The sequence below is a fragment of the Hermetia illucens genome, chromosome 2, assembly GCF_905115235.1.
Source record: "Hermetia illucens chromosome 2, iHerIll2.2.curated.20191125, whole genome shotgun sequence".
In the NCBI taxonomy this organism is placed as follows: Eukaryota; Metazoa; Arthropoda; class Insecta; order Diptera; family Stratiomyidae; genus Hermetia; species Hermetia illucens.
In genome coordinates this window covers 66,202,453-66,274,541 of record NC_051850.1, presented here as the reverse complement: position 1 = coordinate 66,274,541, position 72,089 = coordinate 66,202,453, and the positions used below count along the sequence as shown (strand labels likewise).

The 72,089-nt window shown below is 41.8% G+C and overlaps 2 protein-coding genes across 5 annotated transcripts; one reads left to right on the top strand and one right to left on the bottom strand.

The window, feature by feature from the left end:
- Window positions 1-10,702: 10,702 nt before the first annotated feature.
- On the top strand, window positions 10,703-11,553 carry LOC119649365. 2 transcript variants are annotated; one of them, XM_038051481.1, is made up of 3 exons: window positions 10,703-10,966; window positions 11,019-11,150; window positions 11,211-11,553. In XM_038051481.1, the coding sequence occupies exons 1-3, from the start codon at window positions 10,792-10,794 to the stop codon at window positions 11,468-11,470; spliced, it is 567 nt and encodes a 188-aa protein (XP_037907409.1). In that variant the 5' UTR covers window positions 10,703-10,791; the 3' UTR covers window positions 11,471-11,553. The 2 variants fall into 2 exon arrangements, with proteins under 2 accessions (XP_037907409.1, XP_037907408.1); XM_038051480.1 differs by having other exon boundaries at window positions 10,704-10,966; window positions 11,019-11,553.
- A 28,197-nt stretch (window positions 11,554-39,750) lies between these two features.
- On the bottom strand, window positions 39,751-53,254 carry LOC119650151. 3 transcript variants are annotated; one of them, XM_038052690.1, is made up of 2 exons: window positions 53,104-53,254; window positions 39,751-40,193 (listed from the first exon to the last, which is right to left on the bottom strand). In XM_038052690.1, the coding sequence occupies exon 2, from the start codon at window positions 40,186-40,188 to the stop codon at window positions 39,856-39,858; it is 333 nt and encodes a 110-aa protein (XP_037908618.1). In that variant the 5' UTR covers window positions 40,189-40,193; window positions 53,104-53,254; the 3' UTR covers window positions 39,751-39,855. The 3 variants fall into 3 exon arrangements, with proteins under 3 accessions (XP_037908618.1, XP_037908617.1, XP_037908620.1); XM_038052689.1 differs by having other exon boundaries at window positions 53,001-53,243; XM_038052692.1 differs by having other exon boundaries at window positions 53,100-53,242.
- Between the last annotated feature and the right edge of the window lie 18,835 nt (window positions 53,255-72,089).

Genomic DNA, 72,089 nt, shown 5'->3' with positions numbered 1-72,089 from the left:
CTTTTGAGAAGGGTTCTTGCGAGTTCCTCGGTGTTTTCAATGAGGCTTCCAATATTTAACACGCAGATACATATTTGTTTTGCTCGAACTAATATACTTACTCCTTGACGCCGTCTATGCTTCAAGAGCCCTTGTGCATTTCTCGACAGGGCTGGGACTGTTCTGCTGCGTCGACTGAGGTGAACTTTACCTCTCCGAGGCTTATGACACGATCATTTTATTTCTAACAACATTGGATCCATTTTCTTGGTCGACCTGTCGCGGGATCTGTAACCAAGAGAGATCAAGAGTGATTTAGAATAATGGAGTAACTCCAACTATACTTTATTTATCTCTTTCCTGATCTCAGCACATTATTTTTCTTTAACTGAGGGCAGTACAAAGTACGTTTCCTCCTACCTTCCTCCTTTACCTGGGCTTGGGACCAGCATGCTAAGTAAATAATATGACGAGTTCACTTTTTCTAAATATAAATTGCTGTAAAAATTGATATCCGGTAGGTTAATATGTTCATTTCAGAAACTAAATTTATTGTACCAAAGTAAAAAACGGAAACCAAAATTTATGCCAACTTCCCTTTTGGATTTTGATTCAGCTCTCCGTGAAAGTATTGATTCTGCCTTTTTATAGCTATAACATACATAATGCAAGAGCCTTTGGCTTCTTTTTCTGCGTCTTCTTGCAAATTCGGCCGTTCTGCATAAAAACGGAAATTAAAGAATTGGAAGGAAGTCTGCTTGGAGTCTATCGACCTCTCACTATCAATATGCATACTTTTTGCTTTTATTTTAATAATTAAACTTTTTCGATTATAAATAGGTATAGGATTAAAAAAAATTTCCCAATTGTCGACAAAAAGTGTCCGAAAATAATTTAATGTATTGCAAAAATCCTATGTACTTTGTGTAATTATAAATTTATGTATTTACAATTAAACTTCCAAATCACTCGGGCAAGATTTGTTCGAGTTATGAGGCTAACTTGATAAATCTAGTTTCGAGAAAAACGTGTTTCAAGTTTTTGGTATGGCCGCATCGCATGTGCCAAAATTCAAAGTAAAAGTGTATTTATATTTTCTATACCTCTACCCTTTGACTACGACATTTTTAAGGCGTTGAAGCATTTTTTCAGCAAGAAAATAAAAACCTTTTGAAATTCCTACAGTGGGGTCAGACGTTAACGCATAACAAGAGCGAAATCAACGGTTTTAATTCGGTCAGCATGATTTGAAAAATCGAATATTCTCCTTAATGTAAAGAAGTCAGATACTTGGCTTGATGTGTGAAATTGATTACCCACGTATGGCTGATAAATTGAAATGGTTCAAATGCAAGCTAATCCTGCTGCTTCTCATAGTAAATTTGGCCAATCATTGCACATATTGGTCTCATTAATGGACATTAATCACTGAAGCCACTGCAATATTGTTTAAACATTTCCTAATTCTTGCTAATTGCGACTCAACTACTTGTTATAACTCTACGAGACATCTTGGCATCTAACGTTATTCTCACATTTGAGGCAATAAATTATTCGTACTCGTGCATTATATTGTAGGAAGCGTCCTCATTTTAACGTTCTTTTGATGGGATTTTTTCGATGCTACCAAACTGTAGTGTGCAAGTGCAGAGGTGCACACATGTTTATGGCATTAACTTGTCACTGAATACAGGAAAATTGTCACGACCTGGCATGATTTATCTGAACAGGGCTGGATATCAAATAAAAGTATCAATGGAGTCTTTTGGATTATGGTCCGGGTTTTTGTGAAACAAAACTTGTCTGTCTATTACAAACAATTTATTCAGAAATTGCTTTGCCTATATAACATAAAATATGAGGAGGAAGTTGAAATTATGAACCTTTATGCAATAGAAAATAGCATACCCTTCCTTGAGGTTCTCTTCCAATCATCGAAGTTAAGTGTTATTGAGAGATATTTAAGGCGTAAATGGGGAACCATTTAAGGATACTTTATATTTATTGTTTTATTTTTTGGTGCGCAAAGTGCTCGTCTTAACTCTTATTTTCGTATATCGTTCAGGTCTGGGGACTATCAACTGGAATCTCATCCGGCCTTCTTTAACATGTAATCAATCCCTCGACTCCTGCCATACCATTTTATTATGACTAATCTGTTCCCTTGTTACATAATTTCTTCCCCTCAAGTCACTACATTTTTATTCACCACGCTGACTTCACCCATTGTGCGCATTTCAATGGCTAGTTTGGTTTTGGAAACTCTAAACTCTTCTGGTCTCATATCGGAAAAGCGTGCAAGCCTGACTGTTATTGATGAAACAACCGCAGTTCCACTGGAAGAGAGGTGAGTAGGTGAGTTGTGAAACCAGTCAAATTATCGCCTGTCTACCGGTAAATTTCTTTCAATTTGCATTTTTATTACTTACGCAGAGAATACACTACTTGCAACCTGCCAGAAGGCAAAATTGGAAAGATCCCAATTCCGGGAGTCCATTGTGACGGAAAGCAAAGTAAAAAGATCACGTGAATTAAGGGTGCAAAGCACGAGGCCGCCTTTCGATACGTGGCGCGGCGCTCAGTGACCGATTGTACTTCTTTCACCTTACATATTGTAGTAACTTAAAGAATTTGGCAGTGATCTTAAGACTCTGGCTTTAAAGAAAGGTACGCTGAGCTACTACACTGAGGTATCTTGGCGACATGACATAAAAAAAAAAACAAAAATAAAAAAAAAATAAAGAAACAAAAACAAAAATAAAATGCTGAGATCAAGGAAAGAGATAAATAGAGTATAGTTAGAGTTATTCCGCTATGGTAAATCCTACCTGATCCCTCTTGGTGACAGGAAAGCCGACCCCGCTTGTGAACGGGACAAAGGCTGAAGAAAAAGAAGAAGAAGATGCGCTTACCTGTTTCCCAGCAAAGTTCCGGATTGTAGGGATGGTCCTTTGAACACTTCAGTCTTTCACGTGGCATCTTGCAGAATATCAAGTGTTCTTAATCTGATGCGTGAGTCAATATCGGAACCTGAAAATAACAATTAACATCGAGAAATCACGGGAATTTAGCAGAAGGTAACACCCGAGTCAAAGCTCGAAATAAAAAAAAAAAAAATAGTCAAAATAACAGCCCGACTGCACGCATGTAGCCGTAAAACTCCGGAACTGAATCATCATTTATTTATTCGGTGTTGAGGATTTTAAACAGACAACACCAAAAAATTGAAGAAAGATACCTGTGTAAATAATAAAAATAAGGACACAACGAAAAGAAAATATAAAATAAAGTTATGGCAGTTAGGTATAAAATGCAAATCCATCAAATGAAGAGAAGGAAGAATGTAAGGTCCGGTATGTATAACCGCCGAAAGTCATCTAACCCATTTGGATCGACCGTCATTGATGATTTTCTAGGCCAAATCTAGAGACAAATAACTAAGGGTGGCCCCGGTATCAGTCAGTCCTGAGACATATTTACCCAAGACTGCTATATCCACATAAGGACGAATATCGTGACCGGGTTGACTTATGTAGTAGAGACGACGGTTGCGTATGTTTCGCCGCCAACTGACAGGTCAAAATCGTGCTATCATGGGGTGGTACGTCGTCCCTCACGGCTTCCCGCACAATTTGTTTCAAACCATGCAGAAATAAACAATTTTTCGAGCGTGGTCACCGCCAATAGAACCACTATATATTTTTAAGCAGTTAGCCTAAATGCTTGGAACTTAGTGTTAGCATTAGGTAAAATCTGACGAGATTGTGGCAACTCGGAAATAATAAATAAAAATAAAAATATGAAATTGAAACTAAAAATAAAATATAAGTGCACAAATATATATGAAACTAAAATCATGCAAATTATAATTATAAGAATTCAAATTTAGTGGCTATTTACCGTTCGAAAACCAAAATGTGGTTATTATTATTCTTCAGCTCTGCTGCTTCGTTTCCTCAATTTCTTCCCTCTAGACTCCATTTCGAATCAAAGAACCGAATGCACTCAGTGGCATAGTAGGTGACTGCCACTTTTCAGCTTAACTTTGTAGGCCCCTAAAAATGAAACATCCGACTCATTCAGTGATATAGCAATCAACCCAAATACTCACCTCACACTCTTTGGATTCGCTGATCATCAAGGTAAGAACTCGCACAGTTGAAGCGTGAGATATTACATCCGAGTTTCCTCGTATTACACAACCTCATTTTTTCGACACTTGAAAAATGCCAAACCTTCTACGCGAAAATCTTAAGAACTTCACTCTTGTTTTAAGCTAAAAATAGCCTCAAACTGAAGTTATTCGTGAAAAATCACTAATACTGAATTTTTTTTGGAAATATATTGATAAAAAGGCCGTCGCATTTTCCAACAATCCATCTAATCCCTGCCACTTTAAACTTAAATACCCTTAACTACTCTAATCAAGCACCGGCCGAAACATCCGTCATCAAAACCTTGTACCCAATAGTAGTCTTGCTACATCTCACCATTTCGCCTTAGCCACAACAAGCGTTAGTGCATTTAATCATGTGCAACCACGAAAAAGGTTAATGATCATTTTCAAAATATCAGAAAATTTTTATATTAACCTAGAAAATAGTTACATAAATATTTAGGTTGTGTGGGAAGTTAAAATAAAAGAGAATTTTGTTAACAAAAGTGAAACTTAAAAATATCATTTTGAAATAAGTGGATGTTGGGAAGAGAAATAGGAAATTGGAAGGAGTATAATGTAATGTAATGAAGTAGCAAAAGAATTTTCTCGCCCGTTTATCATCGCACAAAGCGAACGAAATTATACGGATGTTGGGAAGCCGCAGACTCTACAATATTCTAGAGGATTTCGGACAATTTGTTTATAATATTCAAGAGGAAATAAAGAAACTATTATTAAACTGCAAGGAAGCAATTCAGAAGAAGTCGTTGAGGGAGAGAGAAACTATCTGCGTTCTATTTTGCTCGTTGCTTGTCCAAAAAATTCAACCGTGCTGGTAATCAGTTTCTTGTCAGAAATTTGATAAGCTTGCCAGCACTTGTCTTACAGTGGGCCTTCTGACTATCTGGCTGTTACTTGACCTGGAACAATCCAACCATTCGTGGGTGAAATTTTTTGTATATCGAGTCATGTTGGTCTCTGTAGCTAGCTAGGCTTCATTCGATTCGATTCAATGAATCCTCATCGAGGCGCTTGTGCGTCAGTCTGTCGATCCCGTTACCCCGGGTTCGAATCCCGATAATTAAACTGAAGAATGGTCGGAATTTAAACTTGAGTCTGTGTGGATCCACTATCGCCACAAAGGAGTGAATAAGATAAATGGAAATGGAATATACATAAGAGGATTAATGGCAGCGAGATTTCGAATTTGAGTGGTGGTCTTGTTATAACTTTGTAGAAGGGGGCGTCATTCTCTACTATTCGAATAAGAAAAGATTTTTGGATTTTGACCTAGGGCATCAGCTATTAGTGGCACAAACGGAATGATATTTGCGTGTTTTCTACTTACAAAGATGAATAAATTGGATATTCGTTAATACTCTACGGGTGGCATTATAGCAATGCGATTAGTTAGTATTCAATATTTGAAATATTCTTTCTGGCAGGAGTGTTCGGTGAATCTATTAGTTATTATAAATTTATATAGTGTCAGTTGTTTTGATAGTATCACTAAGTTCCATTTCGCTTAATTTTCTAACGAAAATCCTTGATCATTTGTCCAAAGTTTGAAAATTGTAATCAATAACAATCTTCCCCTCGTCCTGCTTACTGAGAGTTATGAATTGAAGACTACTCGTTGTTGGATGGTTCTGATACAAACTGCTACGAGTATACTCTTTCTTCATATGAGCGAATTCAGACAAGCTATGTAAAGAAAATTTGATTTCCGGTTCATCGTACTATGTCCTAAAGGTATCGATTTTATCAACTTCGCTATCTTAAATTCTCTTAGAAGGACTCACCGCTTAAAGATATTGATTGGTGCTTTCTAACCAGATTCACTGTCGATACTCATTTCCATTTCGCTCGCTGCTTTTAATAATATTTCCAAGCAATTTTTGGCATTCTCGGTGCAGTTTCTCCCACTTCTGCTTACTCTTATTCTCTTCGGTTGGCTCTGAATGCTTTAAATAGGGTTGAAAAATGGAAGTTGTTATTCACCCGAACAATAGAGCTAGTATTTAAGCGACTCATGTAGGTTTCAATTGTGCTACCTTTTCTTGTCACAAGTAACGTGAAGGTACGTTGTGTGTGTGGTGGGGGAGAAACTACAGCTTCTGAGCACTCAGGCCGTTTTGGCCCATTGTGCTCGTCACCCCCGTCTAACAGAATATTCCGGATTCGTTAATGTATCGCAGGATTTCCGTTAGTGGATGTGATGCTACCCGTCGCAACTTGAGAACATCGGCACCAAAGATGCACATAGGAAATTCTCCGTGGATTCCGCTTCCTCATTACAGGAGGGCCACGTATCATCTTGATTAATTCCTATTCTGAACATATGCCCAGCTAGTGAATTATGGTCTGTCAGAATGTCCACAATAGACCTGCAAGTCCTCCTGCTTTTCGACAGGATAAACTTTCCGATATGCATGTTCGGTTCTGACAGGAAAGGTGTGTCGAGCAGCATTTAGGCTCTGCTACCTGTCATTGTGGATACCTTGTTCCCAGTTTTTGAAAACAGATTTAGCCAATGCTACTGATACTCCAATTGCGGTCCCGGTATAGGGGAGATTGCCCCTCTTTCCCTAAAGCATCCGAGATTTCATTTCCGTCTCCGCCACAGTGACCAGGTACCCAGAGTAGTCCCATCGTATTGAATCAAGAGATAGAGTTCAAACGGTTTCTGCATTCCTGAATGATTTTCGAGGTGATCAAAGGACTACTTAACGCCCTCAATGCAGCTTGGCTACCACTGCAGATTGCGATGCGCCGGCCCTTCAACTGCTCGTCATTCATCCAGTTTGCCGCCCTTAGGATCGCATAAACTTTGGCTTGAAAAACCGTTGGATATTGTCCCTAAGGAAAAGCCCACTTCTTGTTTTTATTCGAGAGGTATACTCCGGCTTTTGTTTTTGAGCCATCGTTGTAGAAAACTTCCGTATATCCTGCCACGCATTCCTCTGGGACTTCCGAGTTCTCTCTACGCTTCAAGGTTACTTCATATCTTCTGCCAAACAGATGTGAGGGGACAATAGTGTGAGGGGGAGACTCCCAGTAACTCTTCCAATGCTCCGTGCCCCCCACATCCGTTGTTTCTCCATCGATCTAATCGAATTAGTCTATGAGTTGCTATCATTGCAGTGCATCCAGGGGCTGCAAATTGAGTAGTGCATTCACAGCTGCGCCGGAAGTCGTGGTCATGGCACCAGTGATACCCAGACACACACAGTTCTTTGCAGTGCGACTAATTTGCCGTGAAACCTTTTTGTGTCACCTTAACCTACCACACTACTGATTCATATAGGAACATCGGCCTAATGATGGCAACATATATCCACATTACCACATGAGGCTTGAGTCCGCATGTCGAGGTAAAGGTCCGTTTGCACAACCCATAAGTTGTGGGTGCTCGTTTCACCTTTACCTCTACATGTTTGTTCCAAAGAAGTTTTTTATCTAGAATAGCTCCCAGATATTTCACTTCTTCGGAGAGTTGAAGGGTAGTACCCCTCATCTTAAGGTCCATTCAGTTTTAAACTTTTTGTGAATAATTCCATTGTGTTTTTATTTGGATTAACTGAAAGACCATGTGTGAGGCACCAACTGTCTATCAAATCAACGGCACGTTGTATATTCCTACACACCATTCCAAGATCCAGATCAACAGCAAGCACAGCCACATCATCAGCATAAGCCTGAGCATGTATTGGCAAATTTTGCAGTTCGCATAGTAGTGAGTCGATCAGCATAACCCACAGAAGTGGCGAAAGCTATATCTGCGTTAGGATAGCACGGATCCACTTAATTAAAGCATCATCAACATCATGCTTTCTGGGGGCATCACGAGTGCCCGCGAACACCCCCATCACGTACTCACCATTCAAAGCTGCATCCTCTATCTTTGTGCCGAAAGAATAAAGAGCAGACTCACAGGACTTTCCGCGCTAGTAAGCATGCCGGTTTTCATTAAGTGGGTGCGACCTAAGTGCGTTTGCACGAATGTGACGCTCCACCAGTCTCTCCAAACCTTTCAGCAAGAATGAAGTCAAGCTGATCTGTCTGAAGTTTTTTGGATTAGAATAGTCATCTTTTCCAGGTTTCAGTATGAAGACTACCTTAACCTTTTGCCAAGAGGAAGGCACGTAGCCCCGAGCAAGACATCCTCATTTCTTAGAGGTCGCTCTAAGTGCTACATACCCTCCTTTAGCATTGCCGGATAGATGCGATCCATGCCAGGTGCTTTGAAATGTTCAAAGGACAGTATGGCAGCTCTCACCTTTTCATGGGTAACAACCGTTTTCGCAGTGTTCCAATTCCCCTTGCAGCACTTACGTGTTGAAGGGGTTGCAAGAACCGTTAACTCTCCCTCTGCGACTTCTCTCACCCGTTCTCTCGGGTGGTGTATCTCCAGGAGGGTCTGTACTGAATCCAGTCTGGAGCTTGTCAAAGTACCGTAGGGTTTTCTAAGAAAGTCCAACTTGGCCGGCTCATCCCTTTTGAGGACTCCGCACAGCCTTGAAGTTTCTCTTTCGCCTTGCAGTTCCTCACAGTACGCTCTAAAGGAATTTCGTTTCGAACACCTAACGAGACTCTTATATTCACGCTGTGAGTTCATGAAATTTAACCTGTCTTCGTTCTTATTACTTTTGCAAGCCCGGTTCAGAAGTCACCTGATTGATTTCCTGAGTTTCTGCAGTTCCCGGTTCCACCAAGGAACCGCTTTACCGCTTTGGCTTCGGGAAATAGGACAAGCCTCTTCATAGCACTCTAAAAGTGTGCAGTTCAGAGTTTTCAATTCATCTTCCAGCGGCAAAGGAGTTCTTAACCGCCTACCGAACTGTACTTTATTGCCAAGAAGTTCATTGAACTTTGTCCAGTCCGTTTTCCTAGGGTTCCATCTTTGTACTGCAGACTGTTCTACCTCGTTTAGCCTCGTCGCCAGTGTGTAATCAACTCTTACAACTTTGAAGTGCAGATTGTTAGGTCAATTGCTTCATTTCTTCTTGGCCCCACGAACGTAGGGGCGCACCCTACTCCCTTCCCTCTTTTAGGGTAGCATTTGCTACTACCCCAACAAATATGCTGAGCGTTCACATCACAACCTGTTAAAAGTTCAAGGCCACTTGATTTTGCATGCACTACCAGATCTCTTAGTTCTTGCGGCGACGGAAGACACAAAGAATTGGGTAAGTAGGCGGAGGCAATTATAACATTTCTCCTCTTACTATTAACCTGGTATTGTAAGTTGACCGCAACAAGGTCCTGGTAACAGAATTGTCTCAGCATGGTTGCCTGTAACAATTTTGACATCAGAACTCAGGCTCTCGGTCTCAAGGATCTTTCATCGAAGAAAATCCTGGTCCCCTTGACTGATCGAATACCACAGATTCTATTAAAACGAACCATGGCTGGTGAACCAGAAATATATAAGAACGGTCCGGTAATTTTGCCAGCTTTGCCGTCAGTAGATAGGAAGAAGCTTTGGCATGCTGGAAGTTGCTCTGAGTAACTCTTATGTTTGTGGCCATAAGTGCAGCCTGATATGAAAACCGCCGAAGGTTCTGACAGGCAAGCCTGTAGTTCCTTCTCCTTTGCGGCTGAAGTTTCCTGTTGTTGAGCCTTCCTCCTCCGTATTTTAGAAGAGTTAGGTGACAGTGTCACCGACCGACCGACCGTAGACAGATTTCCAGTTCCTTTCATTAAGAGAGTTGCTGTACTATTCTTTTTGGCTGACCGCGCGGTAGACACCGGGTGTAGGTTTTCCACTGAAGTGAAGAGCCAGTCTTCCACAGATTTCTCCGTGGAGGAACATGAATTTGGTGAGACCTCCAAAATCCGTGCTCGGTCACGACCTGATTTCTCAGTAGTAAACTACCACAAGGGGGAGGAGGGTACGGTGCCTTATGATCGAAATATGGGGGAATCCAAGAGTAATAACATAAAATATGCGCTCTGATATCAGCTGGTTCTGGATTTAGGAAGATCGGGCCGTATTGGTTGAAACAACGAACATGTTTGGTTGTGCACCTTTATTAACTCACCGAAAGTTGGTTGATTCATAAATAGCGTTTAATCAAATTTTATGCGAGGGAATAATCGATTAGAGAATATCGATTCTGATTCACTGAAATGTAACCCTCTTACACTCAGTCCTGGATTTATATGAAAGTCCGTGTTGGGTCATGTATACTTCTAGCTGCCACTCGTGCGTGATTTTCTAGAGTCCCATCAATGTGCTGGATAATATGGTCCCCTATTCCAAGCAGAGCGATAGCACTTAGAGTAAACTATTGGATTTATTGCAATATAATTGAGAAGACACGTTGAGGCAGAAGATCACGTGTGATCATGTAATCATAATTATCATATAAATTTACTCAAGTGTAGCTTTAGTAATAATGTGGAAAATTTCCACAAATTACAAGGATCATTCAGGTATGAAGTGGGTGGATGATATATGTTCCTTCGGTTTTCGTGAATTATAAGAAAGCGAAGTTATTTTGAAATTCCGAAGAAGAGAAGGGTTTTCTGAAATTGCTTCAAAGGTATATATAACTTGAAGCATAATTTGGGAAGATGCACAGAAATATTTGGTTTTCGGCACCACGTAGTCGATTGAACTGTGCGGTTTGACAGGCATTTTTGAAAACATGCTTAAAAGTACAATTATATTAGCAGTTGCAATTTCACAACTGCTAGAATTGGCAACGTCAGAGAATGGTTACTCAAGAGATGTTCCATCAAACCAATTACAGTACCCAGGAACACAGTTTTCCGGCTACCAATATGGTAATGAAGAGGACCTCATGGTGGGAAGTGTACCAGGTATTTTTTTTTGTATTGAGCTATTATGTTACTAAATATATTTTTAATGAAGGTATTCCTGGGAGAGATTACCCCACCTACGCATTCCCACCCGATACATCCTTTCGATGCCAGGACCAACGTTTTCCAGGATATTACGCCGATCCAGAAGCACGCTGCCAAGTATTTCATATTTGTCAAACTGGTAATCGAAAGGACTCTTTTCTATGCCCTAATGGAACACTTTTCAATCAGGAGTTTTTAGTTTGCGACTGGTGGAACCACGTAGATTGCGCAAGAGCTAGAGAATTTTATTCGATTAATGAAGTTATTCAGAGGGCGATGGAGGAGGCGACTCAACGACTACTTTATGAAGCTGCACAAAGAGCCAGAGAACAATATGAATCTGGCTACAACTATAGGAACCCTCTCTTAAATGGAGCAAATGGGTATTATGCGGATCGAGATCAAGGCACTGGTTCTAATCAAATAGCGCCGAATAGGCAGTACTTGCCTTCAAATTAGGATGTTTCCATTGCCATAATTGCACAATTTCATATATGTATATAATCACCATAAATATAATGTAGATTTAGTTGAAGCATCAATTGAGGTCTATTTATATTTCTCAACAACAGCTTTACTCTTGAGGAAAATTTATTTATATAATTGGTCCTTCGGCTTGTTTTGGTCATGCATGTTTGTCGAATTGCATTTGCTTTTATCTTTTGATCTATGCAAAAAAGCAAAAAGTTGTATCTAAGCAGAGATCCGCTTTGTCAACTAGTACAACTTCAGGCTTATTTTGCTGTACATGATAAACAGTTCAAATTTCACGGCCCTACTGTAGGTGCCCTGGAAATTGGGGCTTAAGAATACATTAAAAATCTTCCCTGTATGAGGTCCCTCCCGGCAGGACTTATTTATCGCTGTACTTGCATGTATTTTCGCGTCGTTACCTCCACTTGAACGGAAATCCTGGGAATCCGTTGAGAAAGAAGAAGCCCCCGCTTTGAGCGTGAAAACTGAAAGGGTATTTGCGCGCTCCTTGCCATCGCAAAGGTAATAGCTAGAATAATCCTGGAACGCATCGAGGAACATCTCGAAAATTTAATCCTCCTGCATTGACCATATCAGTATCATTTTGGAACAGTATGCGGAGGCGATGAAATCCACGCACGGTTGTTGGCAGCCAACAGAGCTATTTCAGCTTACAAAAACGGTACAAGACTATGATCTGACCATTCTTTATGTATTCCTCGGGGACTGGTTCTTAGCAAGAAAAATTGCGAACTCTTGGCCGCGCTCGGGAGAAGAATTTTTGGCCCCCTACATGAGGATGGACGATTCCATAGCCTACATAACGACGAAATCTATGAGCGATATCATGACCGTCAGGCTGTGGATAAAATCCAGTTCAATAGGTTATGGTGGGCGGGTCACTTAATCCGTATGGATGAGGATGATTCAGCTGGCAAAGTCTATAAGGGCAATATCTATGGTAGAAACAGAAGACGAGACAGACCCTGCCTGAGATGGGGCGATGGCGTACGTCAGGTCACCAAACAGATTTAAGGGATATCGAATTGGTGGATCTCGGCGCAAAACCGGGATGTCTAGAGTTCCTTATTAAGGCAGGCCTAGACCGGATTCCGGTTGTTGCGCTGTTGATGATGCGAAGATTAGATCTTCGCTTCAACTACCCTTTATCGATTTCGAGAAAGCTTTCGATAGCGTGGACAGGGAATATATCTGGAGTGCTCTACGCAGGATGGGTATTCCGAAAAAATAATACTATTATCAGAACTACATATGGTGGCGCAAATGTCACGTGCTGCATCAAGGTGAAATCTCAGAAGATTTTGAGGTCCAAAGCGGAGTCCACCTAGTTTGCGTCTTGTCACCGATGTTATTAATTCTTGTTATCGGTTACGTTATTCATTCTGCCTTTTTGCGGTGGATGTGGAAGAATTCAGTAGACTATGACATCTCTCTTCAAACACTTCGATTATGCTGGTACCATCTGTTGTCTATCCTTTCAACGTGTCATAGACTTTGGTCGAATAGATCTGGATTTGCAAAGAAAGGCAAGTAGAGTTAGACTGAAGGTAAACGTCATCAAAATCGGGTTTCTCAATCTGATGGATCAGCACACTCTCGCTATCTGCATTAAAGGGCAAACAACGAAGGTGTTGATCAATTTGCACATCTGGGTGCGGTTTCTGTCAACGGTGGCACCGAATTGGATGTTGCCCAGCGCATTAACAGGTTAGATCCGCTTTCACTGCCTTGTCCATTATCTGAAAATGCGCAACACCGAGGACAAGCTAAGACTGCTCTGTGCTCGTGTTCTTTCTATGTTGCTATAGTGCAGTAGGAGATGGAAAGTAATATCCAGTGTTACGCGAAAGTAAATACCTGCCTGGGGATTTACCATTAGAGTACAAAGAACTTGGTCCGCACAGAGGTCTGTTACCTATGGGCAATTTGATGGGAAGGCGGAATGGATAGGTCACACATCAAGGAGGGGCAATAATTGCATTGCTGGCTACGCCATGCAAAGCAGTCCACTTTCCCAATATGACCGACGAGTGAATCGCTTCAAGAGCCTTCAGCGCTGAATAATAGAGGAGGAAGGAGTACGGGTATCTCGGGAAGTCTTGGGGGATTTTTAGGATATTTCAGCGAACCACGAACGATGGTTCGCAGGAGTGGTAGACGCGGTATACCCAGCAAAAGGTGAATTGTAACAATATATTCAGAATTTGAACACAGTATTTGTATTCACTCATGGAGTGTTTTTAAACTGACCAACTTCAGCACTAGCTCTGGACGAACTCAGGCAGCGTTAAATTATTAACTCGCCTGTCTCAGTTAAAAATTGGATGTAGCGGTCTCTATCGTTTCCGGGGTTTGGGAATCTTTAAGAATCGTTTGAAGTTTACAATGTTGCATCCGGTAGTCTGAAGAATTTAAGTGAAACAATCATTTGTAAAAATTGGTATTTACTGTTAAACGTTGTCCCTTTTAAGAGCAATTCACTTTTTGTAGCGCTACTTGAACGTTTGTACACCTTTCGTAAATTTGATGTCGGATCAAATGAACAGCAACTTACTATTTCCTCGAAGCAGTTCGCAGGTGTAATACGCTCCTCCTTATAATTTGCAAAACACAACTTGGGTACGAATTATATTGAACATAAATCCGCCCACACTTCCAACTAAAGCTTGGACAGAGCTAGACAAATTTTTGTTTAAGGTTTGAGGAGGCTTAAGTCCGCATCCACTTGATGTGGGACCCTAAACCATTACGAAAATTTCTTTATCAATTGACAAACTCAGGAGGGATGCAATCAGCTGAATGCAACATCTGTCGAACACGTGAATATAAATGTAAACTGCTTAGTACATTTTGTCTCAAATCTGCCCTCAGCTATTCTTCCTCTACCTCATGAAGCAGAAACACCAGTGCCAAAGCACCCTCCTACGTTAGAATAGACACCACACTCAGATAAAGGTAAAGTACAGCCTCAGGACGATCAGGGGTCAAGCTCGCTCTCTTTTGGCCACCAGATCAAATTTGTTCTTCCAGGAAGAAATAAATGAAGTGGTGAGAGATCTGGATCTGCTTAAAGATCCTGCTGAGTTGTTTGGATGACTTTATTCCTGCCTGGAGCGTCTTTTTACAGGTTCAGACATCTTGAAAAGAATTTTGCGCTTTTCTTCATCTTCAGAAAATCTAGTTTTTGTAGTGGCATTAAAGGTTTGATGATGAGGTTTGATTAAGACAAATCGCTAATCAATGGAGAACTGGGAGCAAAGGGCGCTTATGGTTGGGCAAAACAATTTGCTGCTAGAAAACATGGTACCTCCAAAAAAACTCCCTTTCCTTTCCTTCATATTAAGCTAGGCTGTATGAAACAGTTTGTATTTTTATATGAACTACTTATATCTTTTCCGAGTAATACCGTTAGGAAAAACAGATACCTAATTTGTGTAACAAAAAAACGTGACGTCCAACCGGAATTTATTTTGTATGTGTGGTATTACTTATCACAAGAATATTATCATAATCACTTTGGGGACCCATTGATACTGTAGTTATAGATACTGTAGTTTGGTGATGTTCGCGTTCGGTGATTGTAATGGGATATTACACTTTAAGGTGATATCATTTTTATGATATTACATTCATCTACCCACCTCAAGCCTTTGAACATTAACCTACCTTTTACAGACTTCATGCTAGTAAACCTGCAAATGCAGAAAGTATTATCTGAAGAAGTTCACCCAACTGCTAGGCTATGCTGAAGGTACTGGCATAATGGGAAGAACGAAATCTTGAACTGCACATTATGGAAGACATCAATCCAAACACGAAAGACGAGAACATAATTTTGAAAACGTTAAGAGTCCTTCTGTCCAGGGTGAAAAACCACAACCGATACTATCAAAGCTGCTGTTTACCTTGTAGATTGGGGCTTACGAATACACCAATCTTGTCAACTTGTCCTAAAAGGTGACTAAAAGGGATAGAAGCAACCTGCAAACTTTGAAACTTTATTGCTACGGAACGTATACAGACTGAACTCACAGCTTGCCATCTTTGGCTATCGGAAACGGACCATGGTTGGTTTCTGGGATATGCACACAATAGTCGACAAGCGGGAATTCCAATGATATAAGTTGGACATTCTGGGCCTAAGCAAAGCAAAATGGTTGGACTCTGGGGAGTACTTCTCTCCCTCTTGTCAAACTAATGGCTATGTGCTTTTATACTTTGACCGTGACAATTGGAGGGGTATGTGCGTGTTTCCTGCCATCGTAAAGACAATGGCTAAAATTATCCTAGAAGGCATAAAAGAACTTTCCGAATGTGGCTCGACGCATTAACACATTAACAGCGCTAGAGAGATGACGCGTGGATGTCGTCGACGAGCTATATCCCACCAAGCGTAAATGGCAACCATATATACAGAAGTGTTTCACCATTGGGTCAAAGTTGACATATTTGCTTTGCCGACTTCTGGAGAGAAGAATTTTTGGTTCCCTGCAGGAGGATAGACGATTTCTTGATTTATATAACAATGAACATGATATCAGTAAGGTCTGATCCTGGATCAAATCCAGTTTGATAGCCTGCGATGGATGGGTCATCTAACCGGTTGTCTAGAATTCTATATTGAAGTGAATATGGTGGATGAGGCAGAGTCTCATGTTGCAATTCGTGTAATTTTACGCCGTTATTGTGAATAGATGAGGTCGTTCATTGTTATGAAGCGTTTCATCTAGGTTGAGGTCGTTGAAAAAACAATTCGATTCGAGACCACAGTCACCATTATCTTCTTCGGCTGAAGGCTCGATTTTGGGATGTGTTTTGGAGGGAAGGAGCCCGTATTCAGGCAACACGTTGGCTCCCATCGCTTACACGAAAAAGCAAATGATAACGGACTGCGGATTATTCAATTAGCAGGTTCACACGAAATGGTTGTTGGAAGTACCTGGTTTGCGCGAAAAGCGGTCCATAAACATACGTGGGCCTCTCCAGTTTCAACCAAATCGACCACGTGTTGATCCAACGCCGCCACTTCTCAGCCTTGATGAATGTCAGAAAATATAGGGGGGCCAATATAGACTCGGATCACTATCTCGTTGGCATGGTGCTCCGAGCTCGAAAAACAATACCACCTTGAATCCTCTCTGACAATCAGGTGAGAGTTAACACTGAAGCCGCCGAATACCGCCCTCCGCTACACCTATAAAAGGGAAATGGATGCGGCAATAACCGCAATCAACAGACAACCTGGAGATGAAGCATCAACAAATGATCTTCACAACCGCCTGAAGAACGTTATCATAAATACGACCACAAACATACTTGGCCCCAGCCGCCAAAGGAGTCGGAACGGCTGGTTTGGCTGAATGTAAGCTAGCAACGGAACGGAAGAATGCCGCATACCGAGTAATGTTGCATTCTCAAAGAACGCGGGCACGCGCAGAGACTTATCATGAACTCCGTCGAGCGGAGAAGCGACTTCACATGCGGAAAATGGAAGCCTGGGAGAACCAACAAGTCTGTGAACTAGAAAAGTACAGGAAGCAACCGCACCAGGAGCGGAAGTTTTACCAACAAGTCAGCAGGTTGCTGAGTACCATCTATAAGATATTCTCCGCTATCTTGCTAGGCCGGATAACCCTGTGCGCCCAGAACATCATTGGCCCATACCAAAAAGGCTTCAGTCCAGGTAAATCAGCAACAGATCAGATTTTCTCTCTGCTGCAAGCGATGGGAAAACTGTTGGAATATGGACAACAGATACACCATCTGCTCATCGACTGTGATAGCAAAGCCAGGGTAAAACTGTACACGGCCATGAGAGAATTCGGTATCCCGACAAAATTAATAAGACTGACTAGGCTGACCCTGACCAATGTGCGAGGCCAGATAAAAGCAGCAGAATCACTCTCAAGACCATTTGACATCAACAACGGTCTACGACAAGGGGATGTCCTATCATGCGTCCTCTTTAACCTGGCCCTCGAGAAAGTGATCCGTAATGCTGAGGTAAATGCAAGAAGTACGATCCTCTTTAAGTCCACCCAACTACAGGCCTATGCTGACGATATCGACATTATGGGAACAATTGCCCGAGACGTACAAACTGCCTTCATCCAGATCGAGCAGGCGGCGATAGGCGCGAGATCTTGGGCTGTACATCCATGAAGACAAGACAAAATATATGGTGGCAACGTTCAGTCAGCACCGAAGACGAATCAACCAAAAACATCAAACCGCACTGGTGAACAGGAAGAATAAGAATAGGAGAATACAACTTTGAAACCGTTGACAATTTCTCCTATCTAGGGTCAAAAATCACAACCGATAACGTGGTGGACCTCGGCGCAAAACTGGGATGTCTGTAGTTCCTTAATAAGGCAGGCCTAGACCGGATACCGGTTGTTGCGCCGTTGATGATGATAATGATGTTTTGGAGTTGAATTGGCATCTAGTCGCTGTGCAGTCATGCGAAGATTGTCGTCCAATATTCCATTACATATCACTGCTCTGTGCCAAAGGGGATCTTTTCTGTTGCGGAAGAGCAGCGAACTGCGAATTTGCATTCAAAGCGCAATTTTTTGCTCTGCAAATTCATGCTTAACCCAATTATTAAACTTCTCCACTCTTTCAAGCCTTGGCAAGTATCGAGGAACTATCGAATAGTATGCGCCCAATTTGTGTGTAATGTCTCTTACAGCTGCACGTGTGTCGAACTTCAATAGGAAAGGTACCTCGCTGTCACTGAAAAATGTCCTGGCTGCCAGCGTTCCTCACTTTGAAGGGTTATGCTGGCAGACTGAAAGTTTTCGAACCACCACTGTTTGCACAATGAACAATAGACAGAAGAAAGATCTAAACGTCATATTGTTAATCGATGTCTTATCAAATTCCAAGGAGCTAAGGAGACAATGTACTCTGAACCAGCTTTCGCCTTTGTTGCCCAGTTTTCCAGAAGTTTAATAAAATGAAAATGCACTCGTCCTCTCACAGTCGCCAACATAATTATGCTCCGCTTTCCATTTTAAAGTTATCTCGTTTGTGGTAAGCCATGATTTTGAGGTTTTCTTGTTATTTCCATACGAATCCATGCTGCGTGAGGGTCAAAGAGAATGTAAATGCCATGTTTCCTTTGTAGATTTCCCTTGACATATAAGTTTATTGCATGGATCACCGTCTCTATATATATATCTCAATCAAGAATTCTTTCTTAGATCGTTTGTGCACTGCAGTATGTGGTTCTTCAGATGGTTACTGTTTGACCGATTCTAATCCTTTGCAATTATCGTGTTATAAACTTTGAAATTGATTGATTGGAGACATAAAATCAGTATCCATTTTAATTTATGATTATGTTGGTGATTCTGCTATGCCTGTATGCTTTGGTGAACTCAGCTTTACTTACTGATAATTTTCTTGTAATATAGTTATCTACAAAGATTTACACTTTTCTGTGGATCTTGTTTGGAGGACGTTTTCTATCCTCGTTTTTTTTAGGGTTTTGTGTAAAATAAAACCTTATTAAAATCGGTTTACTGTCTGTCTGTCTGCTTGTCACACGCATTTTTATTAGAAATGGTTATATCGATTGACACCAAATTTGGTAAAAAGTTGGGAACAGTGAATGCTCACGCATATAGTGAATTACATCATTTTAGACTGAACTAAAGGGAGGGCCTCCATATATGCAAAAGGGGGGTGTAACTTTTTTTCACTAAATATAGTCATGTGGGGTATTAAATGAATGGTTTCGATTATTGGTTTCCGATGCCGGTATTAGCTTTGACATCTGTTGGAAAGGTGGGGAGTGCCGGGGCCGAAAGAGATCATTTTTTTCACGGACCCATTCTCAGAAACTACCCAACCGAAAAATCTGAAAAAATTCAGGAGGCTGCTATTATATGGTGCCTAGGCTCCGGAATACCCAATTGGCTGCAAACCCCCCCGCAGTGTACGCACAGTTGAATTTTAAATTATTAGGTAAGTGCAACTTTCTCGCCCTTAAACTTCCTCATATAGGGAAAAACAAAGCCCTTTATACCTGAAGCGCGCAGCTTCTGATTTCCTGACTTCTTTATGATCGCTACATCAGTGGCACTTTTTCTTTCATGTGAAACGCCTCATATTTTGAATATGAGGCGTGTCTCCGAATATGGATATACTGGTCAGACTAGTACTTTCAAATAGTATTTTTCAAACAATATTTCTGTAACTAAACTGTTCGGATAGCCTGTAAAGTAAGAATGATTATTGAAGTTGTAACTTTGAAGAAGCTCCATATATGAAATTAAAGATTGGCTTGGAAGATATTTTTCAGTTTTATTGGCTAAAAGTGTGTAATTTAAACAAATACGTATTTTGGGGGACCAGCTATCCCCTTCTTCAGTGTTTTTATCTTCTGAAAAAAAGTTTCCCCCATTTGGATTTTTATAACTGTTCTTCTCCTAAAAGTTCCACCAAGGTGGAAGAGTTATTGCCCATGGCTGTGTTTAACCTTTTTTCGGGGGGAATTTTCGAAGTGTGGGGACTCTCGTAGTAATCTAGTCTCCTAACGTCGTTCACCTCCGTCAAGATATTGGGGGTGTCCAATGACATGTGGTGTCCCTACTCTATTATGTGTCTGGCAACCGTGGAGCTTCTTCTTATTTTTAGCGGATTCGGCCTCTTTTAAGTGTTCTAACACGTTGGTGTGGACTAGCCGTTTTGTTTGTCCTACGTAAATCTTGCCGCAGTCTGGGCAGGAGACCTTATAAATGCCGCTTTTTCCGTACACTATTTTTTGTTCTTGACTGATTGTAACTGGGTCCTAAGTACCCGGAATTCACCTTTATGTAGCCGCCTTTTGATGTTCTGCGTCCGACCCGTGTAGGTTAGTGTTATCTATAGCCTAGGTTCTGTGTTCACCTTCTGAAAGAGTGATGAAAGTTGTTGTCTTAGTTTCTTTTTGACTCGATTTTCGATGAGGTTCCTGTTGTATCCGTTTTTCTTGACTGTTTCCAGGATGTAATTCTGTTCTTTATTTCTTCTCTCCTCATTGAGCGGTGTTGTGACCATCCTGTGAATCATGAAGTTGTATGCCGCCATCTTATGGTGGAAATCGTGATTTGAGGTGTATGTGATGGTTCGTTGTGTCTGGGTCGGTTTCCTTTAGATGTCGAATTCAAAATCCCCTTTTTCCCGGATTATTTTTAAGTCTAGGAACGGTATCTTCCCTTTCTTTTCGATCGCCATGGTGAAATCGATGTTTTTGTGTACCCGGTTGAGGATTGGATTGTTCCTGCTTCTTTCGTTTTGATGATTGCTAACACATCATCCAAGTATCTGGTCCAGAATCTTGAGAGTGTCCCAGCTTCGTCGAGTTCATCATCCAGATTCTTCATAAATACCTTGCATAGCAGGGGTGAGAGAGAGTTACCCATTGCTATACCGGAGGTTGTTTTATAAAATTTATTCCTGAAAGTGAAATAGGATTCACTTATGCACGTGAAGGCTAGTTACTTATCCAATTTAACTTTCTTCCTCCATTTGGATGAGTTTTTGTGTGTCGTGATCTACTTCTTGAACAAGTGTAGAGCTTCCTTCCTCGGTACGCTTGGGAACAGCGCTTTTACGTCGAAGGATACTAATATTTCATTACTTTGTATCCCCGGGCCTCGTTCAGTCTGGCAATGACTTCTTTGCTGCTTCCTACTGCTCGTTTTCCTATTTTAAGGCGTTAAAAGGCAGGTGCACCTGAGCCGCCAATTGACTACAAAAAGTGACGCATTCTCAAAGAACGCGGGCACGCGCAGAGACTTATCATGAACTCCGTCGAGCGGAGAAGCGACTTCACATGCGGAAAATGGAAGCCTGGGAGAACCAACAAGTCTGTGAACTAGAAAAGTACAGGAAGCAACCGCACCAGGAGCGGAAGTTTTACCAACAAGTCAGCAGGTTGCTGAGTACCATCTATAAGATATTCTCCGCTATCTTGCTAGGCCGGATAACCCTGTGCGCCCAGAACATCATTGGCCCATACCAAAAAGGCTTCAGTCCAGGTAAATCAGCAACAGATCAGATTTTCTCTCTGCTGCAAGCGATGGGAAAACTGTTGGAATATGGACAACAGATACACCATCTGCTCATCGACTGTGATAGCAAAGCCAGGGTAAAACTGTACACGGCCATGAGAGAATTCGGTATCCCGACAAAATTAATAAGACTGACTAGGCTGACCCTGACCAATGTGCGAGGCCAGATAAAAGCAGCAGAATCACTCTCAAGACCATTTGACATCAACAACGGTCTACGACAAGGGGATGTCCTATCATGCGTCCTCTTTAACCTGGCCCTCGAGAAAGTGATCCGTAATGCTGAGGTAAATGCAAGAAGTACGATCCTCTTTAAGTCCACCCAACTACAGGCCTATGCTGACGATATCGACATTATGGGAACAATTGCCCGAGACGTACAAACTGCCTTCATCCAGATCGAGCAGGCGGCGATAGGCGCGAGATCTTGGGCTGTACATCCATGAAGACAAGACAAAATATATGGTGGCAACGTTCAGTCAGCACCGAAGACGAATCAACCAAAAACATCAAACCGCACTGGTGAACAGGAAGAATAAGAATAGGAGAATACAACTTTGAAACCGTTGACAATTTCTCCTATCTAGGGTCAAAAATCACAACCGATAACGTGGTGGACCTCGGCGCAAAACTGGGATGTCTGTAGTTCCTTAATAAGGCAGGCCTAGACCGGATACCGGTTGTTGCGCCGTTGATGATGATAATGATGTTTTGGAGTTGAATTGGCATCTAGTCGCTGTGCAGTCATGCGAAGATTGTCGTCCAATATTCCATTACATATCACTGCTCTGTGCCAAAGGGGATCTTTTCTGTTGCGGAAGAGCAGCGAACTGCGAATTTGCATTCAAAGCGCAATTTTTTGCTCTGCAAATTCATGCTTAACCCAATTATTAAACTTCTCCACTCTTTCAAGCCTTGGCAAGTATCGAGGAACTATCGAATAGTATGCGCCCAATTTGTGTGCAATGTCTCTTACAGCTGCACGTGTGTCGAACTTCAATAGGAAAGGTACCTCGCTGTCACTGAAAAATGTCCTGGCTGCCAGCGTTCCTCACTTTGAAGGGTTATGCTGGCAGACTGAAAGTTTTCGAACCACCACTGTTTGCACAATGAACAATAGACAGAAGAAAGATCTAAACGTCATATTGTTAATCGATGTCTTATCAAATTCCAAGGAGCTAAGGAGACAATGTACTCTGAACCAGCTTTCGCCTTTGTTGCCCAGTTTTCCAGAAGTTTAATAAAATGAAAATGCACTCGTCCTCTCACAGTCGCCAACATAATTATGCTCCGCTTTCCATTTTAAAGTTATCTCGTTTGTGGTAAGCCATGATTTTGAGGTTTTCTTGTTATTTCCATACGAATCCATGCTGCGTGAGGGTCAAAGAGAATGTAAATGCCATGTTTCCTTTGTAGATTTCCCTTGACATATAAGTTTATTGCATGGATCACCGTCTCTATATATATATCTCAATCAAGAATTCTTTCTTAGATCGTTTGTGCACTGCAGTATGTGGTTCTTCAGATGGTTACTGTTTGACCGATTCTAATCCTTTGCAATTATCGTGTTATAAACTTTGAAATTGATTGATTGGAGACATAAAATCAGTATCCATTTTAATTTATGATTATGTTGGTGATTCTGCTATGCCTGTATGCTTTGGTGAACTCAGCTTTACTTACTGATAATTTTCTTGTAATATAGTTATCTACAAAGATTTACACTTTTCTGTGGATCTTGTTTGGAGGACGTTTTCTATCCTCGTTTTTTTTAGGGTTTTGTGTAAAATAAAACCTTATTAAAATCGGTTTACTGTCTGTCTGTCTGCTTGTCACACGCATTTTTATTAGAAATGGTTATATCGATTGACACCAAATTTGGTAAAAAGTTGGGAACAGTGAATGCTCACGCATATAGTGAATTACATCATTTTAGACTGAACTAAAGGGAGGGCCTCCATATATGCAAAAGGGGGGTGTAACTTTTTTTCACTAAATATAGTCATGTGGGGTATTAAATGAATGGTTTCGATTATTGGTTTCCGATGCCGGTATTAGCTTTGACATCTGTTGGAAAGGTGGGGAGTGCCGGGGCCGAAAGAGATCATTTTTTTCACGGACCCATTCTCAGAAACTACCCAACCGAAAAATCTGAAAAAATTCAGGAGGCTGCTATTATATGGTGCCTAGGCTCCGAAATACCCAATTGGCTGCAAACCCCCCCGCAGTGTACGCACAGTTGAATTTTAAATTATTAGGTAAGTGCAACTTTCTCGCCCTTAAACTTCCTCATATAGGGAAAAACAAAGCCCTTTATACCTGAAGCGCGCAGCTTCTGATTTCCTGACTTCTTTATGATCGCTACATCAGTGGCACTTTTTCTTTCATGTGAAACGCCTCATATTTTGAATATGAGGCGTGTCTCCGAATATGGATATACTGGTCAGACTAGTACTTTCAAATAGTATTTTTCAAACAATATTTCTGTAACTAAACTGTTCGGATAGCCTGTAAAGTAAGAATGATTATTGAAGTTGTAACTTTGAAGAAGCTCCATATATGAAATTAAAGATTGGCTTGGAAGATATTTTTCAGTTTTATTGGCTAAAAGTGTGTAATTTAAACAAATACGTATTTTGGGGGACCAGCTATCCCCTTCTTCAGTGTTTTTATCTTCTGAAAAAAAGTTTCCCCCATTTGGATTTTTATAACTGTTCTTCTCCTAAAAGTTCCACCAAGGTGGAAGAGTTATTGCCCATGGCTGTGTTTAACCTTTTTTCGGGGGGAATTTTCGAAGTGTGGGGACTCTCGTAGTAATCTAGTCTCCTAACGTCGTTCACCTCCGTCAAGATATTGGGGGTGTCCAATGACATGTGGTGTCCCTACTCTATTATGTGTCTGGCAACCGTGGAGCTTCTTCTTATTTTTAGCGGATTCGGCCTCTTTTAAGTGTTCTAACACGTTGGTGTGGACTAGCCGTTTTGTTTGTCCTACGTAAATCTTGCCGCAGTCTGGGCAGGAGACCTTATAAATGCCGCTTTTTCCGTACACTATTTTTTGTTCTTGACTGATTGTAACTGGGTCCTAAGTACCCGGAATTCACCTTTATGTAGCCGCCTTTTGATGTTCTGCGTCCGACCCGTGTAGGTTAGTGTTATCTATAGCCTAGGTTCTGTGTTCACCTTCTGAAAGAGTGATGAAAGTTGTTGTCTTAGTTTCTTTTTGACTCGATTTTCGATGAGGTTCCTGTTGTATCCGTTTTTCTTGACTGTTTCCAGGATGTAATTCTGTTCTTTATTTCTTCTCTCCTCATTGAGCGGTGTTGTGACCATCCTGTGAATCATGAAGTTGTATGCCGCCATCTTATGGTGGAAATCGTGATTTGAGGTGTATGTGATGGTTCGTTGTGTCTGGGTCGGTTTCCTTTAGATGTCGAATTCAAAATCCCCTTTTTCCCGGATTATTTTTAAGTCTAGGAACGGTATCTTCCCTTTCTTTTCGATCGCCATGGTGAAATCGATGTTTTTGTGTACCCGGTTGAGGATTGGATTGTTCCTGCTTCTTTCGTTTTGATGATTGCTAACACATCATCCAAGTATCTGGTCCAGAATCTTGAGAGTGTCCCAGCTTCGTCGAGTTCATCATCCAGATTCTTCATAAATACCTTGCATAGCAGGGGTGAGAGAGAGTTACCCATTGCTATACCGGAGGTTGTTTTATAAAATTTATTCCTGAAAGTGAAATAGGATTCACTTATGCACGTGAAGGCTAGTTACTTATCCAATTTAACTTTCTTCCTCCATTTGGATGAGTTTTTGTGTGTCGTGATCTACTTCTTGAACAAGTGTAGAGCTTCCTTCCTCGGTACGCTTGGGAACAGCGCTTTTACGTCGAAGGATACTAATATTTCATTACTTTGTATCCCCGGGCCTCGTTCAGTCTGGCAATGACTTCTTTGCTGCTTCCTACTGCTCGTTTTCCTATTTTAAGGCGTTAAAAGGCAGGTGCACCTGAGCCGCCAATTGACTACAAAAAGTGACGAGTTCAAGGAAGGGAGGAAAAGGATCGATATTTATTCGAAAATCATATATTTCGAACTCTATTGTGAAAAGAAAAACAAATCGGAAAAATGGAAGTTGGACGCTTCAGGTATGAAGGGTTTCGTGTATTGAGTTATTAGTACCTAGCATGTAATGTATATTATGTCAGAATACCCAGATCCTCGTGGTGCTGACGTTCAGAGTTTTAGAATTTACACTGAGGTTACAAATTTGACCTATTATAATTTTGTTATTAATAGTGCGATTTCCATTGGTAGGATAATGTTCCGTGCCTAGTTTGTTGCAGAATTTCGTGATGATCCTAGGATGAACTTAACGGGGGTTTTGTAGTCACTTACTAAACATTATGGTACTATACTATTATTATATTTTGGAGCCTCGACATCGCAGCTTCGTGATTTTTTCAGGTTTTTCAGTTAGGTAGGTTTTGAGAATATTTTTGACGTCCAAATTCACCACCGTGCAGCATTTATTAGACGATTCGCGTCTCAAACCAGCTTGAAAACAACGTCTACGGTGTCGATCGTTGAGTGTCCTTGCCGAAATACAAATTATCGCTCCGATAGTCCATCTTTTTATTCTATGATAGGGAGAAGTCTATTGTAGAATTTTTCCTCCTGTGTCGATAACGCAAATCGGGCGGCATGATGATAGATGCCTCGGTTGCTTGTTGGGCTTCGAGAGCAAAACTTTTTTGGTTTTTGGCTCTTCCGCCAAACGGGGAAAGCTCCTTCTACCACATGTTTCAAATACGCTAATAAATTCGTCGGGTCTGGTCTTAACAGCGGATTTAAGAGCTCTTTTGGGAGCGGCATCCAAATGGGAGTTTTATTATCATCGGTTCTCCGGCAAATCTGATCGCCATTTCGCGAGGACTCGCCTCCTCGGCATAGCAGGGTCGCATGCTCTCATTATGCACCTCATACACGACTGGGATTGAGTTCTCCAATAGCATCTCTATGAATGCACCCTCTTCAAACTTTTCCACGAACCAGCCCTGTTTTCCAGCTCGCCACTGCTTGGCCAATATTCGAACTGGAGGAAAATTGCCTGGTGGTCGCTAGGAGCGTAATATTCACTGATAAATCAGACCATTCACCTCGCTAATATGGTAGCCACATATGTTAGACTGACTATTAAGCCCGATTCTGTCCCACGAAAGGTGGATACATTTCCTGTATTTGTAAGCACCAAGTTTAGCTCCGCGAAAGCTTCGAGCAAAATATGGTCTCTGGTATTCCTAATTCGACTGCCTGAATACACAGCCTCCGCGTTGAAACCACCTGCTATGATCTTGGATTTTCGACTTCTGGCATTCGAGACCAACATACCTAGGATTTCCTCAAATTCTACTATTGTCGCGCTTGGTGGAGCATAGTAACCATAAATTCGTACCGTGCCAGTTATTTTATCTTTGACAAATCCAACTTCTGGACACTCCATTACTTCTTGGAGAGCTTGATTTCCGCACGCCCATACTGACACCTCTCCGGCTACATCTGAATCCTAGGCACCACCGCCCTTATTGTTGCGATATGGCTCACATATTATGGCAGTTTCGATACCCTTCTCGGAGATGATCTGGGAGAGTAGACCTTGTGTTGCCTCGCACTGGTTGAGGTTGATTTGTATCTCCGGATGTCTCTCTGTTTGTCACACCCGATTTATCCGGAAAAGGCTGAACCAATTGCCACAAAATTTGGTGAGAACATGTGATCTGTGAATTCCTTTACGTACAGTAAGTGGCGGCATTTTGTGTTGAATTTAAGGGGAGGGGGTTCCATGTGGAAAGGGGGCGTAAATTTATTTTTCATAGAATATGGCCATCTGGATTATCAAGTGAAAGGGTTCAATTAGCTCTTTTCCAAACTGATCTTATTTCAGATACCTGGTGAAGGAGGTGTTCTGAGAACCTATCCAACCGGGAAATCAGAAAAAAATTACGATGGGGCAACTGTACAAAATCTACATCTCAAAAAGCCCTCCATTCCGTTATTTGCCAAATAAAGTTAATAATGCCTTATTTTATAAATTTTAACCGAAAGCCTCCCCCTTCCTAAAGTTCATTCTAGAAATTCAAAATTTACACAATTCCGAAAAGTTTGAAAAACTCCAATTTTTATTAGCAAAGTTATAGAAGGTCGATGTATTTTTCATGAATTTATGAATTTGTAACGTGAAATAGAATGGGGTCCTTCTCTTTCCCGAGGCCAGCATAATTGGTTTCGCAGATGATGTAGCCATTGCTGTGGTCGTGAAATAACCTAAATACGTTGAAGTGTACTCTAACGAAACCATCAGGGCCATAAAAACTTGGCTCGGGGTGGTTCAGCTTGACCTTACGGTTATCAAATACCTGGGGTGATTGACACTAAAATCAATTTGAATGGCTCCTGGATTATTTCTGAGAGAAAGCAGCAGATACCAGCATTTCGTAGGATGATGCCTAACATTGAAGGCTCAAGATACAGTCGTGGAGTACTTGTGGCCGGGTTGGTTCGCTCTACACTACACATCTCAGTCGAGGCAGCGGGTTTTATTGCGGGAATGATCCCGGTGGACATTCTGGCAAGTGAGGTAAGTAAGTAAGTAAGTAAAAGAGAATGAAACCATCTGAAAGGATACAGAATACTGAAAGGCGGCAAGGCGAGAGTCGCTAAAAAGTGGCGGCACCTAACGCAATTCTTGTCAGGGCATGGTGGTTACGGGTAGTCGTTGCACCAATTCAGGTTGGTTGATTCTCCCTTTTGCCTTGAATGTGGTTGTACACCTGAGGACCCGGCGCATGTCATGTTCCATTGTCCATTGAAGGAAGAAGGAGAAAGTGTGGGTGGTTTAGTGAGGGGGTGAGAATCCCACGCACTGCTGCAATCTGGCGGGCCAGTGTCTTTATAAGATTTCCACCTCTTATCACAAAAAAAAAAAAAACAGACAGATAGACAGACGGACTTTAAATCGATTCTAATAAGGTTTTGTTTCACACAAAACCATAAAAACAACCACTATGCATATGATTTACATTTTCTGTTAAATTTTGATTCTGAAATAAGTTTGTTTTCAACTGTATAAATTTATAAATATCAGTTTAATCTCTGAAAGCATTCCAATAAATTATATTTTCTACGAGGGAAAAGCTACAACCCCACGTGCTAATTAACAATTTTTTGAATTAATTTGGACGATGCAACACGTTGATCCTTAAGATTAACGTCAGATGGCAAAACCAATGCAAATAAGCCAAACACTCGATCGTTTCGAGTTTTGATCATATTTTCCATACATTCGATGAAGTGTGCGGCGAACTTCACGCTGCACTTCTTAGGCTTTGCCAAGGTTTCGAAGGTTAACTGCTTCACGGTCACTAATAAAAATCATTTTCAAATCCTGATGGTCTTCTTCCATGTTTTCATAGCCGGCCAAGTCTTTTCGTCCCCTTTTGGCACGTAACCCATAACATAACTGATGCCAGAGGTAACATATTCTCTGTCGTTGAACCACGAAAGCAGTTTGTGCTGAACACGCTGGACAAAAGCTCTCCATCGCTGCTGTTGCCCATACATCCATACATAATAACGCTATTTTTCCTTGAGTCAGGCAAGCACCGCTACCGGCACCCAAAATTTGGATCTAAATTCGCCGCTTATGGCTCAAAGTTCACTTTGGTATTTTTCCTTATTGGGTATAAATCTTATATCGTTATCGTTTTTTAAGTTAATTTCGCTTAATGCGCAAGGATATGCACAGAAATTCTTTCCAAAAGTAAGACGCTATTCAAACCAACCATATCACTGCGTTTCTATTTCGTGCCGAACTCCATCCAGATCAATGTTATACAAATGAAATTATTATTCATTAAATGTTAGTAACTTATATTTACCATAAAAGTAATTATTTGGTAACAACGATCTCTTTGAAATTAAAGCAGAAACTCGTGAGTAAACAGAGTCTGCCGATGACGAAAGTAGAGCTGCAACTCCGTTACCTTGAGGTGGGTGCGCTGGCAATTAAATCTTTGGTGCAGTGGAGCTCTCAGTACCTCACAACTTCAAATTTACTGAAGAGAAGCCAATAAATAAACTTGTCTTCATGGCTACATAAGGAGGAAGAGGAAACAGGCTTGGTTACAACAGTTTTGCTACCGAAGACTCTTCCGTGGTATTCAGATTTATGTAACTAGCGATCACACGGGATTGGAATCAAGGAGCTCCTATTATGGAAGAAGTTTATAATCGAAACAAGAAATGCTAACCTATTGGCACTCTTCGAGAAAGTGAGTAAATTCATACAAGGAAGGTAAAGTGAACGTTGCGTTTATTATTCAATTATTTTCTGCAACATTCAGTAGCGAAATGTTATAAACAACCAAAATCTCTTTAATTTTTGGCAGTCTGCATTAATTTGGGAATCTTTTTATGGTGTTTTAGCTAAAAAGGGAGTGAAAATAGCGCGAGGGATCTGAAATATTCCCGCGTAAATGAATGAAGTCATTCAGAATTATGGTCTCTTATCGGAACATTTTTTAAAATCACTTCTTGATTTTTCCTATCTTTTTTTTCGGAGGGGTGGGGTACGTGAATGCATTTATGCATTGTGCCAGTGTTGGACTCCCGCAACGATACGTCATCAGACTGCCAACTAGACACCTTTCCATCGTCAGAGAACTAGCCTGGAATAGTTTGCCACATTACTTCGGGCGAGTCCCCGAACTCTCCCGCCTTCCAGTTCAAGGAACCCCGTGCCATTCAGCTCCTCCACCGGTCGAGCTCCATCTTCTTTGGAACGAAAAGGACCCGAAAGAATTGGGCAACACGGCTCCACCTGTCAACGCACCTCAGCATCTCCTCCACATTGTTGTCTAGAGAGAGATCGCCTATGTTTAAATAGAGCTGCTTAAGAATCCTATCTCACATTCCACAAGAAAAAAAAGTGTGTAAGTGAGTAAGGAAATTGTCAGTCTCTAAGTTAGCAGTAGGCCGCGTAGTTCACCTGCCTCAAGTTTCATTTTGCGAAGAGAGTTGCCACTCATCTACAGCGCGTTGCCGTTCTTCATGAGGAACCACCTCCCTGGACTCTTTTCCCTTGCGCTTGTATATAGCTTTACACTCCTTAGCAAGAAGGGCAACGGGGATCACTCCCGCGATCGCCATTACGGCCGGTTGAGAGACAGTGCGGCACGCAGGCACTATTCGCATAGCTCTCCGTCTCTGTATTTGCCTCAGACGCTTACGATATACCGCCTTGCTAAGAGCGCAGCTCATACATCAGCACCGTAGAGCAGGACAGACTGCGTTGAACTCATCGTCGCCTGCTAGACATGGGACCCCTAATATTTGCTAATAGCCTACTTAAGGCTGAAACTCCAGTTACAGCCTTGTTCACAGCGGCTTTGGTTTGCTCAAAGAAGGTCATCTTTGAGTCAAGAGTCAGCCCGAGGTGCTTTATCGCTGGCCTTGGCTTCACCGACGAAATGGGATGCAGGTCGGAATTCTCTTTTTAGTCAGGATGAATTCTTCGATTTTTGTCAGTGCAAGGTTGAATCCATGAGTAGTCATTCATCCGCTTACTTGTCACAACGATATGTAGAAACTGGTTTGCGCCTATTCGACAGTGCGTCCAGCAATAAGCGGCATTCTGCATAACCGACCAGGCGCGACACTTCTGGCATGTCGAGTTTAAGTAGACTATCACAGATAGCGTCCCAGAGGTCCGGCCCTAAGATGGATACCTGTGCTGCCCCCGGCGTAACCTCCATCCTTCTCTGACCACTAGCGTTTCATATAGCAGGGAGCGGCTCCTCAGATAGTCCCTCACTAACCGTAAGAGATAGTTCGGCACGTGGAAAGTATTGCCTAGAGTGTTTACAATGTCTTTTCATCTTACTGAATGAAAGGCCACCTTCTAACCAGCAGGAAAAATGCCCTCTTTCAGGCAGGCGTTGAATACGCCGAGCCAGTGATGACTCGGTTCGACCTTAAGTAAATAGAATTTGTGCAGAGCCTTAATTTTTTGGGTTACCAGTTTGTAACCGTGTCCCCTCGGGTCATCATTCACCTCGTCAACCAGATCCTGCCAGCAGCGAGCTTTGCATCTGTTTATTGCACTGCAGAGTCTCCTTTTGGCTTATCTATGCTCCGTCATTATAGTACATGCCGCCTCCCAGTCGTTTAGTTTAGTTTGCGACAGTCCTTCCGGAGCTCAGCAGTTTCCACCGTCCATCAATTCATTGAAGGTTTGTCACATCTCGATGCCCTCCTGGGCATGGAGGTTCCGCAGGCTGCCTTTAACAGGTTTATACCTGAATTTACAACAGTGTCAGCGAATGTTGACACTGTTTGTTCGGTGCAGTACCCTCCAGTGCGGCCCCACCTGTTCCAAGAGTTTCGTCAAACCTCCGAGTGTTCACTTTCGCAACGTTGCATTCACAGGAGGAGCGTTTGGAGAGTTTGTGTCCACCACTTCGAAGGCACTATATTGATGGTAGCTTGCTGAGAAGTCTTTCAGAACTCGCGACCCGTCCACCAGGGACTCCGAGGCAAATGCTTCTCTTGTAGCCTGGGCGCAGGAACGTTGGAGTGGAACCGGTGTTTAGAACTACCAGTCCTGTTCTCGCTGCCACTTCAAGAACTCGTTTCCCTCTAGAGTCTGAGTAAGTCACTCCCCATTCAAGTGTCCTGGCATTAAAGTCACCCCGACCAGGATCCGTCCATTCATGCCCAAGATAGTGTCATCCAAAGTATCAAGCCTGTCTCGAAAGTCCGGCGTCGTTCATTCGGCGTAAGATAGATACTGAAAAACGTTATCCCTGAACACCGCATTCAGACAAAACGGTCCTCTTCGTCTTGGGTAAAAACCCTAAGGCGGATGCCATCCCGAACGCAGATGGCAGCGGTACCTGATATGTCAGGGTGCCATGAAACTGGGTCCTTGTTTAGGTAATGCTCACTGATGAGCACTAAATCAGCTTTGATCTCCGCAATTAACTTTGCTAGCAATTCGTGAGTGGTTGCACTCTCGTGCATATTGATTTGTAAGATGCGAACAATGTTAACCGTATTCTAACTCTTTTCAGTCCTGGTGTGAAGACTGGACTGGCCTGACTGCATTTGCGACACCCTGCCCTTCTGTAAGGGGTCCCCGACAGGTTGCAGATGTGGCCCATAATCCAAACATCTGTAACATTTGGTTGGGGCGGCCCGGATTCGTATCGTACACACCACCCAACCAATCCTGGTTTTCCAGCAGTTTAGTAGCTTCTTCGCAGAGGTAATACCAATCCGGACACTGGTTTCCTCTGGACATTCGCATTTAATGGCCTCTTCTACCTCATTCTTTGCTGTGAGCCAGTCAAGATCTCGTATTTCAAAAAACCGATGGGTTCTTGGTTGGAAACCAAAGCTTTCTCTCCCAGAAACCCCTTGGCTGCTTCACAGAACGTAACTTAATTTGTTGTCCTCGGGCCTAGTTCGACTAGGACTCCACCACCCTTCGTTTTAGGAATGGAAGTCTGCTATCTTTGGGTTGGATCTTTTCTTTAGGAACTCCGTCCTTCGTGTCTGCTTTAATTTTAAGCAAAGGGTTTTCCGATGACAAGGCATGTTGTTGTCTCTTGTGCCTCTTCGTCTTTTTCACTGAAGAGTACCTGAGTGAAGTCTCCTTCAGATGCCCCTTCCTCCTTTCGTTTTTTCCCAGTTCGCTCTGCAATGGGCCATCTGGGATCCGTTTGGTACTCGTAGTGTTCTCATCATGGTGCGGTTGTTATTACTTTCGGCGGATTTTCTCTTGTTCTCCACGTCCGCCTCAACCTGTTTTTCTACCCTTTGCTGACGTTTTTCTGGAGGAACGTCGTAGATCGTATGCGCTTCACAATCGCCGTGCATTTCTTAATAAGCCTTTCCTCTTCAGCTTTCTCCAGAGTAGTCGACAGCGCTTCCACTTAGCTTATATTCGAAACCATTTAGTTAGTTTCGGTAGTTTCCACTGCGCCTCTTTCCACAACTATAGCACTGCGTGGTACTGGATGGGTTCCCATCTCCGCTGCAAGTGTCGTATCCCTTTGCGGGTCCTCCTCTTCGTCTGCGCATCCCAATGTATCGCCCGGTATTTCAGCCCTTGCTGCGTTCTTCGCAGCTAGCTCACTCCCCATTTCCACAAGATCCTGATCCGTTTCGTTTGTGTTCACCATTTAAGTTTTTTACCAGTGCATCGTGTGCAAGGGAGCATGCGACAGTGGTCAGGAATGTACATACCCTCGCGGACAAAGTCACTACCCCAGTTCCCTGAGGCCTAACCTATGAATAGCTAATCCGAATCCACGGGCGGATCGGCGCTCACCCGGGGCAACGCGGTCCACTAGTATCGGTTCAATGCACACAACCCAACCATAGTGCCGAAGGGGCTGGTTCCTAATACACGCCACAACCACCACCTTAGCAGAGCGAGGCTCACAGAACCCCATCGAAGTCGACAAGGAGTTGTCGATGGCTCCGGGTATTCCCAGTGTGTTCCAGCAGTTCGCTCTTTACCGAGAAACTTTTTCAAGGCTACTATCTAATAATATGTCAACTACTTGCTCGAGCACCTCAGGGACGCCACTCTCTATATCGCAAGCGACCCGTTAAACATCGTTCACGACCGCTGAGAGCTACCTTAAGAGTACAATAATACGCATTTGCAAGATAACCTTCAATAGGTAGCATTTTTGTCGCTGGAAATAAGGTTATTAAGCATTTGCAAATTATAATGAATCTTTTTGCTGATTAATCTTATATTTTTTTATGAAATTTTCTTTTTCTTCTTGAGACAGAGAACAGGCTGGTTTCTGTTCTGGATCCTTGCTTCAATTGGTTTCAATCCATTTCGAGGAGGCTTTCGACAATGTCATTAGGGAGTGTGTCTGGAATATTCTACATAATAAGAGGAAGCCAAATATCGAGGTAATATATAATAACCTAATAATATATATAAGGAGGTTCGAACCACATTTCACTTTGCGTTCAAGGAATACGCTGATGTTCTACCAGAGCCTGGGGCAAAGATCCCAAAAGTAAAGTTTAGTTTGGCGACTAACAACATTATTGCTGCCGTTGACGGAATTTTAGATGATCGTTTAGCTAGCTTCATCTACTTTCCAGCTGCCACAGTTAGTCGTCTCCACAATCAGTGTCGTGGAACGAATAGCATAGGTATGCACAGAAGGACTTTACCGTTCTGGTTATTTCAGTTCCCACACCCCACCATTCACTGAGTACTGGTATGGTATGATTGCTGATCCAAATCTGGTCCCATCTTTTTTCATCAAGTGGATAATTTATCTTATCTCTTTATGCCCTTCAAAATGTTGATCAACTGCTAATGGGCACAAAGCTTGCGAAAAAGGCTGCAGAGACTAGAGAAGGCTGCAGAGAAGAAAAGCTGGTCATCAACTTCATATCACATTCGTGGCTACTATAATAGAAGTGTTACGCCTGTACAAAATCAACCGATCCCACATTTGGGAGAACACTGATGAATAATTGAAGCACGAAGCTATGGGCATCCTCACAAATATTTGAAGGGATACCAATCAGACAGACATCTTGATCTTGTTGAAATGCACATTAAACCATTTAATGACTGTTGACTATATTTCGATATACATAAAAACGAAAACCAACACCGTTCTTGGTGGATATTAACACCCAGTTTGGTAGGGATGTCGGCATGCATACCGATAATGAAGAGTACAGCTAAAATGATATCTGTAGCTCACTTCAAACTAACGGCACTCTAGATGAAATTAATAATTTTTTAAATAAAATTAACAATGGACATAGGTTGATTTAAAGGATTTAGCCGGTGAAAAGTCAAATTTCAAATTGGCCGTAGAAATGCAATAAAAATTACAGAGGTAAAGGACAATCTCAGCAGCAATAATAAACCATCCACACATAATATGTTGAATATTGACCTTCTTGCATAAAACAAAGTGAAATTTTGAACTATCTCCCTGATAAAATGATTGGGATAGAATTGGATAACTCAGATAAGATTACGTATAAAAAACGAAAAATTGACTGACGGTTTCGTCCAGGGCAGAGGCAACTCATCAGAGGCTGCCTCACCTCTGCCCTGGGAGCAGCGTGACCGAAAGTAACGACAGATGGTAATCGTTTCACTTAAATATAATCGCAAACACGTAATGGGTACCAATTATATTCAAGTGAAATCCGTCATAAGTCCAGACCTAAATCAGGCCGAAATAAATTTTTTTGTTGAGAATGCTGGGCGTCCTCAGTCCGCACCCACTCCAATATGGTAATATATTATTAGTTACTTTATTTAAGCAGATATCGATATGGAGAGTATTTTGTGACCTGGGCACCATATGTACCAGAGGCGGCTTCATGTTTTTTTTTCAGATTTTTTGATTGGGTACTTTCAGAGAATGGGTCCGTTAAAGAAATCATCACCCCCTCCCACTCTCCGTCTTTCTAGCATATGTCAAAAGTAAGGCCAGTTTCGACCTTTCATTTGATACCCAACATGACTATCTTCAGTGAAAAAAAATGTACACTCCCCTTTTGCCTGCATAGGGACCCCCTTTAATCTCAACGTAGAAGGATATCACTCACTGCATGTCTGGGCGTTCACAAAAACAAAACCTTAAAAACGAGACCCGGCCAGTGTTCGCTTAAAGATTCTAGTGAGAGGACCAAAAGAAGAAATCCGTTCTTCAATTGGTGATGAGTTCGAGAAAAGAGGAAGTTTCAAAAACATTAAAAGAAATCAGTAACTCTCCATCTTGTGTAGGCAAATACAGAAAAGTTTACAGAAAATCTGATCAACATTGATTGACTTTAAGTCCTAGCAATGTCCGTAGAAGTAGTTTTAACAAGCGAAAATATGAATTTAGATAAAAACCAAAAAATGATTTTATCCAAAGATTATATAAATGTCACAGGTATTTTACCACAGAGCAATATACAGAATTTGCTATAGAATACGATTGGATACTTTTCGATGGTTTAAGAAGAAACCCTTTGTCCTACAAATGATAAACAAGTCGGGAAACCGGAAGCTTGACGCTTCAGGTATAAAAGGTTTTGTGTTTCCCAATGTGAGGAGAATAACGTAGTTCTCCATTGGCTGATAGCATTAATCCGAGATATTTAAATCGCTCAGTTCTGGGCGAATTAAATACCTCGAGGGTCAGGTTACTGTCATTGCCAGGACTCAGCGATTTAAATATCTCGAGTCAATGCTATCAGCCAATGGAGAACTGGGTAATGAAATTGCTTCACGCATTAACGCAACCTGGTTGAGGTGGCATTCCACAACTGGTGTTCTTTCTGATCGACATATAAACGCACGTTCCTAATCTAATCTACTGCAATGTCGTCCGTCTGCCCCATTGTTCTGAACAATGAACAGCGTCTTCCGGTAATGGGTACTAAGATGTTGCATTGCACTGGTGACGTGAAACGTTTTGATCACGTCTGAAATGGATATCCGCGATCGATATGGGTTGCACCGATCATGGAAAAACTGTGAAAGAGGCGTTTTCGATGTTGTGGTCACGTAATTCATGTCAACGAGAATTCACTTACCAATATTGGTCTGAATATCAAAGTCAATGGTAAGCAACCAAAAAGCCGGCCAAAATAATGGTGGCTTGATGCGCTGGATGGGGATTTAAAGGCCTCGCGATTACATCCTGATCAGGCGTTTGATAAAATAAACATCTTACCGGCTCTTGTTGCATCAGAGACTCGTCGAGCGTTTCCCGCAATTCGCGCACGTGACTGTGCAGCGAGTCGCAGACCAGTACCGCTTTATTACTCGCAGCGACACAATCCCCCACCATCAGGGTGTTCGACTTGAGGTTATCGGGGAAACTGGTGACCGCGAGTTGATCAACAACACCACGTCGCACTGCAGGCAACAGTTTCAGTACTCGCCGAAGCACTCTTCTCCACCGTCCAGCTGAGGTTTCCGCTGACATTCGGGACGAATTCCAAAGAGCGTATATAGGATTCTCGTGTATGAATCCTTTGTAGAGACCAGGTATTCCCAGGCTCTATGCATCTCCAGCAACTCTAGGAATTCTATCTCAAATCAATAATGAGATTGCATCTCGGCTGTGTGCTGATATGTCGCTGCTGCAACTACTATCACTTGTGTATTGTGGTGCAGTTGCGGCTATCAGATTGCACGGTCAGAAGATTCGCTTTCGTGTTATTGGTTTGAGCGACCATGGAACATTCGTCTGGAATGTTCGACTGGAATGTCGGCAGGACTCACTAAGGCAGATCAGCACTGGTAATGCCAGCAGACGGGTGAGAAATAAAGTGCAGAGGGTTTACCGGAAATATGCCATCCCCAGTAAGACAACCGTGGTTGAAATTCTGGACACACTAAAACAGAAGCTTTCTGTCATATGCAGTCGGTTATGACGGTATGGCGAAAGTCATTCCAGATGTGTCCAGAATGCAACATACGCGAGGAACCAGCGGAGCTTTTTGAGATCTCTCAACGAATCCCAGAGCGTCCAGACAGTGCAGTTTTCGGTGACGAAGCGAAAGAATATTGGGGTGGACTTTGGTGGTTACCCGCCCAGCATGATGAGTCGATCACCGCCGAAGGCACCCGCCATGCCAATACGCCTGGCAAGAATTTTGTGGATCTTACCGAAGAGGAAGTTCGACGGACCATAAACTGGAGAGGCCCAGGTCTGGATCAGGTGCAGAATTTCTGGTATAAGAAATTTACCAGCGCACACAGTCGGTTCGCACGCATTATAAATGAGGTCATGAGTCGGCCGGAGTAATTTCCACCCTTCCTCATTGCGGGGATTACCTACCTTATCCCTAAGAAGAACACGGTGTTCTCCGTGGCGGAGCAGGCCATGAAAAAGGAAAAAAAATAATTGAATCGAATTGAATTAGTGAAAAGTGAGATTGAATAGATTGAAATCGTGGACATAGGAAAAAGGAAAAATAAAATTTTGAATTCTACATTGAATAAAACAAAATAACAAAAAAGAGATTAAAGTGTTGTTATAACTAAATTGATATTATAGTGTTGTTATAACTAAAAGATCATTGGGATCGACGAGTTCTGACTGATCACTATACTCCACATAACAAGCCTGACGTACTGTTAGTTGACCATTATTGATGTTGATATCCCTCATAACGGCAACATCCAACTGAAATACGTGAAGAAGGTGAACTATGAGCCACTGACTTGGAAAATCTAAGAAATTTGGTGTCTCGAGCGGGTTGGTTGTAGTTCCCATAATATTGTCTGCTACAGGTATTGTACCTAATCCCCCACGGCCTTCTTTGATGTCCTGAAACTCTCACATAGTCTGGTTCAAACCATGCAGAAGTACACCATTCTGCATACCTGCTCGATGTCAAGGTCGTTGAAAACAAAATGATAATCCGTTGAAAAATGGGTAAGGATCCTTCCTCCCTTTTCGTAAGTAAATTAGTCCAAGGAAATCAAATACGTGTCTGCATGCTAAATATTGGCACTCTCATTGGACAGAATCAGTCTGGAAGGCTAGCTGCGCATTTTAGGGACTATGTACGATGGCGCGTAGATGCAGTTGACGGGCTATGCCCCACCAATGGTAGAATGGTAACCATATATGATTTGGTGGCTGTACCTGAACAGATTGCTTGGATCAATCTCAACAGCTCTTTTTTGAGTCAACGATCAGGGGGATGCAAATGTTAGGACCTTAGAGGACAACCAAGACAAACCGAAGCGATTGCCCATAGTGACAATAGGGACTATGAATTGGCAGCTGCGACAATGACTTCTCAGCAGTAGAAGCCCAGTATCTTTATTGGTTACCTGTCAATTCCGCTATCCCTAGAATCAATTGTAATGACAGGTTTTTTGTTACATAAAGCCTTAAAAAAATGCCATTCAAAGAAATATAATATGCATTCAAGTTCTCTAAGGAACTGAAGCAAAAGATGAGAAGGGTGAGAAAGAAATTTGATTTTGAAGAAGCCGAAGTTTGTTCCTCCTTCCGATCAGTCTATTAGTCTTAACGTTCAAACTAGAGTTCAGACTGTGATTTTAAAAATAAATGCCAGGAGAGTTCATCGTAGAGAAAGTTCTTTTATAAAGTAACAAAAAATGGCTTTAATATCATTCAATAAATTACATTTTACATCTAAGATTGGTAAATTTGTGGCAACAAGTAACAACCGATTATGGCCAAAGAAAATTATCTTCGCCGAATCCATCCGGCACCTTTGAAAATTTTGAATATTCTTTCTCGTGGGATTTTTTCTGCAACGCGATCGAAAACGGGCATCTCCTTATCCGTGAACCAGGACTCTTTGGCCAGTGCTTCGGCAATTTTCGGGTTTTTGTAAAACTTATTTAGATATTCCGGTGGCAACTGTGATTCTCTTAAAGCATTTTCCACAACAGCACGGTGGGCCAGAGACACTTCCTGCGGTACTTGACTACGTTGGTACACGAGTGGCACGGGTTGGATAATAAACTGTCCTGCGGCCAAGCTGACGTAGGCGACTAGGATGAGTATGGCTTTCATATTTACTGGAATATTAAAAATGGAAAAGCTTTAGTATAACAAAAACAAAAAAAAATAAAAAGATTTTGTGTTGCAAAAAACACTTCATTAAGCTTCATAGTAATTAAATTTCTGAACTGAATAAAAATTGTTTCGCAAGAGGTTACTTCAAATGTACATTCTAAAAATAGAAAAACTAAAGCAGAAAATATTGAAATAAGGTTCGGCTTTAAATTGAGCGGTTGATTTGTTGATTTCTTTCAATCGTGATTATTTTTTCCTCTATTTTTAGAAACAGCAAAAAATATGTAATGATTATGAAATGTGAACTCTTGGGAGTTCCAAAAGATATAATTTTATGCATATCCAACGTGAATTCCGGTTGGAGAGGTCAAGTATTCGCGTATATTATTGTGAGGATTTAAAATTCATCTCAAAAGATTGAACGTCTTCACCGGTTAATTAATTCATTCAACTCTCTAGCGGGCAACGGCAAAAAGTGCTGAGTTGGTATCATACATGAGGAAAGCAGGTAGTGATGCTTTGTTATTTCAGCAATTATGCCTTTGACCTCAACTAGGTGCTTCCTACTTGGGATTGGCAAAAAATTGAGTAAATTTCATGATAATCACTTCACTTAAAAATATGATAGCTTCATTATTAGCGGACATGAAGAATGGTTTGCAACATCCTGTTAAAGTGGTGTCTTTTGAAAACGTCAGTAGATACTCAGTAAATTGTTCCTCATAGTTTTTCAAGGTTCGAAATTTTGTTTTGCTTCGTCAATGCAGTAATTCTCTCAGTTTCTCACTCTTTCATTTTTCTTTAATTGACTTTAATATGAAGTCCTGCTTTATCTAAACATTTATCCCTCTCCTCATTAATTGTGACATACAACAGAAAAAGTCATACCAAAGTATCTGAGTCACATTTTTCCCTAAAAGAGTCTCAATCAATTTTATTTGCAACTAGGAATTTCAACGAATGAGAGGAATAGGCATGTTAAGAGAAGGATTGGCTGGTACGGGAAGAAAAAAATTCAGTAATTTATAACCATTACTATTATCATTTAAAATTTAAATTCATGTTAAAGAGCGACTACATATAATGTAAATTAAAAAAGGGGAATGAAAAAAAAAGTATAAAGTGTTAGGACTATTTTTTAGAACAAGGGAGGAGCCTAGAAAATTACAGAATCAGTAACTTCAAAATATCACTTTATAATTAGAACTTGACGGTCGTGAAACAACTAAAATAAAAACATGTAAAATTAAGAAATAGAAAAATTGCATAATTAATCTATAATTTTGTTGAAGTTTCTCTATTGCGGGCCCTCGAGAAAACTCCGGGTCCAAGGGGAATCCCCCTTTCGTCCATCTCTCATCGGACCTGGTTGCAGGAAAAACATGTGATCAATGGTTAAGTCCAAACACGTGCCAGGATCTCAATAAGTGCAAACCCTTAAATACATTCTCTGGGAAGAGAAACCTATATCGCAAACAACCATAAGTGCTTATGATTCAAGAGTGCAATTGATGCAAGTGATGCAAATTGCAAAAAAAAATGGGGTCTCTGGCCGAGGATGGTTGTCTGGATGTACATAGCTGTGGTGCGTCCAATCCTATCGTGCGGCCCTATTCTATGGTGGTAGGCTCTGAGCAAAAAGTACAATAGAACGAAGTTTAAGAGGATTCAAAAAGCCGCGTGTGCAGGTGCTACTGGGGCACTGCTGTCCTGCCCGGCAGATGCTCTGAATGTACTCCTGCACTAAATTCGTTGTAGTGTGCAGTGTCGCCAGAATATGTGAGTCCAAATGCTGGATAGCGAAGCCCTACGGCCGTAGTAATATCCTGGACGTAGTACCTCGGGAAATCTGAGCATTCTCCACAGACTATGCCAAACGCAAGCTGAACTTCACGAGAATGCTATGGACTTTCCAACCAGGGCAGAGTGGAAGATTGGAAGGGAAGGCGGTTTGGGAGGCGATGACACAGTGTTATTCACCGACGGATCAAAGATGGTCTGTGGAGTCGGTGCGGTGGTTTGCTCGAATACATACAGGGTAGGAGAGCTGCTTTCCTTTGTGAATGCTACGGGCTGAAGATCTGAGCCGGTTGGACTCTGCCTCCCTACTTTCATAACAGCAGTCATTATCTTAGGAATTTGTGGCATCAAAACGGCGCACCCCAGCGCTGATTGATCCTAACTTGAACAAAGATGTGATTTAGGGAGTAGAGTCAACACATAAAACAGAAGCAGCAATAAGTAGGAATTAGAAAGGAATATCAGTAACATGACAAAAAATTCAACAAACAAAATCATGGAATAGACGTGGTAGAAGTATGCTAACTATACCCAAAGTAAATCCGTTTGTAAATTAAACGAAATGGGTGCTCTTCTCAGAAACATCCAATAATTATTGTTAATATTCAATGTGAAGGAAAAAAATTAATGAAATCGTTGAAAGCAACTGAACCTGACGACATCCTATCTGAGTTCTGGAAAGCAAAGAGCTGGGATCCAATCTTGGGGCTCAGTGAATTTTTCAGTCGGGTTAATAAAAGAGGTAGAACACCATCTGATTGGCAAGAAAGCACGATCGTTCAATTCTTGACAACCATATTCGCGACATTCTTCAAGTAACCGTGAATCAAACGGGGTTTGTCACGAATCGCAGAACTACTAACTTAATACACGCTGCAATGTTACTCATGGAGAAATGTCGTGAGATGCATCGCAATCATTACATTGCATTTCTGGATCCAGAGAAAGCGTTTGACAGTGTACCACCCACCACGTGCCCGTTCACCACTCCTCTTTGTTTTTGTTTTATACATCACCACAAAAAATTGTCTCCAGGAACTCCGAAAACGGAATGATCGCCTCATGCAACAGTCCCAGGTTGATTCTGAATAGAACAGGAATTCTATCGACCGATCACTATGAAACAGGGAATATCTCTGTCAGAGGGCAGTGACCTGCCCAGAACTGAGAAATTTACATATCTGGGATCAATGTATCAGCCAATAATGAATTGCGTTTTGATATTGCTTCACGTATTAACGCACCCTGGATGAAGTGGCTTGCCACAACTGGCGTTCTTTGTGATCGACGTTGTGACGACGATCTATTGTTCTGATTGTTAGTTGACTATAAGAGACAACGGTAATGGAGACAAAGGTGTTTCGTCGGACTAGTGGCGTAACACACCTGGATCACATCCCAAATGAGGATATTCGCGATCGATATGGGGTTGCACCTATCGTGAGAAAATGACCTGAAAGGCCTCTTTGATGGTATAGTCACGTAACAAGAGCTAACGAGAATTTACTTACTAAGATTGGTTTGGGCATCGAAGGTGGTGGTAAGCAACCGAAAAACCGACCGACATAACGGTAGCTTGATACGCTAGAGGATGATTTGAAGGCTTCGGGAGTGTATCCAGATCAGCACTCAAATAATTAACCATCGGTTCATAACAGAATGTTCAGAGAATTAATGTGTGCTATGTCTCAATTCTTTCACCGATCATCGCAAAACAAGCGTTGAGGGGTTAGGTCTGGACTGATGACAGATTTCACTTGAATATAATTCGTACCCATTACGTGTTTGCGATTATATTTAAGTGGAGCAATTACCATCTGTTGTTACTTTCGGTCACGCTGCTCCCAGGGCAGAGGTGAGGCAGCGTCTGATGAGTTGCCTCTGCCCTGGATCAAACCGTCAATCCAATTTTTTTTGCTTTTTGAAAACTTGGGTTTAACTCAAAAAAGAGGAGTCCGTGAACTACAAAAGAGGAAGTAAGTGGCTTCCCAAGTGGTTCGATCCGTCACTAAGTGGGTGCAGACTCAGGACTCCCAGCATCCTCAACAAAAAAAATTAATATTGTGGTTAAGATAACTGCGAGTGACATCAAGTACAGTGCCGCCGTTGGCAGAAACGATACTCTCGAAATATGGAAATCATCAACGCCTTCAATGCTTTCACCAGCAATACAGATAGAAAGAATATTAATCAAACTAAAAACCTTGGTTTTGTATAATCCGATACTACTTGCCTCCTTCTCTACATCCAAAGCCATTTGGCCAATGTTCATCACTCGATGAGAGCACAAAGATATTTTATCAGCGTAGTCAAACCGTATGAGCAAACATTTCGTTGTCCATTGAAGTCCTCTGCATCCTCTGGAATCATTATGAATATTACCACCAACAAGAAGAAATAATATCGGTGATGAGACAAGCCTTCTCTTTCGGTTTCAAATTCCTCTAATATTTCACACATATTTCAACAAGTGGCATTGTATGCATTCTGGGTTATATGTCCTTCTGATTTCATTAATTTCTCCGGAATGCCTTTCCTATGTAGAGGTTTCCAGACATACTCCCTGTTGACAGGGTTGAAAACTTTCTCGAAATCAACGAAGAGCAAGTAAAGCAGAGGTCTGAACTTCGCGCACCCCTGCAAGTTGTTGTCGTGCTTAATGCAAAAGGACCTAATTTAAAAACCAACTTGGTCTCTGCCGATCAAACCTTCGAGTTGTTCTTTGATCCATTCCTGAATTATTTTAGCTATTTGCTTTATTGCGTCAGTGAGCACGCAAATACACTCCAATTGTCAAATTCAATACGGGGGCCCTCTATCGGAATTTTAATGATTTTCTTTCCTCCACTCTTTGGGAAAGATTTCGGATTCCCAGGATTTCCAAGTAAGTGAAAAGCTGTTTTGTTGATTCAATAAATAGATCTCACTCCTCAGTGATATAATGTTATTTTGCGAACACCCCTTAAGAGAAAAAACGGAAATAGTTATAATCTGCGAAATTTTCGAAAAAAGATCATAGATATTTGGGTTGGACCAGCAATGTAACCTTTAAAATGTTAGTCCCAACCACTAGTTTGGATTCTAGTTTAAATCTGGAATGCTCTGAGCTATCGCCTTTACATTGTTTTGACGGTTTTGACTCCATTTGGGTCGACCCATCCTTAAATTAACAGAGAACGAGTTTCTTATTACCGATAAGTGTCTTTGAAAATCGCGTTTTAGTCGATGCGTGGAAAATAGAATTTCAGATCAGAGATAACTACAGAAATACCATCAAACCTTTCCGGAACAACTTTCTATCAAATTTTAACTGCTGAAATTAGCCTCTAGGATTACGACATAACAGCTTTAAGGGTGCGGCAAAAGTATTCGAATTTTATACTCCGTGGATGCAAATAATACTTTCGAAATGAAAAATTGCAAGGGACGTTACGAAGTATTTTTCTGGAGGACTGTTGTTGACTGATTTTGCCTAAACTATTTCTGATTATTATTTTTATTTGTGTGGAATATAATGTATAACCTTTGTGATAATGAAGACGAAGATTTTGCGTTGGATCATTGTGTAAAAAGCTACGCCTGAAATGAAAACATCTGTGATCGATATGGGACTACATCCGTCATTGAAAAATTATGAAACAAGTGCTCAAAATAGTAGGACCAAATATGTAATTCGTGCTGATGAAAATATATTTGAGGGCTTAAATTCCCTTTATCAATTACATCTGTTCTTCATTTATAGGTTTCACTTAGGAAAGAACACACCATCAAAATCTCCCTCTGATAAAACAAGACATGATAAAATCCCGATAGAAATCCTTTTAATGTATAATAGTGGTACTTATTATTGACTAGAATATCAGATCAATTAATTTAATTCAATATAATTAGTTTGTTATACACTTTAAGTAATCAATTATAACTAGGAGTCGCAGTCGTCGAAGAAGTTTTTTGTAATCATTCTCTTTTTTTAAAAATGACATTTGCCGTCCCCTTCATGGCACTCTGCTCTTCACTCCTGTGGCGAGGTCTAAACTGAGTGGAGAGCGCCGGCGACGTCATTTGTCCGCTGGTATTCGCAACATTCGAAATAAATTTCGAATGATTGGCGCATCGAGATTGGAAATTGGAGCATCAAAGTCAATAGAAAAGACCAAATGCCCCGACCTGATACGCTTGATAATGATTTGGGGGCCACTCCCTCCGGACCAAGTTTACAGGAACCAGTTTCGCTGAGTCAGGGGGTAAAATTCTGTGTAAGGGACAGAGTTATTTGAATCGTATTAATGAAGAAGGCAGTTCAGAGGATTCTTGGGTATGTTAAATTGTTACAATAGGCTTCTGGCATAGCAGCAGGAGCACACAGGGAAATTCCCCCATCAACTGGCCTTACGAATCAACGGCAGCTAGTGAAGTTTCTAAAAAGGCATTGGAACGGACTATGCTGTTTCCGCATTTGAAACTAGAAGCACCTTCAGCTATCTTCTGCGATGCATCTGCCCCACTTACTTCATATAGCTGAATTAAGGGAGTTTTTTATTTTCAACGATCACGAGCCGTTAACTTTTGCCTACCCTAAAAGAAATTTAAATTATATTGGGTAATTTAACACAGATATTCAGCATAACACAATTATTCTTGATTACGTATAGCTTATAGTATCCCAATATCCAAAGTGTGGTGAAATGTGTCTTACGGTATCATCTGGTCTCGTATCACTTCCACTCTGGAAAACTAATTTCCAAAGTTTACGCAATCTACCCTGCCCCGTGAAAAACATAAATGTTAAAAAGATATGTTTCGCTTTCTGTGAAAACTGACTGCAAAAATTGTAGGTGTAGTTGCCAAAATTGTCCGCAAACAAAAGAAACATGTCAGTCAAGGCTTTACTCTAATGTCATCCCGATACGCCCACATGCGTTTGGATTTTATCGTTATGCCTTATTGCGAGGATTAACACTACTGTCTACCCATTTTAGACCGTAGTCAGCCATAGAGGCTATTAACTGTTACCGGAGCATTCCCCGACTTATAGATTCCCAGATTTGGCATACGATTTCGGATCACTTCAGGCTGCTTATGGAAAGGATTCTTCTTCTTGCAAGATCATATCTTAGTCATCCGAATGGATCGACTTGAAATTTTAAGGATGTATTTTCAGATAGCTATATTTAAAAAAAAAAAAAATGCAGTAATGCAGTCCTTAAAAAGTCGTTAACCTGATGTGCCCACTTGAGAACGACAGCATACTATCCTGTAACCAACTGTATGTCGAGCGTTCTCATGCTAGGTCAAAACAGCAATTCAAAGAGAGTCTACTTCGAACTCTGATAATGTGAACATAATGCAAAGCAGGCTAAAGGTTATGTATATGTACATAGTAAACACAAAATAAATTCATCTTAAATGCTTCCATTAAACTCCTGACAATTCCAAATCCTCTACACCTAGCAAATCCCAAATATTTTTCCCTTTCTTAGCCGGTTTTTGGACGCCAAGCACACTTGGGAAATGCTGTAGGGTTTCGTAAATTTCAGGGGAACTTTTTAGATATTTCGAAAGCAAGTATTGCCAAGAATATCGTATTAACATTTCAGAATGATAGTTATGCTTAATTAATGCGAGCGCACTCTCTGTATAAATCACGGCCGACTCTATAAGGCTCAGTCCCTCTAAATAGTCTCTAATTTTACATATCTAAGCAGATATAAGAGTGATAAATAAAAACAACTATATTAAAATGTAATAATGAATTTCAAAAAGAATGTTGACCTCATGATCTTGTTTAACCGAAATTTTGAACATTAGTAACGCTTTGAATCTTCGTCCTTTTGTTGTCCGTTCGAATACTCTTTGAGGCATCTGAGTGTCGTCCATACGTTGAACGTGCCCAGCCCATTGTAGCTTTGGAAGTTTGATTAATTTGGAAAATTCAAGCTCGTCAACTCACGTTTGCATCTGATTCGCAAAACGTGGGTTGGCTTCCTGAACCAACACCAACAGTTCTACTACCAAACCTTACTTCCACCTCCACGTGGTGATCGCTGGGAGTTCTTTCTTAATGAAAACTGCAGGCGGAGAAGGATGAAGGAGCTTCGAACAGTACTACTAACGCAACGACGAACCCGGCAAGGAAAACGGACTAACAATTTGCGCATTTTGTCATGAAACGTGCGCTCCCTGTACAAAGAAAAAGATGACAAGAAGCTGGCCGATACCCCGTCCCAATATAGGGCTGAGTTCACAGCATTGCAAAATATGCGGTGGATAGGGCCGGTTTCTCGGTGAAGAACCACCATACCATATATTATAGTGTCTATCCAAAAAACCATGTGCTCGGAGTAGGTTTCTTAGTCAGCCAAAAAATGAAACCTACTGTTATCGGCTTTGAAAACATAAAAGGACGGCTATGCACTCTGTGATTGCGAGCAAATTTCGAAATATAAGCCTCATTAACATTCACGCCCCTACAGAGAAGACTGCAAAGTCGGAGAAGGATAACTTCTACGAGGCAGTAGAGCGAACGTTCGAAGTCTGCCCAAGTATGATATCAAAATCATATTTGGAGATTTAAAAAAACTAAGCAGTGACGGAGCTCTTATACAGGTGAAAATTTAGCTCCCATAGCTTATACAAAACCACCAATGACAACGAACAGTGTCCTGATGAATATCAGAACATATAGGGTGGCAAATAAAGATTCTGGCAAATATCTCGTTATCATGGTGTTTCGAGCTCGAAGTCCTCCGTAACTATATCTATAAGGAGGATACAGATACCGCAATAACCGCAGTCAACAGAGATCTTAGAGATGAACCATCAACAAATGATTTCACAACCATCTGAAGAACGTTATTATTGACGATTAATGTAAACTAGCAATGGAACCGAAGATTGTTGCATACTGGCCAATGGTGCACTCTCAAAGAACACGGACACACGCAGATACGTCGATGGGAGAACCAAAAAGTCTGTGAACTCGAAATGTACAGGGAGCAACTGCACGAGACGCGCATGTGTTACCAGCAATTCAGCAGGATAAAGCTTTACACACCTCGATGCTCATCCTGCCGGGATAAAGAGGAAAATAACTGAAGACGACCGCATCACCAAGAATGGAAGAAACAGTGGCGTAATGCATCGGCTTAAAAATTATAAGTCGCCAGGAGCTGATGGAACAGCCGCACTGATTAAATATGGAGGCGACCAATTACACCAAGCAGTTCTTGAACTTATACTCAAGGTGTGGGACAGCGAATCAATGCCTGACCACTGGCAATGAAGAATTTTTGTCCCATACATAAAAGCGAGATATCACACAGTGCAGCAATTATAGAAGTATCGCGTTGCTGAGTACCATCCAGATATTCTTCGTTATCTTGCTAGGCTGAATAGCCCCATACGCCCAGAACATCATTGGCCCATACCAAAGAGGCCTCACTCCAGGCAAATCAGCAACAGATCAGATGTTCTCTTTGCGACAAGCGATGGAAAAATGCTGCAATATGGCTACCAGTTGCATCATGTTTTCATTGACTTTAAAGTTGCCTAAGACAACATAGCCCGGGTAAAACTTTACACGGCCATGAGAGAATTCGGTTTCCCGACGAAATTAATAAGACTGACTAGGCTGACCAATGTGCGAGGCCAGATAAAAGCAGCAGGATCACTCTCAAGACCATTCGACATCAACAACGGTCTACGACAAGGGGATACCCTATCATGCGTCCTCTTTAACCTGGCCCCCGAGAAAGTGATCCGTGATGCTGAGGTAAATGCGGAGCAACAATCCTCTTTGAGTCCACCCAACTACTGACCTATGCTGACGGTATCGACATCATGCGCGATGGAGCAGGTGGTGCTAGATCTCGGGCTGCACATCAATGAATGTAAGATGAAATATATGGTGGCAACGTCAGCACCAAAAGCCAACCAACGAACAACATCAAACCGCACTGGCCAAACAAGAAGAATGAAAATTGGAGAATACAACTTTGAACCCTTGGTTTTTTCTCCTATCTAGGGTCGAAAATCACAACCGATAACAGTTACGATGATGAAATCCGCGCACGATTGTTGGAAGTCTATTTCAACTTTCAAAAATTGTTTCGCTCGAAACGTCTCACCATAGGGTCAAAGCTCTTACTGTACAAGACAATGATCTTGTCAGTCCTCATGTATTGCTCGGAGACTTGGGTTCTTAGCAAGAAGAATTGACAACTCTGGGTCACGTTCCAGAGAAGAATTCGCCGAAGAATTTTAGGAACCCTGCATGGGGACGGACGATTTCGCAACCTGCATAACGACGAAATTTATGAGCGATACCCTCTCCCCCTCCCGCGCTTGGTTATGGATAAAACCCGGCTGCGGTTGCGATGGGCGGTTCACTTAATGCGTATGGATGAGGATGATCCACCCTGGAAAGTCTACAAAGGCAATATCTATGGTAGAAATAGAAAACGAGGCAGACCCTGCCTGAGATGGAACGATGGCGTAGGGGAGGACTTCAGACAGCTTTTAGGGATATCGAATTAGTGGACCTCTGCGGAAACCCGGGATGTCTGGAGTTCCAGGAATGTCATTGTCTTATTAATTTTTTAACGTTTTATTGGAGACTCTATTTCTTCCAATGTTGGCGATCCAATGTTATGCTCAATCATAAATCTCGTAGGTTCTGGCGATTGAGTTGTATGCGATGGGCTTTAGGAGTTATTTGAAATTAGACGCACCTCCCACATGTGTTTCCCTCTCACTCTCAATAATTGCTAAATTTTTGCTTTTACAAAGGTCGGTTTAGGATTGATATCCACGCTTCAAACTCTTCACCACTTTATCGACTTGTGTTGTGTTGTTACTCGCAATGTTGTCGTCAATTTTCAGTGTTTTCGTTATTATGGTGTTCGTTCGTTTCTTTTGCCGTAATATTTGATTAGCTGTTCGGAGGTTTTGGTAATTTTCTCACTTCCTCGTTCAGGTTCGCGCTACATGTAGTCTGTACGCCTCGTTTTCCTTGCCAAGGGCCTATTGGCATTTATCATCCAACCAATAATTTCTCTGGTGCCGGCATTCATATCCAACCATTTCTTTCGCTGCTGTTCTGATAGCACATTTTAAGTCATACTAGGTATCATCTATAGGCTTCTCCGAAGGATTCTGGAGAATAAGGCCTGATCGTTCTTCCAGGTTTGTCTTGTAATCTTCCACTGTCAGATCATTTTTTAGTTATGCTACTTCAAATCTTGGAAGTGGGTTGTTTAGCGAATCGCACACAATCCTTCGTGTATAAGTTTGAAGTCAATAATATTAGCTTTAAATTCTCTATCCACGAAGAAAGCGACTCCAAACTGAAGTTTTCCTGGTGGCTCCCCATTTTTGACAATTGTGTGAGACCTCACAACGGTTACCTTATTCTAATTCATTTCCTTGACTACTAAAACCTCGAGCTTGTACTCCATGGCCTGTTGGAGAAGGCTTTTGATAGCACCAGATTTGTTCAGTGATTTTATATTCCAGGATTTAAAAGTGCAGTAGTTATTGCTATATATGCCATGATAATTTTCGTTCGCACGATAGTCATTGCCTTAGTTAATAAAATCTTTTTCTGAATTTTTTTTTTGTCAGATTATTGCTTATTATTCATTGTAACGGTTTAATATACTTCTTTTGGATGGCTATGGGAATACCCACATTTTATAAAAGAAAAATATTGCATGCTGCATAGAAACTCTTCTACTCCAGCTTTCGGTTTTGAGCTATCTGGTTCAGAAACTAAGTTTTAAATTGTTCAGTGGCCAAGAAACATTCTCTGCCACATACACATATGCACTGAAAAGTGCTTGTTGAAATTTAATTCTGGTTTCATGTAGTCTGCAATTATTTGCAGCCACTTTATGTTGCGAAGACCACATGACCTTCTTTTAAATTATGCAGTAACTTGAATGTAAATAAGAATTAATCTTGAGGGCGATTATGGCCGTAAAATTCTATCCACTGCCCCCTCTCCTCGAATAAATTTAATTATTTTTAAAACCTCTAGAATGAATTTATTATATACATTGCCTGATGAACCTGCTTTATTTCAAATTATTCTATTTTTATCATCTGTCTCGCTTGGTGCGGAACCACCTATATTACTGGTCGTAAGCATCCAATCAAAAATATTTTGGAATCGAAATTTAACTAGATTCCGGATGCTGCGATTATCAAACCATGGAAACTGGAATAGCGTATGAGGGTTTCGAAAACAATGTTCAAGAATTCAGCACCGAGTTATTCTTGATTCTGTCCTTAGCGCAATTCAAAGGAGATTGCATTCGAATTTCTCATACACTGTTAAAGATTTCGTCCTTGAGCGCCTTTGGGTTGCTTTTATTAGATTCACTTATCAAAAGTGAGTAAATAACTCAGGGTAACTTCCCAGCAACGCGACAAATTAACATCTATATATGTACGTATTTCAGAAAATTTTGCAGGAACAATTGATAGATTGGTTCCATCCGTGACACAATAAGATAAAAACATGGGCGGTTTGTATAATAAATGCACAACTATTACGTCCACCTTTCAACTTTTTGTTAATTCGGCGTTCCAATAAGTAAAGTTTAAGATAATTCGCTAATTTATATAGAAAGAACATTTCAAACATGTTCTTTGGCATTGAACGCTTCGTTACTTGTTTCACGCTTTTGACCAAGGTATCGCACTTGCTTCCAATGAGTATCTTTATTCGCGTTTTAGTTTGAATCAAGTGTACGTGATCATTTGGGCGACTTTATCAGCGGAATCCAATCAATGGCGACCTTCTAGTAATGCCGATTACCGAATCAGTAGCTAATCCATTTCGAAACATCACATTCTAATTCAACGTGCATCACATTTAGCTTTAATCACTACTTAACTTTCATTCAGTTGCACTATTTTGTCATGCGTGTAATGCACGTCGGTTATTACGAAACGTTCACTTTTGCCTCATGGCTTTTGTCTTCGCCATTGTTTTTCAGTATTATTACCTTATTTTTCCCGAAGAGATTGAAATCGAACAAATTGGCCGTTAGTACGTTAACTACTTGTATTTGTCGTGTAATTTGATTGGAACTCTTTGAACTCACTCACGTTTATTAGGCAACTGGCTTACATATGAATGTTGCCGATCTTTTATGTGGATTTCATGATTGCCACCAATCCGCCACGGAAGGTTCCTATAAAGTAGGAGCGCCGTGGCCTATCTGCAGTCTGCCCGCTGGAGCAGTGAGTCTATACAATGGGGCGGCCTGTTTTCCAGCACCTGCACCTCGCATAATGGACCAGTGAAGTTGTTCGTTTGTTGGCACTGTCAACCGGGGTGCCTACAGTTGAAACCAGTGGTGGTTGACCAGTGCATGATTAATACTCAGACGGATCTGGACCAATATTTTTCGTTGAATTTGTTATGGCGTCCACCAGCCGTTATGAAATATCGATTTTTTCACTTGCGAATATCGATTCAGTCACGATCAAATCAACAAAACCAATGCAATCACCACACCCGTGTAGCTATATTTTGCTAGTATTACTTAATGCGGTAAAAGCGAACACTTCAATCCCGGTAACAGTTGAGTGATGTTACTATGAACCTTTCCCAACTTTAGGATTTATCTAATGTGGCAATTGCACTTTGCGCACCGTAAAAATAGAGAAGAATGCATTCGTACTCAGGATTTAGATTTGTTTAATGGTTTGTCTTGCATTCTTCTTCTTTTTCTTCAACCTTTGTCCCGTTCACAAGCGGGGTCGGCTCGTCGTGATCGGTTTCGCCATTTGGCTCTATCGAATAACGGTTTGTCTTGCATTGTCAACTCAGAAATATCCCAGCCCCTATTCCAACCAAAAAGTGCTATTCAGATCGTCTAAAATGGCCTGCCAAGACCAGCTAACATGCAGCTGTGCTGGTTGATTCTAGAAGTCTTCATCCTTTGGCGGCTAATCCTAACCGATCAGGCCTATCCTACTAGGAATGTAGAGATGTGTGCATCATCATCGAATGGACCTCTCATGGCCCTCAGGCTAATCTCTGACCGGACCTTGACCGCGAATTTGTGGTCCAGTTAAGAAGACGAGACAGACGCTGCCTGAGATCGAGCCATGGCGTAGGTCAGGACGACAGCCAGCTTTTAGGGATATCAAATTTGTGGACCTCGGCGCAAAACCGGGATGTCTAGAGTTCCTTACTAAGGCAGGCCTAGACCGGACACCGATACTGATAGGGAGCATCACAATCGTGCAGTGCTATGCACTAACGGAGACTTTCGATATAGTGGAGCAAGATGCTTTCTGCGAGCAGGCGGTTTTTCAAAGGTAACATTGTGATAGTGACGGGTTATCTCAATGTTCGAACATGTCATGAGGAGGAATGGTCTTAGTCACCAGAATAACAACCCTAAAAAATTTGTAGATTTCTTCATTATCTCGTAAGCTGGGTTTCAACTGGTAGGAAACAGAGGTGATGAAACACTTCTAATCGATCGACCATATCCTGATTAGCAATAGATTTGGGAGTTGCGAATATGCGTCACTAAAGGGGTGCTGACATAGGCCTCGAAAGGGATACCTTACCTTACCGTCACTATCGTGTCCCTATTACTTCTGATCGCAGAAGAGTGGACTGTCGCACAGTGGTGCACTTCTCTTCAAAAGTTGCCCAAAATATTTTTTTCGCTTCTTTCGATTTTTTATATGTGATGGTCGAAATTCTTTAAGGTGGATAGTACCATGCGTTCGAAGAAAAATGCTCGATGGAATGGTTGCTCTATTTTTTTACCGTCGTAGAGTTCTAGGGTTTTTCGTGAATAGTATCAACAAGCTTGAAAGTCTGCCATTTGGTCTTGATACGACCTGATTGTTCTAGATTCTTCAGATATTCGATATGAGTATCGCTAGCAACTACTTTCGATTCGGAGCCTTAACATTTTAAAATAAACTTAGAAATCACTGCTTAAATAAATTAATTGATATAAAATTAAGGAATAATTATCGAGACTCTCTCAAAGTTAAAATTTTACAACTTTTCAATAATTCGTTTAGCTTGGCTGAAAATCAATCGTCAACTCCACTTTTTAAACTTCAATTATTTTTCACATTTCATTTCCAAGCCTACTCCACCACGGAGAACACCGGGCATCTGACAGTCGAATTAACAACATTCGAAATAAATTTAAATTTAGCCCTGCTGCGCCACAGGCATGTTATTAACATAGTATGCTGATCCCAAGCCCAGGTAAAGGAGGAGGGTTTGAGACAACGTTCTCTCCAATGTCGATACAAATAAGATGATCGGATCGAGTAACCAGCCCAGGAAAAATGCTAGGACGTCCACCTCAGTCGACGCGGCAAGACGGGCCCCGGTGCTGTCGAGAAATGGGCAAAGATTCTTGATGTATGAGTGGCATCAGGGGGTAAGTAAGTTAGTCTGAAGAAAACAAATACGATGTCGAGAAAGATGCCTTCTGCCAACTTCTCGATGGAAAGGGTTGTCACGTGCCTGCTGACGACTATATCATCACTGGGGTCATGTAGGTGAAAATGCAGACGGTAAAAGGTGCCATGGGGGAAAGGGGTTCGGAGCGCGCAATGAGGATGACGATCGTATAATCGATTTTGCGGACACCTATGACCTTGTACTTATGAATACATGGTTAATCAAACGATTGTCTCATCTTCCGACATTTTATAGTGGGAACAGTAATCGACTATATCTCATAAGATGCCGACATTTTACCACTGTCACTGATTGCAAAGCCGTTCTCTATGAGATCATCGCACCTCAACATCGGACATTGATTGCCGTTCTGCGAACTAAGCCACTTTTAAAACAGTGTGAGCAACGCACTGGCCCACCGCGTATTAAATGGTGGCGATGGCAGACCTTCGGACAGCTGTTAGTCTTCCCCACTCCATATGGTCCCTAAGCTAAATGGCGAATGGCGCCCATGTGGGGATTACAGAAACCTAAACGCACAGACTGTTCCAGACCGATACCTTATTCCGCTCATCAACGATTTTGCGCATCATCTCGCAAACTGCCGCATCTTTTCGACCTTGGATTTAACCAAGGCGTATCATCAACTCCCTGTAGCTCCAGAAGACATTCCAAAGATGGCAATATGCACACCCTTGGGACTCTCCGAGTTCACACGGATGACTTTCGGGTTGTTCAGGTTTAGTCATTCGGTCCTGCGAAACCTCAACTTCAGTTTCGTGTATTTGGATAATGTTTTGGTCACTTCTTCCACTGAGTCCGAGCACTTAGCCTTTCTCGAGTGCATTTTTCAACGTCTCCTTGAGGCCGGTTCAGTCCTAAACGTTGATAAATGCAAATTTCTTTAAACACAGGTCAGATTCATCGGCCACTTCATTTCCCCTGACGGAATACAGCCCGACCCAGACAACGTGCAAGCAATTACAAGTGTTCCGCGTCCGAAAGCTGTGAAGGATTTGCGGAGGTTCTAGGGCATGCTAAACTTCTATCGTCGTTTCCTGCCCAAAGCTGCCCAACACCAATCCGTTTTGAACGGGTACTTGTCTGGCCCCAAAACAAAGGACACACAAGAGATTGTGTGGTCTGAAGAGACTGCCCGCGCGTCTGATAAATCCTTACAACAACTGGCTGATGCTACACTCGCGGCATTTTCTCGACAAGATGCACCCCTAGCCGTTTTTGTTGATGCCTCTAACATTGCATTAGGTGCTGCTCTTCACCAAAAGGTGAATCAAGTCTGGGAGCCGTTGAGTTTCTTCTCCAGACAGTTAAACCCCGCTCAACGGAACTACAGCACCTACGATAGAGAACTGCTCGCTGCATACTTGAGCATTAAGTACTTCCGCTTCTCCCTAGAAGGCAGGCCGTTCACAGTGTTTACGAACAATAAGCCTCTCACGTATGCTTTGAAACAAAAGCCTGACAAAGCGTCCTCTCGTCAGCTTTGACACCTGAGCCTTATAAGCCAGATCACGTCTGACATACAGCACGTGTGCGGCAAGGACAACATAGTTACTGATGCTTTGTCACTTGTCTCCGAGGTTAACATCCCCGCCTGACTCGACTTCTCGGCTATCGCCAAGGCGCAGGTAGATGGCGCAGTACTTTAGAGTCTCAACCCCAAATACAAATTTCGGGAATTGCCCGGCTCGAACCTCTCGCCCTGCTGCGAAGCCTCGGGGACCTCGGCCATACATTTCGGCCACCTTTCGCAGGGAAGTGTTCCACGCAGTTCGCGACTTAGTGCATCCAGGCATCAGAACAACAAATCGGCTAGTCACCGAGAAATACTTCTGGCCCTCCATGATCGAGGATGTCGACTACTGGGCCAGAGAGTGCATCGCTTGCCAGAAGTGCAAGGTCACCAGGCATGTAAAGAAACAAGTGGGCTCATTTCTCCGCACTACCAAGCGGTTCCACACCTTACACCTCGACATCGTAGGCCCTTTGCGAGACTCGCACGGTTTCAAGTATTGCCTTCCAATCATTGACAGGTTTACGCGGTGGCCTGAGGCAATACCTCTGAAAGACATTGCGGCGCAATCTTGTGCCGAAACCCTCTGTCGAGAGTGGATCTCTTGCTTTGGCGTACCTGCAGTGATCATCACTGACCAGGGAATGCAATTTGAGTCCACCCTTTTCTCGGAGTTAAGCGGACTCCTGGGATTCAACCGCCAGCGGAGTACGGCCTACCACCCGCAATCCAATGGTATGCTGGCGCGTTGGCACCGGACGTTGAAAGCCGCCATTGTGGCTCACGACAATCCGTCCTGGACTCAGGTCTTGCCTCTCGTCCTACTTGGCCTCCGAACAACCCGCCGAGAGGAATTTGCTGCCAGCCCCGCGGAGCTGGTGTACGGGGAGAACCCAAGACTCCCAAGTGATCCGGTCTTCGACAAGAGATCGGGTCTGGCAGACTCGGGATTGCTGTGCCTGCTGAAAGACAATCTCCACCGCCTTAAAACTACACCTCCCACCTGACGCACATCCGTACCTGCATGTGCTCCGCGGCTTCTTCGACGATGCTGCCGCCACCGTCTTTGCCGCTGCCGACGTTGCCATTGCCAACATTGCTCTTAACGCTGATGTTACCGATGATGATGAAATGCCCGATTCGATTGCTCCGAGCACTGTGATGGACATTAAGGAACCTGCCTCAGATTTCTTACGTACTCAATTAAAACTTGATTGCCATGCGGTTTCAAGTTTTGCTTCTAAGTGAGCGATTGGAAACGGTTTCCTTCAACGTTTCTTGAGCGAGGGCGTTCACCCCAGTCGACGCGGCAGGACGGTCCTTGGTCCTGTCAAGAAATGGGGAAAAGCATGAACGGCTCCAGGACGTAAGTAAATTAGACTAAACAAATCAAATATGTGTCTGCACGCTAAATATTGACATCCTTACTGGAAAGACCCTTCGGAAAAGTAGCATCGATGTCAGCGCTCTACAAGAAACCCGATGATCTGGTGTCAAAAGTTGCGATCTAAAAGACGAAGATGGTAAACATCGTTCTAAACTTCTGTATTTGGGTAGCCCACACACTCAATATAGTGTTGACTTTGCCATCTTAGAGGGTTTTCGTGATGCCATTAGAGAAGTCGAACGATTTGATGACCGGTTGAACTCATAATTATAACAGCTGTTCGCACTATTCATTTCTTCACCGCGTATGCACCTCAGACAGGTCGACCTGATGCTGAGAAAGATGCATTCTGGCAAATTCTCAATACAAAAACCTGTAAAGTGCTCTTGATGACTATACCATTACAGGCGACCGCAATGGTCATGTGGGTGAAAAAGCAGATGGCAACAGATGTCATGGGGGAAAAGGGTCTGAAGCACGCAGGGTGGCGAGCATATAGTTGATTTTGCCCACTCACATGAGCCTGTAATTATGAATACATGGTTCATCAAACGATTGTTTCATCTTCCTACATTTTATAGTGGGAACAGTGAAACGCAAATCGACAATATTCTCATAAGCCACAGATATTTTACCACCGTTAAGTGGTGGCAATTTCGTGGGAAGAAAGAAGAAATGATCTCATTTACGCGATTACCCACTATTATGAATATGGAAGAATCGTGGCATCAAGCTAAAGACACACAAACCAATCTCGTGGTCACCAGGCCAGGTAAACGGTTCTTCAACCGAGATATCTGGCTTTGGAATGATGGTGTTTAAATAAAGGTCCGTGAAAACAAATCGCCTCTACCATAATTAAAATGTTGGCCAATTGACAAATTTACAAGAATGCCAACCGAGAAGCAAAGAAGCCGCGACGGATAAATGACGAGAACATTTCGAGCAGATTTTATCGGAAGAAGAATTGGTTCATCCTCGACTTCCGCCATAATTGCCGACATTTGGACCAATTCTATCTGTCAGAGACACTAAAGTCGAGGAAGCAATAAAACGAATGAAATCTAGGATAGCAACAGGACCTGACAACATCTCATCTGAGGTCTGGATTGGGTACCAGCTCTAATACTGTGGTTTAGTGAATTTTTATATCGTTTCATTGAGGTAGGTCGATCATCATCTGAATGGCAAGAAAGTACCACAGTTCAAATATGGAAAAAGAAATGCAGTCGAACAGAATGTTCAAATTACGTCCGATCCGGTCCATGAAGGATTGTGAATGCATTCTTGACCATCGCGAAATCGCTAAAATACCCGTGAATCAAACCGGATTTGTCAAGAACTGAGGAACTACTAACAAAATACACGCCCCGCGTTTTAAATTGCATCTGCAATCTGGAGAAGGTGTTTGTTCGTGTGCCACACGGTCGTCTAGTGCCCTATACGCTGCTATATGCAGATGATGTTTTCCAGGCGTCTCGAAGCAATAATGATCTCGAGCAACTTGTCCAAAAACGGAATGATCGCGTCATACAACACGGTCTTAGATTGAAACTGAATTTTTGACTCAGATACTATCTGTCTGGAAAATCTAAACAAGTCGCGAAACCGAAAGCTGGGCGCTTCAGGTATGAAAGGTTTTGTTTGCTTCTTCTGTGAGTATATTTGTGTGTAGAACTATTCCATTTGTACGAAGCCCCTTATGTATATGCATTTAGCATGTCAGATTTAGTACTTCGGGTTGTAAATTTAAACGGTAAAGACAACTTTAAGGTACTGCAACTTTGCAACTAATAGTATGATTTTGATCAAACTTGGGGATAATATGCTTCATGTTATATTTTTTATTACTACCAACTTTTATAACTCTGGAATAAACTTAAGGGGGGTTTACTCAATTTTCCTAATATGGAGAGTATTTTGAGGCCTGGGCACCATATAGAGGCAGCTTCAAGAATTTTTTTCAGATTTTTCGGTTGGATAGTTTCTGAGAATGGGCCCGTTAAAGAAATCATCAATTTCCACCCCTCCCACTCCCTGCCTTTCTAACAAATCTCAAAACTAAGTCCGGCTTCGAAAAGTACTAATTCAGACCTTTCATTTGATACACCACATGACTATATTCGGTGAAAAAAATGTTTACACAACCCTTGTACATATATGGGGACCCCTCTAAATCTCAACCTAAATGGATATCACTCACTGCATGTCTGGGCGTTTACAGTTCACCTTCTCACCAAATTTTGTGGCAATCGGTATAGCCGTTTCTGAGAAAAATGCGTGTGACTGATAGACAGACAGACAGACAGACTTCTACGGAAAGAGCTGTCCATGTTTCCCAATGCATCCCCAAAGCGTGTGACGCGTCCATGCCTAGGAGGTGTTCATTCCCCAGTAGAGGACCAAACTATTGGTGGAATACTGAATTGGCCAGCCTTCAATCAGCCTGTCACAGAGCCAGAAGAGCGGCTCAGAGAGCGATAGGCAGAATCGACCAAGGGCAAAGAGAGCGCGTCTATAAGGAAGCCCGCAAAACCCTCAAGCTCGCCATTCAACGGAACAAGAAGAAAAGCTTTAAGGAGCTCTGTTCAGAAGCGGACATCAACCCGAGGGGGAGCGTTTATGGAATCGGAATGGAATGGGGTGATTCAGAGTACGATCAGCTCCGATCTCTTGTTAAAAATTATCCAGGGGTTATTCCCACAGCGAGAGGAGGGCATAGACAGCTTCCAGCGACCTCTGAACGACACGGCAATACCGCCAGTCACAAGTGACGAGCTGCTGGAGATCTGCGCTAGGATAGGAGATAACAAAGCTCCGGGTCTGGATAGCGTTCCGAATAAGGCCCTTAAGCTTGCCGTGAAATCCAGACCGGACATTTTCGCTGAGTGTATGTCCGAAGCGATATTTCCTGCATCATGGAAACGACAAAAGTTGATGCTACTACCTAAGGCTGGCAAACCTCCAGGTGAGCCAACCTCCAACGGACCTATTTACCTATTTGTCTCTTGGACACTGTGGGCAAAATGCTAGAGCGAGTAATCTATAATAGATTACTGCCGGTTGTTGAGAGCCAGGGAGGTCTCTCAGATCGGCAGTATATGTTCCGTAAAGCCAGATCAACCATTGATGCCATCAAAATGGTTACTGGCTTGGCCGAAGATGCAATCCACGGGCAGTACTAGAAAATATTGCATAGTAGTAACCCTGGATGTGAGAAATGCATTCAATTCGGCTAATTGGAACCTAATACGGGAATCTCTGGCGAAGATTGGTATTTTGGCTTATCTTACAGCTATTGTCAACAGCTATTTACAAGAACGGAGGCTTTGGTATGACACTGATGACGGACCCCAGAAGTACGCTGCGGGTGTCCCACAGCGCTCCGTACTGGACCCACTGCTGTGGAACATCATGTACAACGATGTACTTAAACTTCCCATTCCGATGGAAGCCACGGAGACTTATATTCTGAGTTATACTCATGCGAAGAGATCAGTGCTGTTAAGGGTTGGCTAGAGAGTTCTGGTCTGACATTTGCGGAGGAAAAACGGAAGCGGTCCTCATCACCAAGCGCCGTAAAATAAATTTTGCCTGTATTCAAATTGGGAGTCATATCATCACTTCTAAGGCTGTCATCAAATACTTGGGAGTGATAGACGGGAAGCTTAGCTATAAGCGACACGTGCAGTAAGCTTATAATAAAGCATCCACTGCAAGTGTGGCCCTGACAAGGATGATGCTGAACGTGGGAGGGCCACGGCAGGCTTCCAGGTTGCTTATAACTAGGGTATTGAGTTCGATCCTGCTCTATGCAGCTCCAGTTTGGGGAAAGGCATTGCAGGTTGCATTTAACGTTAACAAACTGAGTTCAGTCTACAGAAGAACAGCCCTAAGGGTGTGCTCGGCATTCAAGATTGTCTCAGATGATGCAGCATTCGTCATCTTTGGATTGATGACATCTTGGCAGATGAGATGACGAATATATATAATGCGAAGTCCATCTATCCTTTATCGCAGACGAAGAACGTCGAAAGGGAGAGATCTCCAAATAGATCGCAAAAGCGTTGGAAACGCTCGGGGAAGAGTCGGTGGACACACAGGTTCATCCCTGCCATCAAGGGTGGTTTTCACGGGACATGGAGGATATCGCCAGTACCTGTTCAGGTTTAAACTAGATACCTCACCCTATTGTCCAAACTGTGATGGAGTCCCAGAGGACCCAGAGCATATATTCTTCCACTGTCCAAGGTTTGTGGAGGAAAGGAGGAACCTAGAGGAGACTCTAGGAGAGGTGCTCGTACCAGAGAATCTGGTGGGAAGAATGTTAGTATGTTAGGAAGACTGGGATGCGATCAGCTCCACGGTGGTATCTATCCAGAGCAAACTGTGAAAGACAGAGGAGACTAGAAAAGCGCGGTTATGTACGCCGCGTAGAGACGAAAGGGGACCAAGCTAAAATGACTCCGCCTCGTGATGTAATACCGTGCGGTGGTTCCACGGGGCTTGGGGGAGTCGAGGGTGGTTTTATTGGGTAAGAATCTCACGTGCTGGCGTGTCCAGGTCAGTGCCTTTTGAAGATTTCCACCTCCTCAAAAAGAAAAAAAAACAAGCAGACAGACATTGAACCGATTTTAATAATGTTTTGTTGAAAAATGCTGAATGTGAACCTATGTATTTAAAATATAGACTTTAAAATACATCCCATATCGGTTTCTGTCTAAATTAAGAAGAGACTCTCTTCAATTATATATATGTATAGAATTAGAACGCTTTGCAGGAGCACGTACAAAAAAGTTTGGAGCGAATTGTACTATTATCTACAAAATTATACGAGATCAAACTTGAGCAATGAATGTCAGTGTTAAGTCGGTCAGTGTTATTCTGACATATTAAATGCATGGGAACTGTAAACTGTATAACGAAATATCTTATATACATTACACAAAACCTTTCAGACTTGAAACGAAGAGCGTCCGGTATCCGTCTTATTATAAATAGGCTCAATTGCTCAATGAAACGAAAAGATTGTTTAGAGGCAACAGGTAAGGAAGAGGGGGAGGAAGGGAGCAACTGGCTCCCGAAATATCGATTTTTGCAAATAAAAACAATAGGGTTGTCCGTAATGAGAAAGCAAGGTTTTCGTTTCATTGGAACACAGGAGAACTAAAAATTTCAACACTGCAAACCATATTCTGTCCGGTGCAGCAACCATTGGAGGATTTCAATTGACCAGTGCTATGCTACATGTTATATTATTTTTCGTGCTGACTATGTGTTATTGTTATTATAAATTATATGGAATAGTACGTTGAGTTATATGCACGCCCAAGAGTTACGAGCAAAAAATTTACATAAGAGAACAGCAATTTAATACCCAAAGCTGCCCGCTTCCGACCTGGGGCTGGTTGTTGTCTATTATCTTGGGAATGATGCTTCCGCAGATCGAAGAAAGGCAACTTTCACTCCCAACAAATAATAAAATTAAATAAATTATTCAACATTTCGATCCTCAATTTGCAACTGATCGCGCATCAGTTAATTTAAAACGTCATTTGAAACTGAATATCCTGATTAAAGATTATTCTCCGGGCGATAGGACAAAATCTACAATAATAAAGAAATATCGAACTTTTCTGAGAAAAATTCGACCCTAGTTAGAATAGCATCTAGTATACCTGTTTCCCACTTCAAACCTTTCTACAAGCTTCAAGCTTCAAAGGAAAATGTACATAGGGAAATGCATAGAGGCTTTTCTACTGCTAGATGTTGGCCTTGCTGAATGTTAAGAAACAAGGACGTCCCTTATACGCAGTGTATGCAGACCGATTGGAATACAAAGATACATTGGCTGCGTTGGGTGTGAGACCAACTACTCATTTTGGGTCCAGGTTTCGTGGCTAACATTCGAAGGCGAATTTTTATCTTGAACTGGTCCAGAGACTGTAACTGACTAGCTTCGGCCTCTGAGCGGTCCATGAACTCGGAAAACGTTGGCACCAATGAACCAAAGTTTATCTCTTCTTGTCGGATTTGCATTTGTATCAAAACAATTACGACCATTGAGGCATGGCTCTTGCTATTGATTATGCTAATGCCGGTGAGTAATGGCGTTAGACCATGTTGCTGAGATATTGTTGTTCTCCTATTGACTTCCTGGTTCAACACATTCCACTTACATTATTTCATTACTTCGCGCTTTGTACCTAATGACAATGTTCCCAGATGATTCAGTCAGTTGGTTCGTTGTTGTAGTTATTGTCAGAATAGTTGATTAATGTTCAGGTTCTTACGCAACTTTGAAAACATATTCCTCCAAATGAGTTTATTTTAGGGAAGGTTGCTTATATTTTCAAAGATGTATTATGTTTTAAACTACGTAAAAAGATAACTATGGTTAACTGCACCTTCTAAAAGCAGAGTTAAAGAGTTGCAATGAAGGAGAAAAACCTATCCGCGGGGTGTTACTTGCTACTAGAATCTTAGCCGAGTGCACCTCTTTTCTTTACCAAGTGAGTAATAAACCTTCTAGGCATCTATTCTTAAGTATAGTTGTAAGTAGAAAGTGAGCAGTAGGTTGTATTTAGTGGAAACTATTCCTGGAATAAAAGGCATTACTTGTAATAAAGTTAGGACAATTTTCCAGATTGCAGCGAACAGAAAAATCAACTTGAAGTTGATGAAAGTGTATCTGTTCTTTATTTCGAGTTGCTGCTAATGTATGAGCAAAAGCTGGGGATTCCCTTTTATGAGAAATAAGTACCTATTGTAAGGGGGCTCTGTTAGTGTGGCCGGTAAACATTTTATTGAATAATTCGTCAAAAATGGTATATTTCTGCATTTTTTGAATCATTCTGTGCAAGAGTTGCAGGACGTCTAGGAAAATTGGAATTTAACGCACTACTTTAAATATCTTTGCTCTTTCCGTCGAATTCTCCACAATGTTAATGTGGTAGATTGTGATCATAATACAATATATGTATAATGAACTTTGGAATCAGGATGCACAAAATGAACATCCAAAGTGAATATTATTAAATACAGGTACTTTCTAACACGTCATTGCTAAAAAATAAAGATTGAAGACCTCCACTTTGGAGACCGTTGAAAATTTCTCCTATCTAGGGTCGAAAACCACACCCGATAACAGCTATGACGATGAAATCCGCGCACGGTTGTTGGCGACCAACAGACCTTATTTCAGTTTACAAAAGCTGTTTCGCTCGAAGACAATAATCTTGCCAGTCCTTATGTATTCTTCAGAGACTTGGATTTTTAGCAAAAAGAACTGCAAACTGTTGGCCGCGTTGGAGGGACGAATCCTCCAAAGAATTTTTGGCCGCCTACATGAGGATGGACGATTCCGTAGCTGCGGTGGAAGGTCACTTATTCCATATGGATGAGGGTGATCTAGGCCGGAAAGTCTATAAGGACAATATCTATGGTGGAAAAAGAAGACGAGGCAGACTCTGCCTGAGATGGAGCGATGGTTTAGGTCAAGACGCCAGACAGCTTTTAGGGATATCGAATTGGTGGACCTCAGCGCAAAGCTGGCATATCTAGAGTTCCTCACTAAGGCAGGCCTAGACCGGATACCGGTTGTTGCACCGTTGATAATGATGAATGAAGTTTGCGGGTAGTGATAGAAATATATGTATTCACAATACATACTATATGTTTACATATGTATTCTTTCCCGCACGAAGTAAACCGGAAATATGTGCACGATCAATTTATATACTTGCATGTATATAGGAAGGAATATGTTGGATTTTTAGCTACATACGGTTGGGAAAATGTGTGTAGTAGTTTTTCACATAAGATTAATATAACACCTTTATAATCGGTATTCTGACTTGTTTTTCTGTAAAGTCGTAGAGTGCAGCATTGTGCAGTATGTAGCATTCTTCTGCTCCGTTGCTAGCTTACATTTATCATCGAACCAGTCGGTCTGACTTTTTTATGACTGGAGTCAAGTATGTTTCTGACCGTGGCAATGAAAACATTGTTCAGGTGGTTGTGAAGATCATTTATTGATGCTTCATCTTCAGGGCCTCTGCTAGCTGCGTTTGTTGCAGCATCCATTTTCCTCCTATAGGTGCTATGGAGGATTGTGTTATGGATTACTTTTACTTTTACTCTCACCTAATGGTCAGAGAGTTTTCCCAGCCTATGTTGCCCCACAATAAATTTTGACATCCCTCAAGGCTGAGAGGTGGCGAAGTCCGATTTTCACATGGTCGATTTGGTTGAAAGTGGTCCCGTTTAGGGAGGCCCACGTATGTTTATGGACGGCTTTTATTTTTAAATTTGCTTCGCTTATGTTTTTAAAACCAATAACAGCAGGTTTCATGTTTTGGCTGGCGGGCGTTGTGTTATCAAATCAGTCCGAGACTCTCTTCGCGGTTCCGTAACTTTGGTTTTTCGTGCTCCCAACTTGGAAGATCAGTTCGTACAATTTGACCAGTTTTTAGGCGCGAGAGACCCGACTTCATCCATCTACTTCCGCAGCTTTTCCTTAAGAAAGAACACCCGACCCCTGATCGTCATGTGGAGGTGGAGATGGGGTTTGGTAATAGAGCTGTTGATGTTGGTTCAACCGTCGTTTCCCGGGTTTGTTGCCCCACTGTGTATACCAATCCACATTTTACCCTGGGGCCTTTACTATCCTTTGACGGCCGATTCATTTCATATTATGATCTTATGGCACGATCATAACCAGTCGGGAAACCGGAAGCTAGACGCACTCCCCGCCTTTCCAGCAAATATCTAAACTAAGACCGGCTTCGAAAAGTACTAACCGATACCTTTCGTGATACCCCACATGACTATATTTATTTTATTTTAAAAAGGATTACTGGACTATTAAAGTATAGTGTGACGCTGAGATTTGTACAGAACAGACGTTTCTACATATTAATATCGAATATAAAGCCCAAGTTCAGTTGAATAAATATCTAAAACAACATAAATACTTAAATTATACAATATACTTTAAAATTTAAAAATCAGCATTTAATTTGTCATCTGAGTTTTGTTTTTGAGATATTTTTCCAAAAAATTCGCTTTCGACTTTTAAGTTGCTTAACGAGAATGAGCAGCGAGCCGCCGACGGGTGGAGGGCTAGATCGGTCCCCCATCGCAAGGCCTACGGGCACTCAGATCAGCCATGGATTCCGTAACGAAGAGGACCCAGATTTCAAAAGAGCAAGAGTATGAATATCTTGGAAGGAGAAATGGCGGGGTAGCGAAGATTTAAAAACCCAAATATCATTATTAGTGGACTGCTAAACTTACGAAGCAACTAATGGTTGGGGAGGTGGGTCCTCTATCTCCAAAGGCAGGAAGAAAGTTGAGTCTTCTTCGAAGACTTCCGCAGTCATGGTGGAGTCTAGCTGTATGGAGGACATAGAAAACTATCAACCAGGTTGATGGTAACAAATGTAGCAATAACAGATCTGAAGAGGGAAAATTTCGTGAGTTTCTGCTTGATAAATAAAAAAAAAAAAAATTGGAAAACAAAAATAAAAATCAAGAAAAAAACGGAATTAATAACAAAATTAAAATAAGTAGGATTGAAAAATTAAAAAATGTTCCGACGGGAGCCACAAGTAACACCCTAAATAAAGAAAAGGGGAATGCGTATGAATTGGGTTTTAGAGATTTAGCCACTTTACGTAATGAGAGCGTAGGGCTCTCGAATTTTATTATAAATAAGCCGGAATACCGGAAGCTGGGCTCTTCAGGCATAAAGATTTTGTGTTCGTCTTATATGGCGAACTTCTGTCCTAAGCAAACAAGCATTGCTTGCACTGCACATTGACGCATACATATGTATATGTACAACGCCACTGATCAAAAGCTTCTCAATATTTTCTCTTTACTTACTACACAAAATTATATGTGTATATACCCAAATATATGTATTCCCATTTTTATTAGGTACTACCCGTAAACTTCATTGGCATATACAAATATATATGTCCGTGTCGTGTGATTGATGCTGATATAAAGTAAGTAAAAAAAATAAAAAAGTCGGGAAACCGAAAGCTGGACGCTTCAGGTACGAAAGGTTTTGTGTATTTCTTAGTGGGTAGCACGTACTATATGCATATATTATGTGAGAGTATCCACTTTCGGGTGATATTGACATTCATGGTCTTGAATTAGCAAAGAAGCAACAAATTTGGCGTATTATAACTTTGTTAGGAATAGCGCGATTTCCACTAAACTTAGTAAGATCAAGCTCTGTATTATAGCCTACATCACTGCAATATGCCGTGGTGCTAGGATGAACTTAAGGGGGTTTTGCAGCCAATCACTAAAAATTATAGCAATATAATGTTATCAATTATCGGTACGGAAGGTATTTCTAAGTCCAGGCACCATATAGTTACAGCCTAAATGAAGGGAATATAAAAGGAATATAAAGGGAAAATAAATTTGCTGGCCATTCAATCTAACAGCCGTAACTGCACCACATTATACAATTGATTCTAGTTGCATGAGCGGCATATCAGCACACAGTCAAGATGCAATATTATCATCGATTTGAGATAAAATGCTAGGATTCACTTGAGATGCATAGAGTCTGCGAACACACGCTATTTGGAATTCATTTCGAACCTTGCGGGAAATGCTTGACCTACCTCTGTTACAACAAGGGGCGGTAAAACGATGTACTTACCTAAACCGTTGTTATTTCGGAACAGAAGCGGTTGATGGCTGTAGTGGTCACTACGATTGCAGTTATCTTGGTGATCGTGGCGCCCGGTTGTCGCCCTATGATTAGCTGTTTCGACGCCCTACTGTCCATTACGGGACTCTCGCTGGTTATTTAAGGTCCTTAAGGGGGGTCAGATTAATGGTCAGTTAAAATTTTATGGCTAAAAATCGCATTCTACTTTTTAAATGAGAATCTTTAGCAATAACTTTGGAAGACCTCCCATTTTTATCTTCCAACGTATGCCATCGTGTTTTCCTTATGTTCAGCCCTTTTGAGTCATTTGCTCCTACAGTGTGAACTTTCTATACCTTTATGTTTAGTGCAGTTATTGAGTATTGCTTCTAACTTTTTAACTGTTAGATGCGATTAATCGACGTTTTTGGCTCTCTAGTGAAAACTCCCCCCATGTTTATTCTGTTTTTGTAAATCAAAAATTTATTCAATGTCGGTTTTTTTCGATGGAAGGCGAAAAGCTTCAAAAGCTACCGTTGGCTCTAGCCAGACGGTTATATGAAACTCTTACCTGCTACAATTACATCCTTCTACTTCCACTCTCCTTACCGGACTGCTTTTAAGCATTGCGTTGTGGATTGAATCAGTTCTTAACTGCGGTTCGTTGTGGCTCTTCTCCTTTCTTGTTTTCTTCGGAATTCGTCCCTAAGCGGCCTACTCTGTTTTAATTGTTGTTAACTATTTTTCAACTTGTCTTTGATTCCAGCTTGAACTCCACAATATTTCCGGGTGCGACGGCCTCTATATCCATTCAAAAACTGTGTTAGCTTATAGTTAGTTCCCTGTGGTTACGCCATCTTCGAATGGCTGGAATGATGCGGAATGTGCAACGACTAGTTTCTCTCGTCTTATCTCTCTTGTCATTCTTGCTAGGTGTCGTCGAAATGCGTTCGACTCCTCGATTAGCCGATACACCATTCCTAGTTTTCTGTAGTTTAACTTATTTTTTGGAACAGTCGCCCACACTGGTCCGAAAAACTTGAAATAGGAGAACTTCGGCATGTCTTAGCCAAGCGGCGGAAGACGCTTTATTTGCCGCATGAACGCGTTAGGACGTAAGTAAGTTAATCCGAGCAAAATAAATACGTTTCTGCACGCTAAATGTTGGCCCTTTTACTGGAAAGATCGAGCTAGCCCACACACTCAATAGGGTGTTGGCATTGTCGTCTCAGGGAGTTTCTGTGATGCGATTAAAGAAGTCGAACGATTTGATGATCGGCTGATGAAGCTCACCATTATATCAGCTGATCGCACTATTCACTTCTTCACCCCATACACACCACAGACAGGTCGACCTGATGCCAAGAAAGATACCTTCTGACAACTTCTCGATGAAAAGTTTTGCAACGTGTCTGCTGACGATCATATTATCATAGCCGGCAACTTTAATGGTCATGTGGGTGAAAAGGCAGACGGTAACAGGTGCCATGGGGGAAAGGGGTTTGGAGCGCGCAATGGGGGTGGCGATCGTATAATCGATTTTACGGACACTCATGACATAATACATAAAATAGAACTCCTACTATGATATATTTTTATAATTGGTAGATACGTATTTCGAGAGCTAGTTACTCTCTTCATCAAACGATTGTCTTATCTTCCTACATTTTATAGTGGGATATTCCGAGTCTCGATGGATAGACAATGAGAATATTTCGGCCAGATTTCAACTGAAGAATTTGCTTATCTTCCACTTTCACAATCATTGCCAACATTAGGAGCAGTTCCACTTGTCAGCACAACTGAAGTCGAGGAAATAATAAAACGAATGAAATCGGGGAAAGCCACAGGACCTGACGATATCGCCTCTAAGCTCTGGGAAGCGGAGAGCTGGGGCCCAGAATTATGGCTCAGTGAATTCTTATATCGGGTTATTGAGGAGGGTAGAACACCATCTGACTGGTAAGAAAGTACCACAGTTCTAATATGGAAAAAGAAAGAGAGTCTCGCACAATGTTGAAATTACCATCAGATCCGGTTACTTTCCTATACCATGAAGATTTTTAAAAGCATTCTTGACAACCGTATTCGCGAAGTCGTTGAAATAACCGTGAATCAAGCCGGAATTGTCAAGATCTGCGGAGCTACTAACGCAATGCACGGTTACTCATAGAGAAACACCGTGAGAAGCATCGCCCTCTTTCCATTGCATTTCCAGATCTAGAGAAAGCATTTGACCGTGTGCACCAGAAACTCATCTGCTATGCTCTATAACAACACTTACTGCCAGAAGAACTCGTGCAATGGAGTGTGGCAAGTATATCAAAACCGCTTCATGTCTCTGCTGGTTTTCATCAAGGAAGTGCCCTCTCATCACTCCTCTTTGTTCTTGTTATGGACACCGTCATACGGGATATAAAACGTCGAGCACCCTATACACTGCTTTATGCAGGTGATGTTTTCCTAGCGTCTAATAGAAAAATGATCTCGAGCAACTTATTCAAAAGTGAAATGATCGCCTCATGCAACACGGTCTTAGATTGAATCTGAATAAAACTGAACCCCATGAAGCAGGTACAATCACTGTTAGCGGCGGTGACCTGCCTCGAACTGAGCGAGTTAAATATCCCGGGTCAATGCAATCAGCCAAAGGAGAACTGCATTATCAAATGCTTCGCGCAATAACGCAACCTGGGTGAAGTGGCGTTCCACAACTGATGTTCTTTGTGATCGACTTTTCCTAAAATTTGCCGTAATATCGTCATCCTGTCGCTCTCTGTGGTTCTGAATGTTGGCCGACTATAAAAGACAATGAACGGAGTCTTGTGGTTATGGAGACGAAAATGTTGCGTTGGACTAGAGGCGTGATATGTTTTGATGACATCCGAAAGGAGGATATGCGTGATCGGCGTGGAGTTGCACCGATCATGGAAAAACTACGAGAGAGGCCTCTTCGATGGTAAAGTCACGTAAGTCGCGATAAGCGGAATTAATTTGCTAAAATCGGTCTGAACATCAAAGTCGATGGTAAATGACCAAAAGGCGG

What these genes read in the sequence shown, in the direction of transcription:
- LOC119649365 (XM_038051480.1), top strand. Translation starts at nt 10,792, where the DNA reads ATGCTTAAAAGTACAATTATATTAGCAGTTGCAATTTCACAACTGCTA. An exon ending in CATGGTGGGAAGTGTACCAG is followed by an intron (nt 10,967 to 11,018) that starts GTATTTTTTTTT and finishes TTTTTAATGAAG; the next exon opens with GTATTCCTGGGAGAGATTAC.
- LOC119650151 (XM_038052690.1), bottom strand. Translation starts at nt 40,188, where the DNA reads ATGAAAGCCATACTCATCCTAGTCGCCTACGTCAGCTTGGCCGCAGGA.